We start from the raw sequence: 65,064 nt of genomic DNA on the forward strand, positions 1-65,064 counted from the left end.
TCAGCTTGTGGGCAATCTCACGGGTGTTGCAGCCAGGGCCGACGCCTCTGGAGGGGGTGTGAGACAATAAGAACAGTAAATGGGATGGCCTCTCTTGGACTTTGCCAAGAGGCTGCCAGCATGTCAGAGATGCTACTTCCCTGCTACATCTCCCTCCCAAGATCTCAGCACTCTCCCTGTTACTGGTCAGAACACTGCTATACCACTTTTGAGCAAGAGTTTTCAAATTGGTTTACACGGCACACAGAATGGGGAGAAGCTTCCTTGTCCCAAATAGCTTCACAAACCGGCAATAGCCACCAGGGAAGAGATGCTGTGCTGGGATGAAGAGCAATGATGAGTCTCCCTCTGCCCAACACCAACTTTAAAAGGCGTTTCTTTGCCAGTTAGCAGGGAAGGACTTCCTCCTTCCCTAAACCCCAATCATGTTACATCCCCAAATAGCACATTCAGCAATTCTTATTTTCTTGCTCAGAGACTTCATATTGGGATCATTAAAAAAAAAAAAACAAGCACCAGCATTTAACTTTAATCTATTTTAAATTTTACATACTGCTTTCTCAGTTCCAAAGGGCACTCAAAGCAATGTTCAGTTGCCCAATTTGTTATCACAGGAATTTTCTGATGGCCACATATCAATCACCCAGGCGGCAGCTCATTAAGGTGATGTGATGCCACAGGGCTTCTCCTTGACAAATCTGCCTGTGGGGAAGAGCTTGTAACCCTAGCAGGGATAAAAGCCTGATGTTTCCATTGTTCTTGAGCTCAGAGTAGTTTAAAAAAAAACAAACAACCATAATAATCAAGTTTCTGGTGACAGCTGCTGGTGGATCTTAAAGCTGTAGCAGGCACCAACCCCAGGAAGAAGCTGACAGCATCTGACAGCTTCAGGAGGCACAGCTTCTCCTCCATTGGGCAGGAAGTGTTAAAAGCGAAATTCCCTGGCTGTCCTTTCTTCTCCTTCAGAGCAGCTCCGAGCACAGCATGGTCTGGGAGGAATGAGATGGCAACACCCCAAGGATAACAGAATGCCAAGTCAGACCATCCCATGTAACTTAGCACTGCTGACATTGACTGGTAGCAGCTCTCCAAGGTTTCAGACAGGTATTTTTCCTCTGCCCTACCTGGAGATCCTGGGACCTCCTGCATGCAACACACATGCTCCATCACTGAGCTGCAGCTCCTTCCTCAGGTGGCTGCTGGTTTCTGAGACTCAATATGCACCTCACTTTTAACACAGCAACTTACAGAACAAAAACTTGAGACAAACAAGATCAAAACACCACCATGAATAAGATCAAACCCCGGGGGGGGGGGAAGCACCTAAAACAGGACCACTACCCAAGGATGGCCAAACCAGGAGCCAACCCGAGGGCCTAGGAGGGAATTCCATATTAGGTTGCTGCCACTAAACAAGTTTTGTCCTTGGTAAATGCCCCCTGAATTTACATAGCAGGCCAGAGGGTACAACGCCCCCCTCCGCCGTTGCTTACAACTCACATTGCCATCAAAATGTTCTTTGCATGCCATTTACAACAATTTGGCAAGCAAGAGAATGGTGATGGTGCCTTGCTTGGAGCTGAATGAAATGCTACACTCAGAACACTGCTGTCTGCCCAAAGGCAAGGTTCTGCTACACAGGGAGGTAGATGTCACTGGCAGCGACAAGAAGCTACATGTGTGGTGTCAACCCAGGCACTTGCAAGAACAGAGCCTGCTGGCAAGTCTCCGTCTGTTTCGACAAATGTCAGCCACTCACTTCCACTGAATACTGTTCTTGGACTTCTTCTCAATCAGCCCGATCCCCTCCAGGACATTTGTGATGTCGTAGATTCGCCGTTTCTGCCGCACAGCCAAGGTGTCTGCTGCCTGCAGAGGAAGGCAAAAAACCCCAAAAGTTTCATTCTGTTTCAAATGCACCCTTGCACTGAGCCGCTGGTGGTCTGAACAACCATAACCCGTTCAACATCAGAACAATGCCAGAACACAAAGCTACACCTCCAGCCTAGGGTCATCTTGCCAATGGAACACACTGGAGCAAGACGGGTGTTTGTAACTATGGGTTGGAGGACGAAGGAGAAACCATCAAATCTGTTTAGAGGCAAACCTTGGTTTACACCCAAAAAAACCTAGCTTGCAAAAGAGTGTGTCCAGGAAGTGCCAAGTGACACCCCGTGTCCCCCCATCCCACAGCAAATGCAACGTGCAGGTCCCACATTACCACACTATATGAAGGAAACCAGCGTGAAGTGCATGACTTTGCATTCTCCAGTTTTTGTAATGCACAACCAGCACAGCCCCTCCTTACCTCACTAGTTCCATGTCTAATCACACTCCTGCCCAAGACCTTTGCTCTTCCAGATCCACCACCTTTGCCAGCCAAAGATTTCCTCCTCTCTTGCTGCCCCTTATTCCTGAAACACCCTCCAGACCACCTGAATGATGCTTCCTCACTGACTTCCATCAAACTATCTCCTTGCTACCTACTTTGTTTGAGAAGACTTGGGCACAATGTTCCAGTGTCTTTACCCTAATTCAGTTAAGTATGTATATCAATAATCTCATACTATTCCCCCTGTTTACCGCAATCTACTACTGATCTGCTCCCCTTCTCTTTTGTCTACATCTAAACTGAAAGACCCACGGTGCAGGAACTTGTCCTCTCAGCCACAGTAAAGCTCCGTGCACACTGATGCACATAAAAATAATAGTTCTAGCCCACTCCCACTGAGGTGGAATGTGACTTGCAAGGTGGCTTCCCAGCTACTACATGAGAAAGTGCATACTGACTGGTAACAACAGCCATGTGCAGAACTATGACACCCATCAGACACCAGATGGGTCATCGCTATCTAAGCCACAGCAGCAGCATCAATGGGGTGGAAAACTTGCAGGCACCCAACAGAGACCTCCAAGGACCTGCTGCTATGGATCTTCCAAAGCTAGAACACCCAAATGTGGATGAGCCTATAAGCACTTGTATAAACAGCAGCATGAACGTTCTCCTATAGCGCAACAGCAGCGATTTTCAACCACAGTGCTGTGGTACACTGGTGTGCCACAGGAGTTTAGGGGGCATTTATTAATAGGGGGTTCTGAGCCCCCCAGCCAGCAGCGCAGTGTGCCTCATCAATTGTTAAAAAACTGATGATGTGCCTTGCCAATTTTAGCACCTTGTCAGAGTGCTGCGAGATGAAGGTTGAAAATTGCTGTCCTGCAACGAGCATTACTGAAGGCCTTCATCTTGGAAATGAGCCACAGCCCATTTTGCTCCCCAGCAGCTCCTGAAACATATCACCACCAAGCTGCCTATACCTTCTCTCTTATGCTCCAGTACAGCATGCACGCAAAGCAGTCATTTCTCAGTCTGAAGGAAAATTAGCCATCATTTGGGACAGCAGCATCCAGGGCGAGCTACTTGTACAAACAGGATGGGTCTTGTCAATCCATACAGAGGCCTCCCAAGAGCACCAGACATGCAGCATCAGCGGGACAGAGGTTGTTCAATTATTAGTGTTATGGAGAATATTAAGGGGAAAAAATGATTCACTCCTCTCTCAAGAGCGCAAGAGCAAGAGGAAACAAATTGAAACTGACAGGAGGCAGGTTTAAGAGTAATACAAAGTACAACTTCACTGAACCCAAGCAGCTCACAGGCCCAGAGCAATGCAAGGGCAAGAAGAACAGATACACATAGGACCCCTCTGGCAATGCTTATGGGCCATAAGAGGAGCGCAAATTCCTCCATTGTCAAGAACCGTACACCTCTGGCTAGCAAATGTCAAGGGACAGCCAGAGAGAGAGGTTCTATTATCACCCATCACTGCTAATGTAAACCATTATTTGCATGAATGATGTAAATACATTATTTCATGTATTTAGTTTCATGTAAGAATGGTTCCATCCCCCACTGCTGGCATTTGGTCCCTCTGTCCACTGGTCCGGGTCAACCAATTTGAACTTGAAGAAAAAACCACTGTTCCAACCCTAATCCTGTTGTCAATTCAGCACAGCCAGTGAGAATGCTTCATCTTCTGTTACTCTTGCAGTGAATCAGCTCTGTAATAACGATCACCAACAATTCTCCCTCTTGGGGAGTTTCCTGATACAACTGATCTTGCAATGGCACTTCTTTGCCAGTGATTCCCTCTTCAAGAGGGGTCACAGCCACTATCCTGGCCAGGGAAGTCATCTGGTTGGAGTCTATGTTCACATGTGCTCTGTTGACACACACACACCTATCTCTTGGAAGTGCTAGATCTCTGAGCCTTCGTTTTGTAAAGAAACACATTTTGTTCTCCATACACACAGGGCACCTTAGGTTACCACTTTGCACATCTGATGAATCGACCCCCAAAAAGCTTACATCATGAGATACCTGCCGCTCTCCAAAGATGTCGCAGAACTCTTTGTGGTGTTTTGAAGTAACAGATTAGCAAGTCTGCCCCCCCTACCACCACATACACATGTGAACAGCCTTGCTGAAACTCTCAGGTCACAGAGTCCCCTTCCAAGAAGATCCCAGGAGGAATTTTCAACCCAGACTTTCGAACACGGTTCCCTTCCAGGTGGCAACGGAGCTGACTGACCCAGGCTGTTCCAAGTCACATGTGGATTCAGGAACACTTCATAATGCTTTGTTAAAGCAGCCTGCGGTTCTCAGTAACAGAAGCTTCTTCCTGCCCGCTCAACTGCTCTAGATTTCCCATGTTTGAGCCTGGGTAAATCATGCTCTATCAAACTGCTACAAACAGTTAACTGCAGGGCGGCAGCGGGGGGGGGGGGTGCTCTTCCTGCACTGCAACGGAACCAAACAAGATTTCAGTTAAGGTTAAGCTCTCCAGGCAGGACTAAGAGCACCTGCAGTCCCCGTCTCACACAGAAGCGGCTGTTGCGGTAAAAGAGAACGGCCTGCAATTGTCAGAGTTCTGAACTCTGGCTATAAATCCACCACACCTGTGAACGGTTATGGAGAGGCAGCCACTGGGTCCGTGCTGCACCCCCCAGAGAACAATTCATTCACTTGGGCGCATCCACCATGCAAATTAGCCCACTGCTTTGCAGGTCCCTTGCCTTAACAGGCACATTTCCCAGCTGAATACCTTATTGATGCAGGGAGAGTAGGAAGGGGAAAATTGGGGGGGGGTAGAGTGCCCCAACAGCCAGGGCCTTAAACAGGAGCTGCTCCCAGCGATAATCTGACTCTTGTGCTGGAAGATGGAACAGAAGCTAGACACACCAAAAGGGAAAAGGAGAGCTACTTTTCTCATAGAGTCAAACATGGTAGTCAGGCTTGTTATGCAATAGAGCCCGATTCTGTCACTACCCCCTTCATATGCCACGAGCCTGCTCTGAGGCCCTGATTCTGCCACTATCACCCCCTATTTATTCCTGAATGTGTCTGTGCAAGCCTCCTTCCACAGGACCCAGAGTGCCGTACATCAAAACAACAACAAAGATCACAAAGGAGTGAATAACAGATTTAAAAAAACTGATCAGCTGCAGCAACTGAAAATTATTCTCTTTCCTGATTCTGCAACTACCACTTCATATCCCCTGACCCAGCCTGGACAGTCTCATCTTACATCGTGAACTTGAACCTGCTGCTGCTGCTGCTTTGTGATCTGTGGCCCGAGCCTGTTCCAGACACTACCAGCTCCTACTGTGTGCTCCTAGTCGGAGACCTTGAGCTTCATCTTGGCACAACCACTTCACTTGAAAGCACAGCCTGCTTTGGCCACTTTATCTTCTGTGCTGGCGCACCCCGGTCTGCCCCAGAGCCTGGTCCTGCCTCCACCACTGCGCTTCCCATGCTCCTCTCCAGGTCCTGCCTCCACCACTTGGCCTCTCTGCTCCCCTGGGGCTGCCTCTACCACTCTGCTTCCCAGGCAACCCGCGGTGCTGCCTGCCCCACTTGGCTGCCTATGCCCCTCCCGGTGCTGCCTGCCCCACTGGCCGAGGCTCCCCCGCCAGCCCGCCCCTCTCCCACCGCCCTCCCGCCCGCGCCAGGCCCCCACCAGCTTGAGGTCGAGCACGCCGTCCTTGGCCTCCTGCAGCAGCGACACGAACTTGGTGGTGAGCAGCCCCAGGCTCTTCTCGTGCCGGCTCGGGGCGCCCCCCGGGGGCTGCGGCGCGCACTCCGCCATGGGCCCGCCGGCTCTGCTCCCCGTGCGCCCCGCGCTGACCTCCTCGGCCGCTTCCGGCCGCGCGGGGCACGACGGGAGGGGGCCGCCCCCTCTCGACGCCCCGCCCCCTTCTGCGCCAGGGCGCCCAGCCGGCAGCGACCCCTGCCGGCCGGCGCGGGGAGCGACCCAAGTCCGTCTCCGGACTGCGCCTCTGGGCTGCCCTGCAGGCTCTCCGGCTGTGGCAGCAGCCCGTGCTGGCTGCGGTCTCTCTGTGGAACTGCTTGCCACTGCACGTGGCGGGCAGAATGCCCAGCTCTGCGTTGTGTTGGGGGGAACACCCCCAGAAACAGCCCCCGTGGCAGTTGCTCTATGGAACTCCTTGCCACTGGGCGTGGTGGGCAGAATGCCCAGCTCTGCATTGTGTTGGGGGGAACACCCCCAGTGGCAGTTGCTCTGTGGAACTCCTTGCCACTGGATATGGTGATGGCATCTGAACTAGACACCTTCCAAAGGGGACTGGGCAGAGTGATGGAGAAGAAGCCCACTGCAGCTCACAAGCCCTGCTGTGTATGTGCAGCCTCCTGGTTTTAGAAGGAGGCTGCCTCAGAATGCCAGCCGCAAGGGAGGGCAACAGGACGCCGGTCTCTTGTGGTCGTGTGTGCTCTCTGGGGCATCTGCTGGGCCACTGTGAGATACAGGAGGCTGGACTGGATGGGCCCCTTTGGCCTGATCCAGTGAGGCTCTTCTGATGTCCTTAAGACTTTTCCCAAAGTCATACTCTCATTGAAACGGCAGCATGTCATTAATCTGTGGAACTCCTTGCCACAGGATGTGGGGATGCCATGTGGCCCAGATGCCTTTCAAAAGGGGATTGGACAGTTTTTTGGAAGATGTCCCATCACAGGTGACAGGCCATGATGGGTATGCGCAACCTCCTGATTTTAGAAGTAGGCTGTCTCTGAGTGCCAGATGCAAGGGAGGGCACCAGGACGCAGGTTGCGCCTTGTTGCCTTGTGTGCTCCCTGAGGCAGCTGGTGGGCCGCTGTGAGATACAAGAAGCTGGACTAGATAGCCCCCTTTGGTCTGAGCCAGCAGGGTCTTCTTATGTTCTTACAACTGTAATTAGGACTGGGTTTCTGTTAAATAGGGGTCAGCTGGACTGATCCAGCTCTTCTTATATTCTTCATACACACGGAGGGATGGCATTATCATGACATTTGGATCTGCATTTTCTTTACCCACCATGTAATTAGTCTATGGAACTCCTTGCCACAGGATGTAGTGATGGCACCTGGCCTGGATGCCTTTAAAAGGGGGTTGGACAGATTGGACAGATAGCTGCCTTGGGTGCCCTTTGGGGAGAAAGGCGGAATACAAATCTAATAAGTAAATAATAGATTTCTGGAGGAAAAGTCCATCACAGGTTACAAGCCATGATGGGTTTGTGCAGCCTCCTGGTTTTAGAAGTAGGTTGCCTCAGAACGCCAGGTGCCAGAGAGTGGCAACAGGATGCGGGTCTTTTGCTATCTTGAATGCTCCCTGAGGCATCTGCTGGGCCACTGTGAGATAAAGGAAGCTGCATTTCACTGGATTTCCCCCACTTTTGCCCAAATGAAAAAAAAGTTTCATCTCTCCTCTTTGGGTAATTATCTCTTTCTGCTTCTTCTTTTCTGCTGCAGCCTTAAATGAAGCACCATGGACATGACAATATGTCTCCGACAATTCCTAATTAATAGCTAGGGTTGATTGGGATTAAACCCGGGTGGTTAGGTCAGTGATTTCCAACCTTTTTCATCTCATGGCACACTGACAAGGTGCTAAAATTGTCGGGTTTTTTTGGACAAGGCACACCATGCTGCTAGTGGGGGGGGGGAAGCTCACACCCTTCAATGGTCCTGCTAATAAATGACCTCCCACAGGACTTTTATAATGGCCTTACTAATAAATGACCCGCAAACTCCTGCTGCACACCTGCGGACCATTCGTGGCACACCAGAGCATCACAGCACACTGGTTGAACATTGCTGGGTTAGGTACTTCTGGGTTAAGACTTGAGCAGCCATTACCACCTTTACTTTTTCTTTCTCTTTTGTCTCGATCCTGCCCTGTGTGGCAATTATAATTGTTCCTTGATACAAACCGTTTCCTGCTGATTTATCTGGTTATCTGATCCAACAGCAAAGAAAGACATGTACCTCTCTGGTGTGCAGCTGTCAGATGAACTCCTTGACTTTTACAATTTGGTGGCAGTACACCTCCAAAATATTTTGTGTTGCAGTGCATATGGGAACTGGATTTTGACAAACTGAGAACCACCTGCTGGTTGCCCACTAATGTATGCCCACAATTCAGCAGTCAAACTGTGCATCTAGGCTAGGTGAAATCTACCTGAACAGTGTGTGTGTGTGTGTGTGTGTGTGTGTGTGTGTGTGTGTGTGTGTGAGACTCTCCCTTTCTCCTTGGACAGCAGAAGGCTACTGAGGGTGGTACATTTTGATTGAACAGAATGCTTCACATTCATTGGGTTGCCATCCCACTGCTCCTTATTTGGCTATTGGGGCACATAATAGGAAAGTGAGTTTTTGAATTTCTGTTAAGCAAGCAGCAGTCCAGTACATTGTGAACTGCTTGCATCCGGGCTGACCTGTCCAGGAGGCTAACTGAGGTGGTCGCCTCATGTGGCAATTTGTGGGGGGGGGGCACCCACCTCCCTCTGCCTCTATCATTCCTCCTCCTCCCTAGATTTGAAAAGCAACAGAATGGAAGAGGAAGAGGGGGAACTAGAACGGCTCTCTAGCCCTCCACTCTTCTGTCCTCCATCAGCATCAAGACAATGCAGCATGGGCAGCAAAAGACCCAAGCATGCACCGTATGGAGTCTGGCAACCTCTTTGCATGCACCATGCATGTGTGCATGCGTAGTGTGTTAACACGACACAGGAGCATTCAGAATGACTGCATCCTACTAACTCAGCATTCCCAAGGAATGAAAACCGGCCAGTGCCTTTGCTGTTTTCCCCGCCCTCCTGTTCCTACATCCTGAGTATATCTGCAGTGTTACAGAACAAGCCCCCGAGGAGTTGTGAGTGGCATCACTGGCGGAAACTGCTGTTGCTGGCTTGGCTTCCTCTGATCAGCCCAGCCCTGGACTCGCCACTTCTACGCAGCAGCTGGAGCTATGGGTATGTCTGCAGAAGGGCAGGATTCCAGCCACTTGAAAGGTAAAACGGGAAGGGCCACTACAGGATCCCAGTGCCCATAGAATCTGATGGGGTGTGAGAAGTGGGCAATCCTTCCTCGGTGAGTGGGTGGGCTTTGGGGGAAGCATGTACCCAGTCCCAAATGGGTGGATCTCTGTCTTCTGCCCCAGCAAAAGAGGGCACTCCCACCCTTCTGGACACCTTCCTAGCTAAGATGAGCATGATAAAAGAAATGTATCAATTAGTCCTGCACTTTGCGGAGCGGAGTTTTCTGGAGACCTTGCAGAGTTTCCCAAAGACTGTGCTCTCTCTTTTTGTGCAAAGATCACAGAGAAGGACTCCGGTGAAGCAGTAGGAACTGTAATTTTTGGAAACAAGCAAACTGCACTGCAAGGCCTGGAGGGGAGAAAGTAGAACAATATTTGGGAAGGACCAATCTGGAAAAAAGCCCAGGGTCAAATTCTGCATGTGTGGGGTTCTGGTGTGGTAGCTGCTGTCTCTATGAAACTGACCAAGGCACTTTGGTTCCGGAGGGACCTGTCTGGGCTCAATTTCTGCCTGCCAGAACCAAGAGCAGATGGGAGAGGCACCGTCTAGCACCCCCCTGCCGTGTGTTTTAGTCATAGGCAAGGGGGCATTTGGGTTTGAGAGCAAAGAGCTCTGGGTGTTTACGGCAAGGCCCTGTTAATAAATATATGTTCATAGAGTCATCATCATAATACCACTCTAGGGGTTTCTTATCAGCGCCTCCTAGAGAAAGCACATCCTGCTGTGTCATTCTGCTGAGCAATGGCGGGTCGGTTTCACGGATTAGGGCTGGAATAGAAACAGGCCTGGCCTTAGCAAAAATCCTCTCCTGGGAATGGTGCATGTAACCACATAGGGAGCCAACATCCCTCCATCCACAGCTCAGGCTGAAAGAAGGTTTGGGGTGACATATTTGCAGCATGAGCCTATGCATGTCTACTGCAAAATACATTCCTTTGAGATCCATGGGACTGGACTCCCAGGTCAGTGTATATATAGAATTGCAGCCTTCATCTTGCACAGCTTGAAGCAGTGCCATCATAAGCTGAGCCAGAGGGGATGCCAAGGAGGGCCAACACCACCACAACCCCCAACAAGTACTTCCTCCCATCACTGCTGGACCTCTGGGCGTACTTGATGGAAAGGCCCTTTGCACACCCTCAGAGTCCACTTGCTAGGGATCTACTTCAGCAAAGCAGTGAGCATCCACCCTATGATGAATTATTAGTCACTACCACTGAGAATTCAGGGATCCAGTGGCATAGCTAGAGGGGGTGCAAAGCACTAAGTTTTGCGGGGAGCCTCAGCACAGCATGCAAGTGGCCACTCCCTCTCTGCTTCAGAGCCATTCTGGGCAAGCGGAGCAAAATGGTGGGCTCTGTTTTGCTCCCCTTGCCCTGAACGGCTCCAAAGGGAATGAGTAAAGGCCGCTTGCGTGCTGCTCTCTCTCCTCTAGCTACGCCATTGCAGGGATCAGCCCAGCCAGGGGTCAGCTCCATGCTCTGATGGGCATGGAGACTCATGAACTGTGCCCAAATTGGCCAACTCCTAACACCACCCCTGCTCAGAGGACACTCCTTTCTTATCATCAGTCAGTATACATAAAGAGCACCAACTCAGATATAAAGTCGCTTCCACTGAGCTCTCATTTATGTTTCAGATGCTGTTGTTGTGCGCTGCTGTTGTTGTTTTCAAAACTCGAATATGGGATTAAGCTCATCCCCTCCCAAAATGCACTTGGCCTCTTCTGTTCCCCCCCATGCTTATTTTAATTTTCTTAGCATTGCCGTTGAGTGCCATCCAGACACAGGTACACTGGCCCCTTCAGTGTTTGTCAGAACCAGAGCTGGTGTCATCACCAGCAAATGGATCTCACAAAAGCCCCTCTTCTAGACTCCCTAAACTCTCTCTTGCCTGTGCAGCGAGTGATTGCAGTCAGCACTCTGACATCGCAGTCATGGCCTCCCACCCCAGAGCATTGCACAAAGCGTCCCCTCCAGCAAAAGGCTGACTGCATCTATCCCCACCTCTTCTAGGTTACTAAGCAATCACATCCTATTTCCTTCCTGAATCCCAAGGAAGCAGCTGGGTCGGAAGAGGTTTTCCTGTTTGCTAAAGACACACTGCTTGGTTATGTTGTTTCTGCCTTAGATGGGGAATGGCCAGAAGTGGAGAAAGCTGAAAAGTTAGCGAGAGGAGCTGCCTTAAAGTGGGCATCCGGGGTGTTTTATCGACCAGACCAACTGGAGAGCCTGGGACATTATCGGTTCCGAGAGATTCAACGCAATAGTTCCATCCAGTCCCGCATAAAGGTGTGTGTGTGCTAGGGAAACATCTGTCTGAACACCTGGGTCAGCACTGATCATATATGTTCCTGTGCATTCTGTTGCTGTTTATACTTGTGCCACAGTTTGAAAACCCAGGAAATCCAGACCTGTGGATTTCCAAGGAGTTTATTGCCAAGAAAGTTGTTCTTAGGATTGTGTTGAGCTACACACTAGCTATGTTATCTCTTGCGCACTTCCGCATTAGTGAAATGATTGCGTGCTTAGTTCACAGAAACAAAGACACTCGGAGCCCAACTGTATCCATGACTACTCAGAAGTAAGTCCCATTATAGTCAGTGGGGCTTACTCCTTTGTAAGTGTGGATAGGATTGCAGCTTCATTTGTACAGAAAATAGCTCAACCTAAAAATGGCTCAACAAAACAGATGTTGTTGTAGAGAAATACTGTGTGGAAGAAAGGAAACAGAAGCATGTGGGTAGCCACACAGCCTTTTGCCAACCCACCAGTGTCCCGTGGGCATTGCTGCTTTCCGTGCTTGTCTGCCGAGGCAAGATACTTACTTCACATGATTTAGAAAATCTTCAGGGCCATCTTATCCATGTGACCAACTTGGGGTGCAGTCTTAACCCACTTTCCAGCACTTACATAAGGGCAATGCAGCTCCGAGGTAAGGGAACAAACATTCCCTTCCTTCGAGGTGGCCTCTGTGAGTGCCACCCAACTGCAGTAGGCAGCACATGTCCCATTGGTACAGCTATGCCAGTGCTGGAAAGTGGGTTAGGATCTGGGCCTTAGATCAGGGGTGTCCAAAGTTTTTGGCAGGAGGGCCACATCATCTCTCTGATACTGTGTCAGGGGCCAGGGGAAAAAGGAATTAATTTACATATAAAATTGGAATAAATTTACATAAGTTTACATAGATGACTATATTAAAGATGGACTTATATGAATGAATGAAGGTCTTACAATAGCTCAAGGCCTATAAAAGGCCTTGCACAAAGCAAGGCTGACCTTTCCTTTGCTGCCGCTAATGCATCACAGACGTGAAACAAGAAGCAGTGGAGGAAGCCCTCATCCCACAGCTCACGTGAGAGGTCAAACAGTCACCCTCATGCTGTCGGGCCAGTGTGGGCTCCAACAAATCTCCAGAGGGCCAGAGGCTCATTGGAGACTGGGGGCTCCCTGAGAGCCTCATTGAGAGGCCTCGAGGGCCGCGAGTGGCCCCAGGGCCGGGGTTTGGGCACCCCCGCATTAGATAATTGGCACAGGTGGCAGATTGGCAGGGGATGCCCACCTCTGTCCATCCACCTGCCTCTATCTCTTCTCCTCCTCCTTCTCCCTGGATTCGAAAAGAAAGATGGGAACAGAGTGAAATAAAATGTGTGGAGGGGGACAGAGAGGTGGGCTAGAATGTCTCCTCTCCTCCATACTTCCTCTTTTCTCTGTTCCCCTTTTTCTTTTCAAATCCAGGGAATGGGAGGAAAAGAAGGAGTGGCAGGCCACCAGATAAGAGTAGCGTTTGGCAGACTGCCTCAGGCACAGGGAGATCTTGGGTCAGTTCTGAGAGTCTTCCCTTCAGGTATTGAACATGGGAATGCCCTGGGGGTAAGGCTGTGCTCCAGGAAAGAAGATCTAAGCCTGGAAGCAACTGTTGGTCAATACTTAGTCCATTGGGATTCACATCCCCATGTGCACTGCGTGCTCATCCAGGAGCATGGCCTGTGGGCTTAGCTGGATGCAGCTTTCGATGCAGATGGAAAGACACATGCCTATCTGTGGCCACCAGCTTTAATGAGCAGTTAGCTGCTTGTGACAGCTGCAAGATAGTCTTTTAAAAATGAATGCTGAACATTCAGTGCAACCGCCTCAAGTATCCTGGAGGGGGTGTCCAGCCCCACCAAACCACAAGGGTGCTGGTAGTGGCTCTGCAAGTTTTCATATGGGTGTTTCCTCAACCGTACCAGGAGGTGTTTGGGATTGAACCTGGGACACTCATAGCATGTGCTGCACACATAAGATGTGCTGCACCACTGAGCTGCACTATTTCATCTCCTATGAAGTACCCATGTTCTTTGTCCTGCTCTATCATTGCTCTCTCTGTCCCCAGTCAACAGTACAGTCCTACCTGGAGGGCGTGAGCATGGGGTTGGAGCAGCTCCATTCTGCCAGGACAGATGTCCAACATGTGCACCAAACACTGGAGAGTGTGTGCAAGGAACTGGCGTCCAGTGCTGACTCTTTCCAGAGCCTGCAATTGCTGCAGAACGTTGCAATGGAGCATGCCCAGTTGGGTTCGGTTGTCCAGGCATTGCCCCGGCTTTTCTCAGGTGAGGCATTACCAGGTAGGCTGCTGGGTTCGTAAAGCAGACCTTCCTCCTGCAGGGTGACTTCCCTGCCATTTTACGGTAGATATTTCCATACATTACGGACTTACTGTCTGGCCTGGCTCCCCTTGGACAGCTTGCAATTTCTAAAACCACTATTTAGGCATGAAAACAAAATCATAATGAGGAATAAACAAGCCATACTTGGAATTGGTTGGTTGGCAACCTTCAGTCTCTAGGCCTACAGCACCCAGTATTCCCAGGCGGTCTCCCATCCAAGTACTAACCAGGCCTGACCTTGCTTAGCTTCCAAGATCAGACAAGATTGGGCAGCTGCAGGGTAAAACTTGGAAGTCCAGCATTCATAAGCAGTTTGCCACTGAATACTTATTTATTTTTTCACATTTTTATACCGCCCTCTCTCCAAGGAGCGCAGCACATGGTTCCTTCCCTCTTTTTGTCCTCACAGCAACAAAAACAGCCTTGTGAGGCTGAAAGAGTGGCCCAAAGTCACCCAGGAAGCTTCACAGCTGAGCAGGCATTCGAACCTGGATTCTCCAGGTCTCCCAAACCATTACGCCACCCTGGCTCTCAGTTTAATACCAGTTGAAATAAAGCAGCAAGCGGGCGAGAGTCCAGCTTGTAGGTTTCCTAGAGGCGTTTAATTGACCCCACTGGGCAACAAGTGGATGGACCTTAGATGAACATTTTACCTGGTCTGGCAGTGGTCTTTTTGTGTTTTCTCATTAATAGATCATCTTTTTATAACTTTATTATCCTTCCCTTCCTTCAAGGCATGAGGGTGGGATCCACCCCGGTTCCTGCCCCCAGTGAGGGTAGATTTAGGAGACATCGTGAGTAGGCAAGATCACCTAGTGAGTGGGGCTTTGAACCTCTGTTCCAACACCCTTCCACTGTATCAAACTGCTTTGCCTTGTTCTAGCCGTGCTCTTGGGGCCCTGAATTGCTTCTCTCTGTTTCTCTCCCCACACAGTACACAAACTCCTATCTAAGGCCATTGATCTCCTGCAGCAGCAGCATCTCCTGGAAGCCCACGTGAGGCTCACGGACCTAGAGAGTTTGCGGGATGACATCCTCTCCCAGCTGCATCACCACAACCTGCTCAGCTCGTCCCACCTAGCCAGCGTAGAGGCCTACTTCAGGGGCCTCCCAGAACTGAACGAGGCCCTGGCCAAGCACCTGTGGCACACTGTGGCCCGCAGCACAAGGCTGGTGTCTGAGAACCCGGCTCTCTTTGTCTCTGCCATGCGCATCATTGAGCGGGAAGAAGGCCTTGACAACGCCCTCCTGCTGAGGTCCCAGGCTCTGGGCTTCCTCCCGCCAGGACGCCCCAAGGCCTGGAGGCAGAAGTTCTTCCAAGTCATCCAAGACACCATTGTGGCTGCTCATTTCCGGGTCACACCCAGTATGGTCCAAGGTCAGCATTTCCCTGGGCACTTGGTTTCCTTGCAGCACAACATCCTCACCGAACTGTGCATCGTGAAAGATCTGATGGTCCAGTGCTGCCCGCCCCACTATGACATCCTCTCTGTCTTTTCTGCTGCATATCACCGGGCTCTCGCTAACCACCTGCACCAACTCCTCACTTGGGACCTTGACAAGCAGGAAATCTTCACTCTCCTCCATTGGGCCCTCCATGTCTATCCAAGGTCCGTATCACTACTGGTAGCTGCTGTGGGTCACAGAGAAAATGGCAGAAGCAGCACTGTAGCTAATTTTTAAGATGAGAGCCACAGGGTTACCTGGAGGCTGTGCCTGCCGCCTAGAACCTTATCCCAGATTGCTGTGAGAAGAGCACTCTGCACATGTTCAGAACCACTATTTATTTTTATTTTTCACACTTTTTATACCACCCTTCCCCCAAGGAGCTCAGGGCAGTGTACATGGTTCCTTCCCTCCTTTTGTCCTCACAACAACCTTATGAGGTAGGTTGAGAGATAATGATTGGCCCAGGGTCACCCAGGAGCAAGGATTTGAACCTGGATCTTCCAGGTCTAATCCAACTCCCAAAACACTACACCATCCTGGCTCTCAGCTATGGTTTATTATTTCTTCATGTGAGCCAGAGCTCAACTGTAGGAGCCGTGAAGTTAGCTGAGAAGCTCATCTTGTCTTAGCTGGTTTGTACACAAGGTCTAGCAACCCAGCCTGGCTCATGTCCATGCTTGGATCCTGCCCTTCTGAAGCCCTGGTTGCATTGTCCTTGTGCCGGAGCACAAAATACAGTGCCTAGGGCAGCAGAAATAATTCTGCTTTGGTTGAACTGTCAGGTATGTGCACATCACAGGTGCATGTTGAAAATTGATGTGTGTCTGCTGTTGATCTTGCTTGTGGTTCTGCAGCCCAGAAATGATGGCTCATCCAAGCCTTCTTCCCGAAGTGGACGTTTCAGCCTTGGGTCCTCTGCTTCCCACCGATGTAGTAGACTATCTGGAAGAGACCTACCTGGGCAAAGTGCAGGTAAGTGGGATGCCCAGGCAGGGCTGGCTTTAAGCCAATTGGACCAATTGTTCCCAACTGGGCCCCGTGCCTAAGGGCCCCATGCGAGTTTAATCTAGTCTTGTATGCAATTTTATATTCAAATGTTTTTAGATCCATGTGTTCCATAACTCACATGCACTTTTTAAATGTACGTTTTGATTGCTTTCCGTTCTACCTTGGAGATCCAAAGTTTGTAATAAATGTTATTTATATCTAAACTGTTCTACAGACCTTGGCGGTAATCCTGGGGCCCTGCAAAAAATGTTTCCAGTTGGGCCCCACAGCTCCTAACACTGGCCTGGGGCCAGGATCAGGTCCCTGAGGATCCAAATGGAAAGAGACATTGAGTAATGTCGCCCCTCACCTAGCAGCGTGCCAGCCTCTTCTTCCTCTGCTTCTCGACACTGGGTTTGAGCTCAGGTTTGATTCAACTCCTCTCATGCCTTCTGTTTGTCCCTCTAGGCAAGCATTGCTGAATGGATGCAAAGGACCCTGGAGATAGAGTTCAAGGAGTGGTTCAGTGAGGGAGAGCCAGAATCAGACTATCAAGGCTGCTTCCAGACCAGCCTGCCCAATATTGCAATGAAGGTAGGCAGGAGTGACGTGGAAGGGAGGAACCATACCAAGGAGCAAGCCTGGGTAATTTCTGCAGGTTGCAGAAGCAAAGGCTCTTTCTTCTCCCCGGCCTCCCTTCCTTTCCTTTTTCTGTCTGTCACAGATACTGGATGAGAACATCCGGGCGGCAAACTTCATCTCAGAGAGCCTCCAACAGAAAGTCTGCAGCATGGCTCTGGGACAGCTCGAGGCCCTTCTGGGCAGGTCAGTTTTCTCCTCAATCTTCTCCTTGCAAAGAATAAGATTCCTTCCTGTTTCTGTTCAGAAAGGCAGGAAAACGATCCTCCCCAGTGGTGTAGCAAGAAGGGGTGCAAAGCACTAAGTTTTACAGGGAGCCTCATAGCAGCGTTCAAGCGGCCCCCTCCCCTTTGGAGCCATTCCAGGCGGGGGGGGGCAAAACGAAGGCATTCACCTCCATTTTGCTCCCCCTGCCCAAAATGGCTCTGAAGGGGAGGGGAAGGGGTTGCTTGCACACTGCGGTGAGACACCCTGCAAAACTGAGTGCTTTGCATCCCCTCTAGCTATGCCACTGATCTAACAGTTGTCTGGTTGGTTCCTGTTTGAATCTCTCACCTTGCAGCCTTAGGCTGCAATCCTATCCGCACTTATCTGGGAGCAAGCCCCATTGATTATAATGGGACTTGTTTTTGAGTAGACACACACAGGATTGTGCTCTTAGTTGAATTTTCACCCCCGCTCAGCCCACTGAGCCCCACAGTCTCTTCACCCTGTGCTGCTCGTTGCATGGTACGGTTCATGCCAGAAGGCTGCCTGGCTGAGCTGCCTTGACACTTCTCTGCTTCTCCACAGCCTTTGTGAAGACCTGGTGGAATTTGGCAAGGAACATCAGCAAGAGCCCGCCGCATCCAAGTGTTACGCACCCTACTTACTGGCAACCCTCAACAACTGCCTGGCTCTCAGGTACGTTGCCAAACCTGCAATCAATGGCACCTCTGAGGTGTGATGGGTGCCCTGGGCACCCGTTGAAGGGGGTGCCGCTGAGTAATTTCTTTTAAAGTTGAGCAAGTAGAGGCTGTCGCTGAGCCTCAGAAGGAGGAGGAAGGGGGCGTCAGCCAGACCTCGAGGCCACCAAAACGCGAGGTGACAGTCCAGAGAAGGGCACTCAAATTGCAAGGATCACAAGGCAGGTTCACAAGGCCACCACTGCCAGCATGTCCTTGGGAGAGGGAAACCCAGAAGTGACATTGACATCACATGTTGTCACAACATGACTGCTCCGGGCGCCAGTGTTGGAGTTGGTACAACTCCTTCTGCTTCCACAGGTGGCAGGATACTGTCCATTGAAAGGGTTAAGCCATAGCCCAGTGACCCTACCTGTCCCCTTTGGATGACCTATGTGGGGGCGTGGCCCCAGACCCTATTTAGCCTTCCCTTCGCTCCGAGCACGCCCTCTTTCTCTCTTCCTCACGACCACTGAGCAGACAAGATGGCATGCAGCAGGGCTCTGCTGGCGCCGCCATCTTGACCACATGGCACGCAGGACGAGGCAGCCTCAGGGCCTTGTTATCTTTTAAGTTAGTGTACCTCTGATCTCAATCAGATGCTGTAACCATACTTCTAATGAACTGTGAGTAAATGAATCTCCTTTGCAACTTCAACCAGCCAATGTTGTTTGTCTTTCTTGATTAGCGGTCAGCCGGGTGTGGGAGGCTCCCTGGGTTGATTCCCAGCAAGAGGGGGGGGGGGTCTGCTGCTGAAGCTACTCTGCTTCCCCCCTGAAGAGGAAACCAGTTTTAAGAGATTCCTCCAACAGCCATGGCCTCTAGCTAGGCCACTGCCTGCTATCGCCCTTCTTGGGCACCTCTGTTCCCAGACTGCCCTCTTGCAAGCAGTCTGCTGTCATCCCACTTCCCACCCGTTTCTCTTCTCTCCACTGGCAGCACTTCCCTGTCAACCTTGTGTGAAGACGGGGCATCGCCCTCGGAGCCCAGCCAGGTGCCACCCTCCCTGAATGCTGCCCTGGAGAAAGCTCAGAAGAAAGCCTGTCGGCTGCTGCTGGAGGAGATGCTGACAGATCTGCAGGTAGAAACCTGACACATCCAGTGGCAAACGGAGCGCAGGCTCTTCCAGAAAGGTGACAAGATATACATGTGGAAAAAATTAAGCGGTTTCTTTCCTGTTCTGCCCCAGCCTCTTTTGATGCAGCTGCCTTCTCGTCAGTGGCTGTCCGAACCCCACCTGATGAACAGCATATGTGAGGTGGTGGCCAAGCATGCGGAAAGCTTTGGCCGAGCTCACAAACCAGTCAGCACGGTAAGACCTTCCCACGTCTGGACAGTGATTGGGGGAGAGCTTTGTGATGATGGCTGGCCAGCTTAGGGCTGAAGGCTATAATAATAATAATAATAATAATAATAATAATAATAATAATAATAATAATAATAAACTTTATTTGTATCCCGCCCTTCTCCCTAAAAGGGACCCAGGGCGGCTAACAACATGTAAAAACAAATTTAAAAAACATAAATTGGCAATAAATAGCAGATAAAAAACATATTAAAAACACATTAACAGAGACCATAAAAACAGTAGTCAGATTAAAAGACAGAATAAAAAGAGCATAAAACAGCAGTTCTTAGAGGAATCAGGCCTGTAAAAAGCAACTAAAAGATGTATAAAAGATATTAAAAAGGCCATGAAGTCAGAAGGCTTGATTAAACAACAAGGTCTTCAGGCCTCACCGAAAAGTCTCAAGAGAGGGAGCCATTCTCAAGTGAAGGGGAAGGGAGTTCCATAATGTTGGTGCCACTACCGAGAAGGCCCTGTTTCTTGCAGCCGCCCCCTGGACCTCCTTGGGTGGCGGCACTTGTAAAAAGGCCTTCTCTGATGACCTGAGAGGGCGAGCCGGATTGTACGGGAGTAGGCGGTCTCTAAGATACCCTGGCCCAGAGCAGTATAGGGCTATCTTCTAGGAGCTCAGGCTGGTATAGGTAGTTCCTTCCCTCCTTTTGTCCTCACAACAACCCTGTGAGGGAGGTGAGGCTGAGAGTTAGTGATTGGCCCAAGATCACCCAGGAAGTTTCATGGCTGAGCGGGGATTGAGCCTGACTCAGGGCCCAATCCTATCCAATTTTCCGGTGCTTGTGCAGCCATGCCAATGGGGCAAGAGCTGCATCCTGTGGTGGGGAGACGGTCCCAGAAGCCTCCTCAAGATAAGGGAATGTTTGTTCCTTTACCTCGGGGCTGCATTGTGGCTGCACCAGTGCTGGAAAGTTGGATAGAATTGGCTCCTTTTATAGTTCCAGCTGTGGCTACTCCTAGCCATAGCTTCAAAAGTTCCGTTCCGGGTGGGATGCAGAAACGTGCTGGAGCAGTGCATTTCTGCCCTCTGTCTCAGCGCAGCTCCCACGAGGAGTGCCCAGACTGACCAGCCAAGTCTTTCCTCCTTGATGTCCAGCACCTTGTGTCAGAGACAGCACACTTGGTCATGACCCAGTACGTGAGAGCCCTCCTGCAGAAAAGGATGGTGTGCCGGAACGCTGACGAGAGGAGCCAGATGGCCCGGAGGATGCTACAAGATGCCTCGCAGTTCAAGGAGCTCTTCTGCACCCTGGTGAGCAGAGGGAACAGCCATCTCCTTTACCCAGGCACACCCCTGGGAAGAAGTGGGTAGCAGCTGGGGATCCCTAGAGACAGACAGACAGACAGTGTGGCTTTGCTAGGGAAGCAGTATGGCAAGACAGTATGCCTATTTACTCAGAGGTAAGTCCCACTGTGTTCAAAAAGATTTTCTCTAAGGTCAGTCACATATGATTGTAGCATTAGTGATGTGCTGGCTCCCAGATAGACAAACGGTGGCCACCCTTTCAACCTTTTAGCTCCTGGACCTTTTAACTGTGTAGAAAAGGGAATTTCAGCAGGTGCAACTTGTCATCTCATAGATGTCAAGCTGCACCTGCTGAAATTCCCTGTTCTACACACTAGTTAAAGGTCCAGGAGCCCTAAAGTTTAAAGGTTGGCCATTAACATATGCCCTTAGGCAAGCATCTCAGTTTGCCTCCTGCTGAGCCGGATTCGACTTCTTGGCTAGGGTCCTTTGAAAAGAGTTTAAAGCAGCATCTGAGCACTCCCACTGATGTCATCACTGTTCTTGCTATTGAAGAAGTCCCAGAGCTCCACTGCCCCCACTTCCCCTCTACTACACCCCTCTAACTCTATAGTTGCTCAGATTTGCAGTCCTAACTGTCAGGGTGCCAATATAATCTGGAAACATGGGTGAGTAGAAAAGGTGAGCTGTGCTTCCAATTACACACAAACGAAACCATAGAGATGTCACCTAAGGCAGAATAATTGAAAAACCAAAATAAACTTGGAAACGTAGCAGTGGAAAATACCAACTGGAATAGCTTATTCCAGTACAGGCAGGACTCTATCGTGTGAACTGCCTCCTATTTCTTTCCCCAGGGTGTGATGGAGAACGCACAGACCCTCAAAGTGATTGCTGACCTGCAGGAGCTAATCGGTCTCAAGGACCCCTCAACGCTTAGCTTGGAAGTACTTGGCTTTGTAAAAAAATACCCCGACATCAGGTAGGCCATCCAAATGCCAATCAGCCACACAGGTCACATCTTGCACCACAGCAACCCACAGTATCAGGTTTGCATTTCGTTCCTGATTCGGAAGCACAGAAATCACAAAAGGGGAGGGGGTCAAGAAATTGCCTTTCCGGTGTTTTGTTGAAAACCAGTAGTGCCATTGCATGACTGCTTCTGATAATGGTTGGCAACCTTCAGTCTCGAAAGACTATGGTATAAGCCTACAGCTTATAGCTTTCCCCTGGGGGCTGGGGATAAGAATAGGCCCTCAGTTTGGCTGTACTTGTCGTAAGAGGCGACTGAACGGCCACCGGGTAGATGGGACTCGATAGCCTGGGAAGGCAGCTCATCTGAGAGAAGGAAAACTTGGATCCCAAACCTCCACTGCCTTGTGGCTACATCCAGTTATGGAAAAGGCTTCAGGAGTCAACCTCAAGGCAAAATTCGGAGCTGGAGTCCCTGAGGCAGTTCATGGCTCAACACAGTCATGTTTTGGCAACTCCTGCGACGCTGCTGGAACCAACTGTATTGGCTTCTGCCTTTCCATTGGACCATTTCAGCGACGTGGAGAGGGAGGATTTGCTGCATGGGTAACAGTCTATCCTCCATAGCTACTTTACCCAGGCTTTGTGCACTGGAGAGGACACTCTGTTCCAGAACCACCCTTCAGAGCGCAATACCATAGTCTTCCAAGACTGAAGGATGCCAACACACAAGCCTACAGCACCCAGTATTCCCAGGTGGTCTCCCATCTAAGCACTAACCAAGCCTGACCCTGCTTAGCTTCCGGGATCAGACAAGATCAGGCATGTGCAGGGTAACAGTTGCTTCTGATAGTGAGCAGAGGATTGGGGCATAAGAACATAAGAAAGATCAGGTCGAAGATCCATCAGTCCAGCAAAGACTTATCTAGTCCTGTTTTCCATAGTGACCCTCTACTGGAAAGTCCACCAGCAGTGTGTGTGTGAAGGAGAAAGTGACAGGACCATCCTGGATAACTGTATCCTGGTCAAATGTGTCCCAATGATGGTTATTTGCGCCTTTTCTCTTTGCATCCCAGACATTTGTTGTTTCAATATATTATATTTATATTGGATGAACTTTTTTATTTTTAAAACACAAATGTAGGGTTAGGACTGGGATAAGAGGCCTAGATATATAATGTGGGGTTTGTTGCCCAATTGTAGTAGTTTTGTTTCTCAGTTATAGTGGGATACAAATAGCAGGAATGCCAAAAAAAACCCGAGGCGTGATGTCCAGGGATGCCAATGACCAGGACACATTTGACCCGGATGCAATCGTCCAGGACGCAAATACCCTGGTACCAAATATAGGAAACAGCCTTCTATTGAGTAAGACTATTGGTCCATCTTGCTCGATATTGCTGATCTGGCAACTGACTGGCAACTGCTCTCCAGGATTATGGGCAGGAATTTATCTCTGCTCTCTTTGAAGAGAGATGCAAAGGATTGAACCTGGGTTCATCTGCACCAAAGCAGGCGTTCTGCCATTGAGAGATGGTGCCTCCCGCTAAAGAAGGTACAGGTGTCCTCCAGGACAAGCTGATGGTGATGCTGGCAACCCATAGAGGTGGGCCACCTGTTCGTTGGCTCCCTTCTTCTGGTCCCTGGCAGTTGTTGATATGGCCCCACTTCCAGGGTCTTCCTTCCAGGGAGAGGAGGCAGAAGGAGCTGCTGGCAGGCTAAGGAACAGACTGGACATAAAGCTACCAGTGGATGGAGCCCTCCCTTCCCTGGATCTGCTGTGAACTCTCTTGCAGAAGTGGCAGCAAGAGGCCAAAGGGGAGGTAACTGTCTTTTCTGTCTGCTCTCTTGTCAGTGATGACCATGTTTCCCTGCTCCTGGACTTGCGTGGTGATGTCTCCAAGGAAATCCGCAACACCGTGCTGGAGGTCATGGCACAGAACCCTCAAGCCCTGCCCGAGAATTATGAGCCTGTTTTTAGCAACATCTTGGTTCCTGCCCCAGAACTGCCCTTATGTCTTGGCAAGGCCAAATGTGCCTGATGTCAGAAGGTTCGGAAAATAGCATCCCAGGCGTCTTAGTGGCTGCATTGCCAGACTTCCTGGATTGCAGCTGGAGGCCCTTAGCTTGGTGAAACCCAAGTGGGACCTCGGGCATGTTGTCAGATTACTGGAAAGCGGTGGAGACACTGCTCCTTCCTTGGCACTTAGCTACAACCTGGTGCTTTGAACACACTATGACATTTTGTGGGACGGGGAACAGTATTGAAGTTGGTTGTGCTCTCCCCCATTTTAACAGCCAAGCTCAAGGCCAATCCATTCATGAAGTTGACTGAGGCAGTTGCCTCAGGCAGCAGATTTGTGGACCGAATCCACCTTCCTCCACCTACTCCTTGAACTGGAAAAGGAAGAGGAGAATTCAGCATAAGAGAACGTGGTTAGGAAAGACTAGTGGGCTAGAGTGTCAAAGACAATCTAGCCCTCCATCTCTTCTACATTTCTGTTCTGTTCCATTCTCCTCTTCCTTCTCAAATCCAGGGAACTGGAGAAGGAGCAGCTGAGGTGACCCCTAGTGTGGGTAAAGAGGGGTATTTGGCTTGCCACATCAGGTGCCAAGAGGCCTTGAGCTGTGCTACACTACAAAGCTATATAGCTATGCTCTTCAGCCATGGCTTCCCTCCAAGGATCCTCTCCAGCCTCCTTCACCAAACAAAGTTACCCAGGGTTCCCTGGGATGAGGTAATGACTAAAAAACCAATGTAAGTCTGTCATGCTCTTGGTAGGCCTATCACCTGACCACAGTTTCAGATGACTATGACTCCTATGTAGCTAAAGGTAGTTATCGCTCCCATTGGTACCTGTGGAACAAGTTAGTCAAAACTGAGTTATATTCTGTGGCTTCCGTTGGGACTGAGTCATGATTAACCTTAGCTAGATTGAGTCCCTTGTATTTTTGCCAGCTATATGCTCATTTTGTAAAGAGTTTATTTTTCACAGTTTTCCCCCTTCCCCATTTTGAATCTTTGGTCCTGAATCGAAATGTTTTAAATGCTGGATGTCTGTTTGCTTAAAATACCTTTCATGTACCACCAGGCCCTTCTCTGTGCCACCTGGATTGGTATCGAACAGAGAAGAAGGAGACAGAAAACTCACCCTTGTGCACTCAAAAACGCAGGTTGCCGTGTTGATTTTGTTTTAGTGTTTGTCTTGTGACATTGGTTCAGCAGGTGGTGTACCAGATACAGAGAGATAACAGGATAGAATTCCAAAAATATTCTAGTTAAAACAATGTCAACAAAGTGTTATGCTAATTTAAAAAAAATACTACAGCGAACTAAATGTTTAACAATAAAACTACCTCAGGTTTCAAGTGCCTGGTTGAAGAAGCATGTCTAGTTTCCTGAGATAAGCCACAAGGAAGGATGATTGAGGGAGAGCACTCCGTAGCCTTGGGGCCGTGACAGAAGACCCTGCTTCCAGTAGGTGACATTTGTACCTCATGAGGGGATTGAAGCTGGAGACTTCTGCCTCATTAGCAGATCTTAAGAACCTGTGGGCAGGGGTGGCTGGAGACCTCCTGGTGCCTGGAGTGCCGAGCATTGCCCCCCCTTTACTTGTGTTGTGCCAACCTCTGCTCTTCCTAGGTTGGAAAATGGGAGATAAAGCAGAAAAGGAAGCGTGGAGAGGAGAGTGGTGGGCTAGAGCACCTTCTCACCTCTCTTCTTCCGCCTCTGTTACATTCTCCCCTTTGTTTTCCAACCTAGGGAGTGGGAACAGGAGCAGTGGAGGCGAAGGGATGGATGGAGGTGGGTGCTTTCCACCAAGCTTTGACAACTGGCTCAATTGGCCACATGGATGAGCTGGCCCTGCCTGGGGGCGGGAATCATATGGGAGAAAGCATTTTTTCTGATACTCAGGAGAAACTGATCGCGAATGGGCACACTGTTAGTTTGGTTTTGGAGCGGCAAACAACAGATGACAGGAGAATTCAGAGGACTTCTGACAACAGTAAACGACGGGACCCCCACACACACAAGTGGAGGACCCCGAAGGGTTACAATGATGCAGGTTTTATAGGGTATTTTAGATAGGGGAGGGGGACAAGAGCACACAAAGAGAGGAGGGCATCCATGGGAAGAATAACACACAAGCAGGCAAAAAACAACATTTGGCATTTGTTATCAGCTCAGGATGTTAATTTGAGAAGGGCAATTCTATGCGCATCGACCATTTGGGATTTAGAGCTTTAAAAAAAATTAGCTTGGAGAGTGCCAGGGAACAAAGGGTAGCCAATGCAACTCTTTCAGAAGGTTTTGATCTTTTTCTTTCAGAATGTATTTGTGCTCCCCACTTCACTCCCATCAGTAGACAGGCAGCAGGAATTGATCAAGTGTATTACAGTAGTTCAATCTGCACTGCTTCAAAGGTATAAGCACAATTTCCAAAGATGTGTCCCCATTTTCGGCAGTGATGATAACCCAGCAGCTTTTAAAGTTTGATACGGAAAGCCGTGCAGGAGAAATTGCACAGCAGCAAACAGAAAGTGATGGAGAGGAGAACAGGTTTAATAATAATAATAATAATAATAATAATAATAATAATAATAATAATAATAATAATAATAATACAGGTATTTATATACCGCCTTTCTTGGTCATCAGATTTCTCCTCAGACTTTAATTCAAGGCGGTTTACATAGGCAGGCTGTTTAAATCCCCGTAGGGATTTTTACAATTGAAGAAAGGTTCTATCTTTCAAGAACCACACAACATTTCAGATGGAACTTTTGCAGTCTGTTATCACTTTCTGGCCTCCTACCACACAGGGATTGCCGGTGGCCTCGAACTGGCGACCTTCGGGTGTTATCTTTGGGCAAATGGAGGCTCAACCCTCTAGACCAGACCTCCTGCCCTCCTCCTGTTTATATGCAAAGGCTCTGAGAGAGAGGAAGCACAGCAGCTCAGTGTTATCCTTGCAGGGAGAATAGTCATGCTCTGTTCGTGAAGACCGTTGCCTGTTGTGGGAAGGTCACGGCAGGACCAAATCACAGGGGAGATGCCTGTCTTCAGCTGTGGCCAACAAGGCCCTTCCTTTCGGTTAAATGGCCCGGGGCAGGAAGTTGAAAGTCAGTCCTCGTTGGTTCAGTGGCAGTGGTGAAGTTTTGGGAAGTTTTTGCAGCACAAACTAAAGACGTCACAGGTGTTACTATGGACTAGCTAATTCAAAAGATGCAGGCATTCTGGTACTCAGAACAGGGATTCCATTCATGTTTGCTCCCAACATGGAATACGAGATCCTGCTTGGATTTTATCTGTCTCTGTTTGCTCAGGAGCCTTGAACTTGTACCATCCTATGGGGAATAAATGTTGGTTTAAGTTCTTGTAGCTTCTGAGAAAGTCCAAGGCAACAGAAAGAGAACTTGCCACTGCACCAATGTCAGATTGCTGGGGGCCATGTCATGGGACACCCCCCCTGCCTATTTCCTGATGCCAGAGGCATCAATAGGGTTTGTGTCACCCCCACAGTGGACCTCCTCCCATATCAAACCATACAGAATAACTTACAATATCATACACATAGGCTGCAATCCTATCCACACTTATTTGGAAGTAAGCCCCATTGGCTATAATGGGACTGACTTCTGGGTAGACATGAACAGGATTACAGTCTATTAATTTAAAAAAGTCCTGGCAATTAAAAAAAAGTCTTTGGTTCCACGTTTGCTGTGCACCAAGGGAAAGAAAGGTAGTTTTTGTTTCTATAGTGGGGGGAGCAAAGCAAATCATTTCAGTCTATTGACTCCAAATCCTAACACAACCTGTAGTCAATTCTGAGATAAAATAGCTACTTTTTCCTCTCCAATCACATATTTGAAAATATAACAGGACCTATCATCCTTCACCTGCCTCAGGGGCAATAAAACAGGAACTTGTTGTTTAACCTCTGTGGAAAAAAAAAAAAAGCCATGGCTCACAGTTTGGGAATCACTGCAATAGCCTAATCCTGTGGTTCCCAAACTGTGGGTCGGGACCCACTGGTGGGTCGCAACCTGATTTTTGGTGGGTTACCAAAGAATGATGGAAAGATCAGATAACTAATTGTCTCAAGCACTGAGGCTATAGAAAAACCAGATGATATAGTTGCTAATTATGCTGCAAAGAGCTCAGTTCCTGCAATTTGCAAGATACCTGCTAACTGCCCTGCAAGGAACTGAGCTCCTGCAGTTTGCAAGCATGTTTGAATATAGAGAGATAAAGTTTGAGGGTCTTTTTCTGGTCATTATTACAAACAAACAAACAAACAAACAAACAAACAAACAAACAAACAAACAAACAAACAAACAAACAAACAATTATTTCCAGATCTCCTTTTTAAAAAGTCTGGTAAATCTAAGTGGGTCCAGACAGAGTGTCATTTTAAAAAAAGCATCCTGGTGCTAAAAAGTTTGGGAACCACTGGTCTAATCTGGAGACTCCAAGAGCATGGATTACTGTGGCCAGGGCTTCTCTGTCCAGGAGAGGGCGCCATTGTTGCATGAGTTGGTGGAAGATACACTGAGTCATGAAGGCTACTTCAGTGACAAAGCTGAATCTCAGAGAAAACACGATCCACCTTTAAGGCAAGCATAGCTCTGTGCTGAATCTCTAGTATAGTGACAAATTTTATAGTGCAGGAGCTTGTGGTGACATCCGCCATAGCCAAGTCTCATTATGACTAACCAAAAAAAAGGCTACAACGGAAACAATCAACTTAAGACTTCTGTATTACAGCATCTTCTTCTCCTGCCATTTATTCATCTGAAACTTATTATAATTCATTTAAAGGTCTAGTTCTTTTCATCCAACTCTTGGAATGGGTTGCACTGTTTTAAGTAAACTGTGTAAAAATGGAAAAACACTTCTGATAAATAGAAAAGGTATTATTAGGGCGCTAGCCTCTGCATGTTTACACAGAAGTAAGTCCTGCTGCCTTTAGTAGGACTTAGTGCCAGGTAAATTGGCTTGGACTGTAGCCTCAGTGTAACTTGAACTAACATACTGCCTCTCAGGCAGACCTTGGGAAAGGTGTTAACTCATACCCTTATGCAGTGCTTTTTTTGTAAAAGAAAAGGTGCAGGAACTCACAACTTGTTAATCTTTTATTTATTTATTTATTTATTTATTTATTTATTTATTTATTTATTTTTAAACCACTTTTTATTGGATAAATAAAATCTTTATGTGCTTCCCCCTAAAGATGAACTTACTTCTGAGTAGACATGCATAGGCTTGGGCTGTCAATCTCCACATCCCCTTCCCCCTAGCTACTTTTTCTATACATGGGGAAAAATACTGTACAGGTGCACTTGTAGCATGTAGTATGTAGTGTGGCACTACAAGGAGAGGAAGCAGTGAATGGATTCCGAAAAATGGCTTACATGAGTTCCATGTAGTAAAATTACTCTAAGCAACTGTGGGAATAAGAACAAAAAAGGAATTCTTACATGAGAGGGGTTCTTAGGTGCACATAGAAACAGCTACATTTGCAAACAAGCAATTAAATATGGTTTAATTCAGGTATCGGAATACTCTGTGTCTTTGGGAAGGTGCTTGGCATGCAATTGTATGTTCTCTGCTGCCCTGAGCAGCTACTGTGCATTGCTGGAGAGGAGCTGCAAACGCTGGCTGGTGGAGGGCATGCTTGTGGGGGAAGGATGAGGAGGATCTCTGGCAAGGCTGGACAGCACATTGTACACACGTAGAATCCCTTTTCACCTGCCTTTAGCATGTGAAATTGGGTGCAGATATATATCTCTGCCAGGATTAAGAGCCCAATCCTTGGTATGTCTACTCTGAAGTAAGTCTCGTTCTAGTCAATGGAGCTTACTCCCTGGAAAGTGCCTAGGATTGCAGCCTAAGATCCCAATCCTATGCATGTCTACTCAGAAGTCAACTTTAGTGAATGGGGCTTACTGTGGATAGGATGGCAGCCTCAGGGCCCAATCCTGTGCCTGTCTCCTCAGAAGTCAATGGGGCTTCCTCCCAGGAAAGTGTGGAGAGGACTGCAGCCTCAGAGCCAAAGCCTATGGCTGTCTCCTCAGAAGTCAGTCCCAGTAGAGGCAGTGGGGCTTCCTCCCAGGAAACTGTGGAGAGGACTGCAGCCTCAGAGCTCTTCCTCTGCCTGTCTACTCAGGCTGCAAGGCTATGACACTTTCCCAGGAGTAAGCCCCATTGAACACAATGGAACTTACTTCTGAGCAGACATGCATAGGCTTGGGCTCTCAGGCTGCAAGGCTATGCACCCTTTCCCAGGAGCAAGCCCCATTGAGCACAACGAGACTTACTTCTGAGTAGACACACCTAGGCTCGTGCTGCAGATTGACATGGGACCTGCACCAGCCAGCTTCCTTCCCCTCGTCTTCCGCCAAGCCAGTACCTGGGCCTTCCATGGGTGCCACAGCCCGTCTCCCTGGCTGGCTGTCCATCCTCCTTCACGGCGTCGGCGTGTGTCCCCCGTGCCCTCCACCGGCTTGGAAGCTGAGCAGGGAAGCGGAGCGCAGGGGGAGGGGAGGCGGGCTGGGCTCAGGCGAGAGCTTGGAGATGGGGCAGGAGGGGGTCGTTGTGCGGTCAGGCAGGGGCCAGGCACCCACCCACCCTGCACCCCCCAGCACCTACCCAGCTAATGCCTCTGTTTTGCTCCCCCCCCCGGAATGCCTCCAAAGGGGAGGGGCCCCTGCAAAAAGGTGCCGTAACTCCATCCGCCCGCGTTCCATTAGAAAAAAAGCCCTGCCCTTATGCATAAGAACATAAGGACAGCCCCACTGGATCAGGCCATAGGCCCATCTCGTCCAGCTTCCTGTATCTCACAGCGGCCCACCAAATGCCCCAGGGAGCACACCAGATAACAAGAGACCTGCAAGGCTTCCTGGGAATTGTAGTTAAGAACATAAGAACAGCCCCACTGGATCAGGCCATAGGCCCATCTAGTCCAGCTTCCTGTATCTCACAGTGGCCCACCAAATGCCCCAGGGAGCACACCAGATAACAAGAGACCTCATTCTGGTGCCCTCCCCTGCATCTGGCATTCTGACATAGCCCTTTTCTAAAATCAGGACATGCACATGCACATCATGGCTTGTACCCCGTAATGGATTTTTCCTCCAGAAACTTGCCCAATCCCCTTTTAAAGGCGCCCAGGCCAGACGCCATCACCACATCCTGTGGCAAAGTGTTCCACAGACCAACCACACGCTGAGTAAAGAAATATTTTCTTTTGTCTGTTCTAACTCTCCCAACACTCAATATTTCTCAGTTTGCCTCCTGCTGTGCCTGATGTCTGTTCTCAGCTAAGGGCCACTGAAACAAGTTTCAAAATAGCACCTCTGTACCCCTGTTGATGATATTACTGCTCCTGCTATAGAAGTCCCAGAGCGCCACTCCTTCTTGACTGCCTCCCTGTGCACAAGTGGCTCACCACTACCTCCTCACTTAGACAGATCACAGGGTGTTCTGAATTTTGCCTCTGGTCTCATGTATAGAATTTGATTGTTTATCATTTGACTTCCATTTTCCTCTTTTTGTTTCAATAAACCTTTCCTTTATTCTGCATAAATAACCTAAGATGCTCCCTGTTTTCTTAAGACCTCTTCAGCCAGTGCCAGCTAGCAGTGGGTTAGGGAAGAGTTGGAAAAGGAACATCCTGCTTACATGCTTCCCCCTTCCCTTCCCACAGCATTACCTGTGACTAATCACTGATGGCTAGGCCCCTGCCTGGGAGAAAGATGTGGAGCTTCACCTGCATTTACACTGCTGGTGTCAGCAACCCTTGTACATAAGAACAGCCCCACTGGATCAGGCCATAGGCCCATCTAGTCCAGCTTCCTGTATCTCACAGCGGCCCACCAAATGCCCCAGGGAGCACACCAGGTAACAAGAGACCTGCAAGGCCTCCTGGGAATTGTAGTTTAAGAACATAAGAACAGCCCCACTGGATCAGGCCATAGGCCCATCTAGTCCAGCTTACTGTATCTCGCAGCAGCCCACCAAATGCCCCAGGGAGCACACCTAATAATAAGAGACCTGCATGCTGGTGCCCTCCCTTGCATCTGGCATTCTGATATAACCATGCATATTTTTAATGCGCATGGTTGTTGCTTTAGACATGGCTGGAGGGTGACTGGAAGGCCCACGTCACAAAGGTGTGCCTGGTTCCTTTCCAGCACCATCATTTGGACCATAATTCCAGCCACATACACTGTGCTTTACAAAGAACGAGAAGGTGGGTTCCTGTCCCAGGAGGCCTACAATCAATGTAAGAAGACCGCAGAGGAAGGTGAAGGCTGTTGTAAAACAGGGTAAGAACACACAGTTGTTCACCACGGCCGCTTTCAAGATTCTCTCTTGTAATTTATTTTATTTATTTATTCCGTTTATTTATGCCGATGGGCAGAGTGGATAGGGAGATGCTCTTTACACTCTCACATAACACCAGAACCAGGGGACATCCACTAAAATTGAGTGTTGGGCGGGTTAGGACAGACAAAAGAAAATATTTCTTTACTCAGTGTGTGGTCAGTCTGTGGAACTCTTTGCCACAGGATGTGGTGATGGCGACTGGCCTGGACGCCTTTAAAAGGGGATTGGACACGTTTCTGGAGGAAAAATCCATTACGGGGTACAAGCCATGATGTGTATGCACAACCTCCTGATTTTAGAAATGGGTTATGTCAGATGCAAGGGAGGGCACCAGGATTCAGGTCTCTTGTTATCTGGTGTGCTCCCTGGGGCATTTGGTGGGCCGCTGTGAGATACAGGAAGCTGGACTAGATGGGCCTATGGCCTGATCCAGTGGGGCTGTTCTTATGTTTGTATGGTTCAAGTGAATCACCATGACATAGTTATTTTCTGCATCAACTTTCCTATAATTTTATTGCTGCCTTCACTCCAGTTATTGGACAATGGGAATGTCTGACCCTGGGCTCAAAGGGGTTTCACAAAAGGAAAGGTGGAAGAAAATGGAAATTCGGCACCTTTTAAGGAAAGGAAACCAGTGAATAAATTCCAAAAAACTGCCTATTTGACTGCCCCTTTTAATCTTATGCTGTATGGAAACTATTGGACTTGTAACCGAATATCTCAACTGTACCTGAAGAAATAATGGAGCATCTCTGCTCTACAAAAGAGCAGCTGTATTCATGACAATTGCCTGTGATGGATCTCAGGTTTAATTCCTGTGCACAGTGTAGCACAGCACAGTGGAGCTGCTGGACAGGAGAAGGGTTAACTCATTAAACGCAGGGAGATCTGCAAAGCACAGGAACTCGGACTTTTAATGACTCTTAATAAAACTTAAGGGCTTCTGTAACTTTGTTTAAAACTTAGAAGAGCTCCAGAAGCTGGAGTACGTAGCTGATTTATGGCAACAGAGCAAACATGGTTTCAGAGATCGGCAAAACGGACAAGAGGCGATGCGGCGCTGTTGATGCCACGTTGATGGGATGGTACTGCCACTCCTGAAGACCTGCCACGCAGCATCACAGGATAACCTGGACCTATGGAAGCTATGTCAGTACCGTGGAGGCAGCACACTGGAATGGCCTTCCTGAGCCCTCCTGAGGAGTTCTTAGGCATGGGGAGGCCACGCACAGCCTACAGCCAAGGTGTAATATCTGGGGCAATGTACCCCTCCCTGACCTCCCTGACCCCTCCCTGACCTCCCTGACCTCCCTCAGCTACTCCACTGCAGTAGCACCAAAACAGGAGACTGAAGTCACCGCTCTGTCCAAATTCACTGTCACATCCTCTACTCTTTGGATTTCTGCAAAATCCCTCCAAAAGTTGTGCAACGGGCAATCTTCCTCTTCCTCTTCTTGATTGGCAGGACCACAACACACTCCACATTCCATTCATGTTTGCTAGGCACTGGGTCACTGAGTTGAACTTTCACCAACTCTGGGTTTGAGCTGAGTCAGGACCCCGGAAGCTGACACAAGCCGGGGGTATGGTTCACTGGCGCAAGGCTTTGCTGATCAGTTACAGGCAAGGGAGAGAGATGAAACTGTTGAGCCCACACAGTGTCCTGGTGACCGGATCCAACCGGGGCATCGGCTTGGAGATTGTCAGGCAGCTGGCTAGGAAAAGCAACCGGCAACAATGGATCTTTGCCACTTGCCGGGACCCCGAAGGCCCACGTGCCCAGGTGAGCACCAGGGTGGAGCCAGCTAAACCTGGATGGGTGCCTAAACATGGAATTTCTCTGGAAGCAGAAAAGATTGTGCCCAGAGGAGCGGAGGTCTCTGCCAAGGTCTCCTAAACTCCCTTCCCAAGATAGGATTGGTGGTGTAGAAATTTCTCAGCGAATCACTTCAACACAGATACGTTAGCCCTTAAAGTAGGTCAGTCACTGCTTGTCTTGGTTTAACACTCTTCCAAAGAACGGAACGGGTCAGATGAACTGGACGCACTCAGAAGGGAGAGGATTGCCACATCACTCAGAGGGCCACCCACATTCTGACTTTAAGGGACCTTACTGGGAGGGATGTGGCATCGCTGTGGGAGGTGGCAGCAAACTACTTTTCTCAAGTTCATTCCCAGTGTACCCAGTTAAAAGAGCAAAGTGGGGATCAGGGAAGTTGGTGTCACAAACTGGGACATGAGCACATAACGATAGCCAATAAAAACATTATGATTTTTGTGGGATTATGATTTGTGCAAAAACCCCAGGTTTCCCCACATAGGTTTTCTCCCCCTATACAAAATAGGGTTGCATGACTTTGAACACTCCCCAAGGGCTCCTTACTCAGAGCAGGGTTGTTTCAAGCTAAGACACTTTGTGGAAGACACTTTTGCAGAGCTGAGACAACACAAGACAATGCAATCCCCTGGTGAAACTGGAAACTGCTCTCCTCCCTCCCTGTTCCATCTCATACTCTCCAGCCTCTAACAGACTTGCTGTTACATCCTAAGGCCCACATCCTAAGCAACTTTCCAGCACTGGCATAGCTGTGCCAATGGGGCATGTGCTGCACCCTGCGGTTGGGAAGCACTCATGGAGGCCTCCCCAAGGTAAGGGAATGTTTGTTCCCTCACTTCAGAGCTGCATTGCCTTATGTTGGTGCTGGAAAGGGGGTTAGGATTGCACCTTAAGACTCTGACCTTTTTCATATCTTTCAGACGTTGAAGAATTTGGCTGCCAAGCACCAGGGACTTGTGATCATCCCACTGGGTATGTGCTTTCTCCCCCTCTCCAATTCCCTCTGACCACAATGATGAGAACAGAACTTGATACGAAATAAATTTCTTTGCAGATAAAACTTCCCCCGTTTCTAATGCTCCCCCAAAATGTAATGTAACCCTGCAAAGTTGTTGGATCTGGTATCCAGAAAGAGCTAATCTTCCAGGCAGATATGAGGAACATGCTTCTTTTGTCAGTATGAACTCAGGAATGCCAATAAGTGGCATGCATTATGAGCAAACTGGCACTGTTAATCATTAAAAAGGTCCAGAGTAGCTTGGTTCAGTGAACTGTCTGCCAAGGCACCAGGAACTAGTAGCTGTTGAGGGTTAAAGGCAAGTTATGTAAGCTAAAGAAGAGCATGAAATTTGCTGAAGGGACCATCAATTGCTTCCCCAGGGCTTGCGCTGTCGCTGTAAATAGAACCAGAAGTCCCACCTGGTTATGACAACAGCATGTAAGGAACACAGGAAGAATTTGATTAATTTTATATTTCACATGTTTATTCTGTCCTTCCTCCAAGGAGCTCAGTGTGGGTAGTACCCCTACTTTGGTCCTCACAACAACAACCCTGCGAGGTAGGTTAGGATGAGAGAGCAAGTGACTGGCTCAAAGTCACCCAGGAAGCTTCATGGAAGAGTGGGGATTTGAACCTGGATCTTAGAGAGGTCTAAGACCAGCTCACAAACCACTAGATTGCCCTGGCTTGAGATTTTGGTAGTGCAGAGATGGCAGATCCAAGACAGAATAAGGTACAGTTCTGGGTCACACTGCCCCTGATAGTGGTAAATTTGGTGGTAAAGGATTTGAAAAACAGAGCTTGCATGAGACATGGAAACACACAGGCAGTCAGTTCAGCCAAAGGAGCAGCAACCTGACAGATTCTAACCACCTAACCTAATTCTGCACTCACTGCAGTTTCCAAAGAGTCTTGGAGGGCAGCTCTGTTTAATCCCAGTACATTTTTCTCTGTGCTGCTGTAGATGTTTCTGACCCATCCAGCGTCAAGGCTGCTGCAGCCCAAGTCACTGAGCAGCTGAAAGGGGCCGGGCTGAATCTGCTGATCAACAACGCAGGGATTGGAAACCTAGGCAATCTGGAAACCGCAACACCAGAGCAGATGTCTGAGGTGTATCAAACCAATGTGGTAGGGCCCCTAATGGTCAGCCAGGTAACTAAGGTCACCCTGCAATACCTTCTTGCATCCAGAACAGGGCACTATGCAACTCATCGAGTGCAGAATACTTAACATGTAGAGTGTGAATAGTTCACCTTGCCTTTTTTCTTCCATGCCTTGAACAGCTGCGTGGCAGAAATTCAACAGGTGCAGCATTTCCGGTTATGGAAGTGAAGTGATGGGGGAAAGTTTCACCTCTTGAACCAACATGAGCATAAGCCGTGCTGGATCAGGCCCAAGGCCTACCTAGTCCAGCTTCCTGTATCTCACAGTACAGGCCCATCAGATACTTCAAGGATGCTTCAACCTGTATCCTGTTGTCACTCCCTTGCTCCTGGCATTAAGACACAGGTTCTAAAACCAGGGGATGGCATATATAGTACTCATCATGGCCTGTAACTTGGGATGGACTTGTCCTCCATAAATCTGCCTGATCTTTATGGATGAACCACACGAGAACTCTGGAACACCACAGGGAAATAACTGCTGGGCTAACATTTGTTCTTTGCTTTTTTTTTCTGCAGGCATTTCTGCCCTTACTAAAGAAGGCATCTCAAGAAAGTAAAGAGAAAGGGATGAGCTGCAGCAAAGCAGCCATTGTCAATATATCCAGTCGTATGGGCTCCATCACAAATGTCGTTGAGTGGGATAGCGTTCCGATTGTCCCTTACCGCTGCAGCAAGGTATGAACATACTGGGAGTAAGAACAAAAGAACATAAGAAGAGCCCCACTGGTTCAGGCCAAAGGCCCATCTAGTCCAGCTTCCTGTATCTCACAGTGGCCCACCAAATGCTTCAGACAACAGACACACAAGACAACAGACACAACCTGCATCCTAGTGCCCTCCCCTGCATCGGGCAATCAGAGGCAGCCTACCTCTAAAAACCAGGAGCTTGCACATACCTACCATGACTTGTAACCTGTGATGAATTTTTGCTCCAGAATTTTGTCCAATTCCCTCTTAAAGGCATCTAGGTAAGATGCCATCACTATTTCCTGTGGCAAGGAGTTCCACAAACTAATTACAAACACTAATTGCAAACAGTGTAGGGTCAGCACTAAAAGTATGATTTTTGACTAAGGATTTTACAGTGCAATCCTAGGCATGTCTACTGAGAAGCAAGTCTCATTGTGTTCCATGTGGATTATTCCCTTGACAGTGTGCATAGCATTGCAGACTCAGGGCCCAATCCTAACCAACTTTCCAGCACTTAAGCAGTTGTGCCAATGGGACATGTGCTACATCCTGCGGTTTGGGGGGCAGTCATTCAAAGTTAGGGAACATTTGTTTCCTTACATCAGTTGGATAGGATGGGCCTTCAGGTCATTTCATCTGAGGCTACTGACCAGGTTCTTGGAAAAGACAATTCCACTACATGCCTTCCTGACCCTTGTTCACATATTAATAGCTGGCCCCAGGGAACTAGCCAATCTAGATCCATTTCACTTTTATTTCCATTTTGGCTAGAGGGCATGTGGAGGAACAGAAACAGGTAGGTAGCCAGCTAGCATTTGTAAACAGAACTTCAGGTGAAAAGTTAAAGTTAGCGTATGTGGAGAAAATGGTCCATCCTGTGAGCCTTACTGTTAACAAGCTGTGCTAAGAGAAGGAGGAATTTTGGCACTCGCAGTAATGTGCACCAGCTGGTCATAGATGGCAGAACTGTGGAGGTCCAAGTGTGCTAGGGCCACCTAGATCAGAGATGGGTAACTAGGTTAGTGAGTGTTAAAAGGTGTTAAATGCCCTAAATGCCTAGAGCAGCAGAAAGTCAAGGAAAGGTCCTCTCCGAAGTTTCATTGTTGGGGATGCTAAACTGATTACTACGAGGAAAAGGGCCTTCTTGATATTTGCTCCAACACAGTGGAATTGCCCCTCGCCCATTAGTGGCTGCTATGTGTGCCTGTTGGGCAAAAAGGCGGGGTATAAATTAATAATAATAATAATTAATAATAATAATAATGGAATTCAACTTACCTGTCTTTTTTCTAGCCTTTGGGGCCATTGTTTGCCAAACTGCAGTGCACTCGTTCTGCCTGATTTTAATTGCAGTTTGTGCACTTTGTAGTTCAAATGGTTGTAGCTGCTCTATCAGTTTGTTTTGTTTCATTTTTTTATTGTGACCTGTTTGTAAATTAATTTTGAAACATGGAGTAGACATATCACAATTAAGCTGGTTAATACAATAAATAATATGAAAAAGCCTCTCCATCATACACACAGCTACTTGAGGACAGAGGCCTGGTTTTCTTTTGTGGGGGGGGGGAGGGGAGGCTTTTAAAATGGCAATGCATTAGTTTGAAATTGCTTCTATATTATCACTTAGAAATGAGAATAAATGTCATGCAGTGAGAATCTTTGTTTAGGGAAGTGTATACTTTTCATTATGTACATACATATGTACGTACGTACTTACGTACGTACGTGTGTGTGTGTGTGTGTGTGTGTGTGTGAATTTGCCCATGCGAAGAGCACCTAATAAAATCTCTTTGGCCTCCCAAGTCTTCCTTTTGACCTGCTGTTCTCTCTTTGGAGCTGGAGGTGTCATTCACTGCTCTGTTTCTGCTGTGTCTCCCTCCCAGGCTGCTCTGAACATGCTCACACGGTGCATGTCTCTGGGATTTGCAGAAGACAAGATTCTGTGCATAGCACTGCATCCTGGGTGGGTACAGACAGACATGGGAAATACAGTGGTAAGTAATTGATGGTGGAGTTTCATCCCGACATAGAAGCTATCACATTTACTTAACTCCTTGGGCCGAATATGCAGATATGTCTCAGGATGGATAATGTGTTAATATGCATGAGTCTTGAACCCTTTTTCTTAAAAAAAAATTTGATGATTTGCGGCTGGATCTCCAATGGTGGCCAGACAGATACTTGTGAGAACTATCCAGCGGTATCCCAAAGGGCCATGGAGCATGGGGAGGTGACATTGTGTTGTCACTTCCAGGCTTGGCGAATATGTTCTGGAGCTTTGCTGAATCGTTGCTTTCTTGCAAGAACAGGAAGCAGCAACTTGGCAAATGTCCAAGTTTCTTCTTCTTAAAAGCAGTCGCTTCTTAAAAAGCAAGTCAGGAAGCCGCCAAAACACTAAGAAGTGGTAGCTGCCATCTTGACTGACTCTCTCATAGTATCCCCTTACGTGACACTCCAGCATGGTACCTGTGACATATACCCCTGCTCTTGCTGAGCCACTGTGACCATCTCTTGCTGCTTGTCCTCAGTATCAGGTATTCCAAGGTATACTGCTTCTGGACAAGGAGGCTCTATACTTAGTTATCTTGGCTCAGTGATAACCTTCACTAATTGTGCAATTCCTATTTTTTTTAAAGCCATGAAAACTAGTGGCCATTGGCAAAGTGAATTCTTTCAATCGATTATAGATTGCTTGATTTTGTTTATGCGATACTTACATTGACGTTTGTCCACCAAACACTGATCCGGTTGCAAAAGACCTGACATTTCTTCTGAATGGTCCATATGGACCTCCAGAAGAATGGAGTTCTTTAGCAGTTATGGAGAAGAGATTCCCTGCTTGTCTTTGACAGCTGAACTTGGTGCAAGGATATTATGAAAGCTACTTCTGGTCGTTGCGGGTTGTCCTCTGCATGGTTCTTCTGTCATTCACCTGCTCTCTCTTCCCAGACACAGGCCCCAATGACAGTGGACGGGAACGTGCAAGAAATCCTGAGCACTCTTGGGCAACTCTCTGAGAAAGACACTGGCATGTTCATGAGCTGGGACGGGAAACCTCTTGCCTTTTGAAACATCCAGATGGCTCCTTGTTTGCATTACAGGGGGAAGCCCTTCCCATGGGCAACACAAACGCCTTCTGAAGTCTGCAATATGTAAAATACATCATGCTGAATACCTCACCACTCCCCTCTCTTGTAGCTTGTCCCAGCTCAAAATTCCCCTTACATATGAGCAACCTATGTGACCTAACCGACTTGCCATTCTTTTTTTCTTTTTAAACATAGTTTAAGACTTGTATCACCCACCTGTATCTTTCAGGATACAGGCCTCAACACTCCAAACTGCATATCAGCATAGGGCCATTCACAGATTAAACTGCTTACCTTGATATAAGAATTGTTTGTTCTTGTTACTCTCAGATTCCATTCAATGCAGGTTCAATCTATGGATACCATGCTTGGGTTTATGATCTGTTAAAATGAACCCAGGTACAGTCATTTTCATGGAGATGCTTTCTTGGATGCAGCCATTTCATACCAGGTTCAGTATAATATATGAACATAAGAACCCTTGCATTGCAAGGTGTACATTGCAAAACATCTTTGCATTGTTGACATGAACAAAGAATGGAGGGAAAATTACTTGCTAGTTGCCTACAGTGGGAGGTAAATACTGTATCAGATGGCTGCTAAAGCAAAATCACATTGGTCTAAAGGTTCAGGCAAATCAAATATATATATTTTCCTGTAAAGATTTCAACATTATCCAGGTCCAGGGGAAAGACTTGCTCCTTCCTGAAGGGAGACACTGATCACACCCTGGGGAAAAAATGCCTGCCTGCCTAAAAAAAATTTCCTGCCTGGCTGTATATAACCAGGCAGGAAAGCAAGAATGCAACACACACAAGGTGGCCAAATACTTCCAAGAATGTGCACATTCTAAGCCTGGCAATGCTGGTTAGTTGGCCAGTTATCAAACATTTCACACAGCCAAGGATGCCTCTATATTGCTGATAGCCAGGACCATGAGGCCAACCATGAGGCTGACTGAAGCAGTGGCCTCAGGCAGCAGATTAGTAGACGATCCCATCCTTGTCCACCTTCTTGCCTCCACAGCTCCTCCTTCCACTACCTGGAGTGGGGGGACAGAAAGAATAAGAAATGTGGAGGGGAGGGGAGGGCTGAGCTAGACCATTGGAGAGTGGAAGGGACAGAGGCTGGCACATCATTCGGTAAGGGGGGGCAGCATTTGGCACATGACCTTGGGTGCCAGGAGGTCTTGAGCTGGCCCTAGTGACAAGTTACTTTTTCTTTGGGTCATTTGTTAGCAAGGGCAGGAGTGAGGGCCGCTTCCCCCTCCCCAAGCTCTAGAACAGTTGGGGTAAACGTAGCAATGTAGAATAATTTATTCTACCAGCCACCCACTAGAACTGCGGCAGCATCTCCAAACGAAACATTAGTGGTCATCACCGGCAAAGGTCACTGTCCGAGACAGGCGCTAAAATTGTCAAGGCCCACCATCAGTTTTTTGACAGTTGACATTCACACTGCACTGCCAGCAGGGGGCTCACATTTCCCATGGTCCTATTAACAAATGACCCTCCTCCAATCTTCCAGGGCACACTTGTGGACCATTTGTGGCACACCTGTGTGCAGCATTACACTGCTTGAAAATCACTAGTCTAGGCTCACCCAGGATTCCACTTTGCTTCCTGCAGGAAGCAGGCAGTCCTTCCTCCACATTGTCTGCTCTTTAACACTCCTTTGAGGGAACAGAATCAGGCCCAGATCTTGAAAATTTGTTCTCATTCTCAAATACTAATTTATTCATTTGATTTTTAAACATCTCACCTCTCACGCAAAAGGAACCCAAGGCTGCTTACAACCAGTGGCATAGCTAGAGGGGGGTGCAAAGCACTAAGTTTTGCAGGGAGCCTCACCACAACATGCAAGAAGCCCTCCCCCTCCCCTTTGGAGCCATTCCAGTCCTACACCTCTATTTTGCTCCCCCCACATAGAATGGCTCTGCAAGGGAGGGGGAGGGGCCCCTTGCACACTGCTGGTGCAAAAGTTAGTGCTTTGCACTTCCTACACCACTGCTTACAACACAAACTGGAGACAACACAAATGTAGTGATATTGCTAAATGAAAAACAGACACACACAGAGTCCAGGAGCAGGAACCACTAAGTACAGTATAAACAGAATACAGCAAGCAGAACCAGGAAATTGCCTCCCTGTATTGACATCGAGCTCCATGTTGTCAATGAGGAAGGGCAACACAACAGCTCCGCCAGGTCAGGACTTTTTCTCAGTCCTCCTTGGAGATTGCAGTGATTAAACCAGGGGCCTTGTGCATGAAAAGCAGGTGCTCCAGCTCTGTCACTGAGAGCCATTTCCCAGGTGGAAAATAGTTCAAGGGAAAGGGATAACCCCTCCCCAGTTCTGCTGTGGTTCCGGTCTGGATGAGGAGTCCCTTGCAGCTGCTTTTTCAGGATCGCCAAGTGTAAGCTGCCCCAGCGTTGGAAACTCAAGTCAGTGAAAGTCGCAAAAACGTGTGACTTGGGGTGACTTGGCAACTCATAAGTCTCGTACGTGGAAGACTCTGAAAAAGACTCGAGTCAAGGACCCCCTGACTGGACACTTGTCCCCAAACATGCTGACTCAAGTCTGCCTGTGTCTGGGGTTGCCTGCTCACTGTTTTCACCCCATGGAAAACCTTGTGGGGCAGCATTCCAACGGCGAGCAGCAGGGAGTTCCAGCCAAGAGGCAGAGAAGGGTCACTAGTGGGGGGGGGGGAACTAGACTCGAGTTTATTAGTCACTAAAGGATGACTCAGAAAGTGTCCCCGTTATAACCCTTTTTCAAGTCGAGTCGTGGGGGGCAGTGACTTGGTGATTTGACTCAAGTCAAGCCATGCTGGGTTTTCCCAACCCTGAGCTTCCCTAATGTTGCATTTTGTGTTGTTTTGCCCGCAAGCTGCAGCAATCTAAAGCGAAAGCTTATTGGCAAAGCCAGGCTGGGCATCTAAAACTGTAAAGTTAAAAAAAACAAAACTACATGGGCATCCTTAGGGAGGGTGTTCTGTTCTCACAGTTTCACATCTTAGTGTTGTCTGTCCAAACTCACTGTGACTTAATCATCACAACCTTTATTGGCATATAACAAATAAACAAAGTAAAACAACACAGAAATTATTACAATCACTAAAAGGGTAAACATAATGAGGCAGGGAGGAGGAGGAGGGAAATAATAAAAAAAAAAAGAAAAAAAAAGTAAAAGGCAATTTTTAGGAAGGGGGAAAATTTTAATAATTTGGGATAGAAAAATAGCAACTGCTATAGTAATGTTTACTTGATTATCACTAAGCAGAACAAAGAGGGGATCAATAAATGGACCGGCAGAATGACATAAAAAGGGCTCTAAATACAGCTTTCGGAGTGTACAGTGCGCTGGGCAATAGATCAGAATATGCTCAAGTGCGTCCGGTTCGAGATGACAAAAGACACATAATCTGAGGTTCCGAGAAATATGGGAAAATCTGCCAAGGTGATACGAAGAAGGGAAAATGTTGAAATGTGCAAGCATAAAAGCCCTTTGAAGGGAGGGATTTATTAGGGTAACAAAATATTTAATGACTGACCTGGTGAGGGACAGTGACCAAAAAAAAGAGGAGAACATACTGGATTAAGATCAGCGGAAAGAGAGGCAAATTCAGCTTCCCAGAGCCTAGTTCGAATAAGCTTGTAAGCACTGTTGACATCAAGATTCGCTAAAGATTCCGAAGAAAGATCTAGGGAATTCAATTTAGAGTCAATTTTTAGAAACCAGCTGGACAAAAAAGGGTCTCTTAGCAGGTCATTAAGAAGGGAATCTGATGGAAGTGACGATGGAAGCGGAGCCGGAATTTAAACGTTAAAGCCCATGCAGTAGTTGAAGAAAGGTGAACTCCTAACTCAAGAGTCAGCGTTGCTAACCTGATGGAGTTTGGGACTCCAAGAATCCTCCTAAAAAAAACAGCCGCAACTCGGTCCAGGGTACTATTGGCTGCCGTAACCCATATGGGAACTCCGTATAATAGTTGGGACACAATCTTAGCTCTGAAGATCTGCAGAGCGGCTGGCACAAACTGGTTACCAGTACTATAATGAAACCGAGTGATCGCCTTAAGGTGGTGATGTGAGGTGGCAATAGCTGACTTCCTATGGGGTGCCCAAGATAATCGATAATGGAAAAGTAAACCAAGATAATTAAATGTGGGAACTTGCTCCTAGATGGAATGGCCAATTCTCCAGGTCGACGGGGACCAAGATTTTGAAAATACTAAGATTTTGGTTTTACTAGCATTAATGGTCAGATCATTGGATGTGCAATCATCCTGAAAAATGGTAAGGGATTGATGAAGTCCAGATTTGGTTAGCAAGAGAACTGCATCATCCGCATACAGTAAAAGAGGTATGGGAACACCATTGAGGGAAGGGGGAGAGACCCTTTGGTTAGAAAAATAAGAAGGGAGGTCAGATAGGAAAAGATTAAAAAGTAAAGGAGCTAGGATGCATCCCTGGCGGACACCCTTATCGATGAAAATGCTATCAGTTAGCGGACCTATGGGGCCGGATCAGACTTTACATGAATTTAAAAGGTGGAGGCGACGAATCAGAAATAATAAACGAGGGTCAATACCTCTAAGGGTAAGTTTGTCCCAAAGCAGGGATCTGTTGACAGAGTCGAATGCACCCTTGAGATCGAGAAACGCTACGTAGAGTTTCCTACAATAATGGACAGAATATTTTTCGGCCAGAAAAGAGAGCAAAAAGGTATGGTCATTGGTAGATGACCTGGGACAAAAACCGATTTGCTCCTTGCCTGGGAGGGCCAACGAAAGTGCCCATGTCAGTCTCGAGAGTAGAAGTTTCGAGTATAACTTACCGATGATGGAGAGTAAGCTGATAGTTCTGTAGTTCTCAGGTAGGGTAGGATCACCTTTCTTGAAAATGGGGACAATAATGGATGAGGGCCAGGTTGTCGGAATGCAACCCGAACTGTTTATAAGGGTAAATAAATTAGCTAGAGGGAAAGCCCAGCATGTGGGCTGACTGGAAATAATCTCGCTAAGAATACCGTCGGGGCCCAGTGACTTGCCTGCTTTTAAAGAGGAGATTAATGGTAATATCTCACTCGGTTCCACTGGGGGCCATTCCGGAAAGTTGGGAGCAGGAGAAGAAGATGATCTGTCTTGGGAGGGAGCAGAGAAAATATTGGAGAAATACACTTCCCAAGAGACTGAAGAAACAGAAGAGGGATTTAAATTTAAGGAATAAAAGGAAGGAGAGACTAAAGCCCAAAAGGCCTTATGGTTATTAGAAGAGATTGCAGTTAAAAGCTGCCTCCATTTGTACTGGGCATAATCATGTTTTTTTTTTTTTATCTCTAGCAGTTCTTTATATTGCAATCTTAACTGAAAATATGATTGTAGAGATGAAGGTGTAGGGTTATGACGAATTAGAAGAAAAGTCTGTCTAATTGAAGCCTTAAATAACCAACATTCCCTTTCGAACCAGGGAGAGCGGTTCGTAGGTTTAGGAGAATTCCTATACGAAGCCAGCGTATTTCTTTTAGTCCAGCGTGACAACATGAAATAGATGGCTGCAAAAAAGTGGAATTGTAATGTGTCCCCTTTAAGAGTCCCTTTAAAAGTTCCACTATCTTCTCAAGATGGGGGAAAATTTGATTAACCGCAGAAGATATCACGAGAGAATGTTGCAATAATAAGTTGCCAAATCCATTAGGTTGGAAAACTTCAGTAGAGGGTGCGTATGACTGCTGCTTAGATCCATCGGGGCAGCTGGAGAAGGTAGGCATCTCCAAGGGAACTGCATGAGAGGGGGAGGGGGGAGGTTCGGCAATGCAGCTTCTGCTTCTGGAGATTGAGGTGCAGAATAAAAATCTTCCAGTCTAGTTTGTTTGTAACGCTGGGAGGATGTAACAAGTCCTATATCTCCTGGAGACCGTGTTCTTTTTCTCCCCATTTAATTAGTGAGCAAAGAGCAAAAAGATAAACGGAGCAATTACAAAATGGAGGATTTGTTGAAAGTCCTGATACGTTTGGTTAATTAGTTCTGAGGAGTCTTGGAAGCCGAAAAGTAAACACAAGTGAATTCTTGGGCTTCAGTGTTATCCAGCCAATCCAAAAGGAAGACAAGAAGGCTACATAGAGATTAAAAAGAAAATTGGGTGGCGGAGCTCCAACTCCAACGTCCTTCGGCTTGGAGTCTCCCACCGGAAGTCCACTGTGACTTTCTAGAGGCTTGGAGGGGGTTGTCCCGAGCCCTACTGGGAAAGCTGGTGATTGAATTGGGGACCTTGTACAGCAGGCAAGCATATGCCCTCCTATTGAACTCTGACCCCTCTTACCTTGTTTCAAACCTCTAGGGCACCAGTTCATGTCATTTCACAGAAAGAGTTAATCATCAACCTTGTGGAGCTATAGGTAGGCGCAGCCAAAACCACATGGAAAGTGCCTAGCAGTGTTATCTTGTGCATGTTTACTTGGAAGTAAGTCCCACTTTGTTCACAAGTTGGGGGAATGACACTTTGGTTACCTAGCGCAAGGCTTTTCTGATCAGTTACAGGCAAGGGAGAGAGATGGAAGTGCTGAACCCACACAGTGTCCTGGTGACCGGATCCAACCGGGGCATCGGCTTGGAGATTGTCAGGCAGCTGGCTAGGAAAAGCAACCGGCCACAATGGATCTTTGCCACTTGCCGGGACCCCGAAAGCCCACGTGCCCAGGTGAGCACCAGAGTGGAGCCAACTGCACCTGGATGGGTGCCTAAAAATGGAATTTCCCTTGAAGTCAAAGAGCTTGTGCCCAGCGGAGTGGAGGTCTCTGCCAAGGTCTCCTAAACTCCCTTCCCAAGTCAGGATTGGTGGTGTGGGAAATGCTCAGCAAATCCCTTCAACACAGATACGTTAGCCCTTAAAGTACATCAGCCACTGCTTGTCTTGGTTTAATGCTCTTCCAAAGAACTGAACTGGTCACGGAATACACTCAGAAGGGAGCAGATTGCCACATGATTTAGAGGGCCATCCACTTTTTTATTTTAAGGGGCTTCACTTGGAGGGGAGTGGCCTCTGTATTCACGCTTTGCGTGGTGGCAGCAAACTATTTTTCTCCATTTCATTCCCAGTTTATTGAGTTAAAAGAGCAAAATGGGGAGCAAGGAGGTGGGTGTCAGGTGGGTGCCAGGGAGGTGTTTGCCACTAACCCATTTTGCCCATGTCCTGCTCTTACAGCTGTTGCCATCAAAATGTCACTTACAGCTTGTCAAGCAGATAACCAATCTCCATTAACTCACCATGAGAGCATAGTGTTAATGGGATTGAGAAATGTATTTTGAAACCATAATACAGTATTGATATTGCATCAACCTGTACCATGGAATGCTAGGTGGCTAGCACTTTTCCACAGTTTGTTATTTTAAACTAAGAAATCAGCCAGAGCTGACCTTAGGAACTGTGGGGCCCAATTGGAAACATTCTTTGCGGAGCCCCAGATTCACAGCAAAGGGCTACAGAGTCATAGAGAGATAAATAAAATTTATTATAGACTTTGTATCTTTAAGGTAGAATGGAAAGCAACCAAAATGTGTGCTTTAAAAGTGCATGAGAGTTAATGGACCAAATGGATCTAAGCACTTTTTAATATATAAATTGCATACAAGTGAGCCTACAAGTAAAAAAATTGTGTAGATTACCTTTGAAAAGTACATCGTAAATAATAGTAGATTATCTTCGTGCAGGACCCCCTTGGGAGCAATTGGTCCAATTGGCTTAAAGCCAGCCTTGAAATCAGCCAGTCAGCTGAGAGTGCTACTAGGTCACAGGTGTTTGTTAAGCAACTTTAACAAAGGTCAGTGACCCAAGAAACTTCCTTGAAAGGACACTTCTGGTGGAATCCACATGTACATCTACCTGAGAGGAGTGGCTAAGCTGTGAGAGTGTCAGGTGAATTTTCACATACTGGGAAGTGAAGGAAACAAAAGCAGAGTTTACTGGCAGATTCTGGAACAGACAGAGAAAGGCTGGGCTAGTATCAGAGATATCCAGCCAAAAAGCAAGGTGACTTTAGGGTGCAAGGCTGCTAGCTGTGGAACTAGCTGCTTTCAGGACTGTGCTACATAAGTCCATCCAAGTGCTTCAACCTGTATATTTGCAAACAAAGCCAATACTGCAAAGACACTGTAATTCTCCAGTACTCTCTCCTACAAAGGAAGCCAGAATCCAGATAGGGTTGAAGGTCCTGGAAAATATCATGACTCGGGGAAGTGGAGCATGAGCACAGAACAGTGTTCCACATCATAACATTAGGATTTAAGTTGGATTATAATTTGTGCAAAAAACCCAGGTTTCCCCACATAGATTTTCTCCCCCTATACAAAACTAGGCTGGTATGACCTTGAACACTCCCCAAGGGCTTCTCACTCAGAGCAGGGTTATTCTCAAGCTAAGATGCTTAGTGCAGGACACTTTTGCAAAGCTGTGACAGTGTCAGAGAGGTATCCCTTGGTGAAACCGAAAATGAGTCCTGCTCTCCTACCTCCCTGTCCCATCTCAGATTCTCCAGTCTCCAGGTCTTGCTGTTACATCTTCTGCCTTTTTTCATTCTTTCAGGAGTTGAAGAAATTGACTGCCAAGCACCAGGGACTTGTGATCGTCCCAATGGGTATGTGCTTTCTCCCCTCCCCAATTCCCTCTGACCACAATGACGGAGACAGAACCTGAGATGAAATGTCTTTTTTTGCAGATGAAACTGGTCATGGTTCCCCCATTTCTAATGCTCAAACGCTATTTCCAAAAACGTAACATATTCCTGAAGAACTGTTGTATCTGGTGTCAAAGCAAGAAAACAAATCTGCCAGACAAATAAGTACGAGGGTTGTGCTCACTCAGGAATACCAGGAATGCCAACAACTGGCATGTATTATGAGCAAGCCAGCACTGTGATCATTAAAAAGGTTCAGAGTACTGTGTGTGGTTCAGTGAATGGTCTGCCAAGGCACCAGGATTCAGTAGCTGTTCAGGGTGAGGGGAAGGCTACGTAAACTAAAGGAGAGCACAAAATTTGCTGTAGGGACCGTCAGGGCTCGCGCTGTTCCTGTAAATAAAACCAGATGCTCCACACTTCCATGTAGCGACGCAATGCTACTTGGGAAGCACCCAGGGCTTAGAACCTTGGTGCCTGAGGCAGAGTGCTAAAAGCAGAAGCACTCTGAGAGTTTGAAAGTTAGAACTAGAGCAGCAAGGAGTCAGAGCAATGAATGAGACACAGCAGACATTCATTCAGAGGGTTGATGCAGGAAGAGCTGAGCCGGATGTAGGATGGTATGAGATCGAGAGAGAAGTCCGTCCTCCCAGCTAGCTTCCTCAGACTTTTATTCATTCTCAAAACACATGATGCAAAGCTATGCAATAGGGAAAATTACTGAAGGTTGCTAAGATTATACTGGCTGCCTACTAGCTAGTTCTAGCTTGACCACAATACACATTCCTGAGATATGCGCTTCTTCATAACATCCTCTTGTTGACAGGCTACTGGGCTTCAAACTCAGCATGTTATCTAAGGCTGCAGCTTCTACTTAACAAGAACAGGGCAGGGGCTTTCCGATGTGTCAGAATGCCAGCGCAGGTGTGCCTGCACTGTTGCCATGATCACTAAAAGCCTAATATTCTATGCATTTTCCTACACTTCCAGCCCCAACAACCACACAGGCAACCAAGTTCTACACTCACTGCAGTTTCCAAAGAGTCTTGGAGGGCAGCTCTGTTTAATCCCCATACATTTTTCTCTGTGCTGCTGTAGATGTTTCTGACCCATCCAGCGTCAAGGCTGCTGCGGCTCAAGTCACTGAGCAGCTGAAAGGGGCCGGGTTGAATCTGCTGATCAACAACGCAGGGATTGGAATACCAGGCGTTCTGGAAACAGTGAAACCAGAGCACATGACTGAGGTGTATCAAACCAATGTGGTAGGGCCCCTAATGGTCAGCCAGGTAAGTAAGGGCACCCTGCAATTCCTTCCTGCAGCCAGGTGAGGGCATCTTCTTCTCAAGTTGCAGAATCCTTAACGTACAGAATAGTTTGCCTTGCCTTTTTCCTGCCATGCCTTGGAACAGCTGCATGGCAGAAATTCAACAGGTGCTACATTCCTGGTTATGGAAGTGAAGTCAGGGCTGGCCTCAGGAGCTACGCACAGACAGACAGATTTTACATCGCTGTGGTAGGATGAAAAGCAATCAAAATGTGCACTAAAAAAGTACATGTCAGCTAATGGGAGCAAATGTATCTAAGCGTGTTTTAATACAAAATTGCATACATGTAAGTCTACAGGTAAACAAATAAAATGTGTAGATTACTTTGGGAAAGTAAATAGTTTTGGCTCAGGGCCCATTTGGGAGCAATTCGTCCAAATTGCTTAAAGCCAGTTCTCAGTGAAGTTTATTTATTTAGCGTATGGCATATAATACATGGACTTACGTAACAATTAAACTAGATCAAATGTCAATGCCCAGTTCGTCCAGCCATTCCAGAGTTACGTTTATTGAAAAAGTCAGACCATGGGCCAAGATAGATAGATACTTTATTTACGGTCATCCGACCAGCTTGTCACAAACAACAAAACAAAATACACAGATTTAAAACCAACACCCCGTTACACAAATATAAAATCATAAAATCAGAGATTTACACTCTCAATTTTCTTCCTTACCAACTGTGCAGCATAACAGAAGCAGGCAACCCTGAATGATATATCCATCCGAAAGCAGAAACGCAAGCTGCTCCTCCACCTGCATCCCCGTTTCAATACCGAAGATCGGGGAGATAAATTTAGATCTCAAATCGTCATAGTATGGACATTGCAAAACAATGTGGGCAGTTGTCTCCACCACATTTTGAGGGCAGGGGCACAGTCTCTCTGAATAGGGACGCCTTGCATAACACCCCAAAAGAACTGCTGATAAAAGTGCATTACACCTAGCTTTAGTAAAAGCAATCCTAAAGACCATGGGCCAGTATACGCCCTCAGTTTGCAGCCAGACACAATGTGGTATATGGTTTGGCGGGAAAACCCTCAATCACACTGTGGGGTAGATACTAGCCCCCATTTAAACACTGAGTCCTGGCAAACACCATGTAGGGTACAGATCCTGTTCAAGGTTTTCCACTGCTGGTGAGTGGAAAGTCGAAACCTGGCACCTTAAGTGTAGGATTGTCTATATATCTACCTGTTTCTGGGCATTTGGCTGCTCATTTAACTTTCCATTGGGCGTTGATGTTGAAATTATTATGCAGATGTTGTGCAAGTGCCAGAGAAGTCTTCCTGGATTTAAGCCCACCAATTGATAGATGAGGAAGATCGGCATGCACTGGTAAAAGTGGGTTGTTGGTGATTTTTCTATACTCTTTCACTAAAGCCTCTTGCCTCCATAGGGCTGGTGGTGCTACGTGGCTCAAAACCGGGGAGCCAACAGACAGCAGTGGGTCTTATACAGCGGCTTATGATCAGTGAAGTGATGGGGGAAAACTGCACCTCTTGAACCAACATGAACATAAGAAAAACACTGCTGGGTCAGGCCAAGGTCTACTCCAGCTCCCTCTATCTCACTGCATTTGCTAACACTATCTCACTTATATCATCTTCCTATTACATTTTTAAAGTTATTATAATTTATAATTATAATTTATTAAAACGTGCCCTTGGAATAAAAACACATAACACCACAATTTGCTATTTTAATCACAAAATTTTGATTACAAAAATCACTAAAAAACAACACCCCTATGAATTAGTGAATTACTGAATCACTGAGCCTATGGGGAAAATGGGGTTAGATTCCAGGTGACCCTCTTCATCATACGCTCTGTGAACCTGAATCTTAACATGAAGTGTATGGGGCTGGGTGATATCGAGGGCTCATTAACATCTCCAACAACTGATGCTTCCTTCTCCATGCTGGATATCCCTCGATCAGTTGAAGGTTGTGGTGATAGCAGTTGCTGCTATCCCTACTCATTAAAGGTTGCTGGCCCAACAATTAGGCCTTGAGTTCAGCAGTGGGGAAGGGTTGCTTCACCCATCCTCCTCTTCCACCTGTCTGTTGGCTCCTTCCCTGGGGCTTGTCCCAGCCCCAGGGCAGCCCTCAGGTAGCCTTCCAGAGACCTCTCATCATCAGCCTCTCATCATTGCCAGGATTATGGAAGTTCAGCTGGAGTCCCCAAGATGGTGCCTGGGATGATGGGGCAAGTCCAACAGTTTCCCATGGGCCAGTGCCCATTTAATGCAGGAAATTGAACAAATCCAGACAACTTTCTAAAAAAACAAGACATAATTGGCTGGACATGATTACCGCAATCCTCTCCCCCATCAGCCATACACAGTATAGGCATCCTCTCCACTCCTGCTTCCTGCTTGTAAAGAGGCCACTGTCTCTTCCTCTCCTTCAACCACAACCTCTCTCATCCTTGCCTGCCCACTTATATATGCCTCATCCCACCCCAACTACACCCAGATAGGCAGATTGACAGATAGAGATTGACAGATAGAGTCACAGTCAACGAGAGGTAGGTGACAATTCTACCGCTCAAGGATAAGCAACTTCGCAGATAGCGAATTTGCACATAAAGAGAACGAACTATGCCTGTATCACGTTGCCACTCTCTTGCATTCAGTGATCGGCTACCCCTAAAACCCAGAGTTGCACATGGTCATCATGGTTTGTAACTTGTGATGTACTTGTCCTCCTTAAATCAGTCTGATCTTTGTGGAAGAACCACAGGAGAACTCTGAAACAGCACAGGCAAATTAAGGCTGGGTTAACAGTTGCACTCATGTCAAGGCCTTTCCACCAGTGGAGAGATACTCAGTTCCCAGCCCAGCCCACAACTTTGATTCTTTCCTTTTTCCCTCCAGGAGTTTCTGCCCTTACTAAAGAAGGCATCTCAAGAAAGTAACCAGAAAGGGATGAGCTGCAGCAAAGCAGCCATTGTCAACATATCTAGTATTATGGGCACCATCACAAATATCATTGGATGGGATTTCATTCAAAGCGTCCCTTACCGCTGCAGCAAGGTATGGACATAACAGGAGCTCAGAAGGTGTAGGATTAGTACTGAAGTATATTTGACTAAGGCTGCAATCCTATACTCCTGGGAGTAAGCCCCACTGAACTCAGCAGAACTTAATTTTTAGTAGATGTGCATAGGATTGGGCTGTAATAGTTTTACAGTGCAATCCTAGGTATGCCTACTCAGAAGCAAGTCTTATTGTGTTCCAGGTAGCTTACTCCCATGACAGTGTGTATGGCATTACAACCTCAGTTCATTTCACCTGAGGATACTGACCAGGTTCTTGGAAAAGTCAATTCCACTACATGCCTTCCTGACCCTTGCTCACATATTAATAGCCGGCCCCAGGGAACTAGCCAATCTAGATCCATTTCAGTTTTATTTCCATTTTGGCTAGAGGGCATGTGGAGGAACAGAAACAGGTAGGTAGCTAGCTAGCATTTGCAAACAGAAAATGGTTGGCAACCTTCAGTCTTGAAAGACTATGGTATAAGCCTACAGCACCCGGTATTCCCGGGCGGTCTCCCATCCAAGTACTAACCAGGCCTGACTCTGTTTAGTTTCTGAGATCAGATGAGATTGGGCACATGCAGGGTAACAGTTGCTGCCAAAACCTCAAGTGAAAAGTTAAAGTTAGTGTATGTGGAAAAAATGGTACATCCTGAGAGCCTTACTGTTAATAAGCTGTGCTAAGAGAAGGAGAAATTTTGGCACTCACAGTAATGTACACCAGCTGCTCAAAGATGACAGAACTGTGGAGGTCTGAGGGTGCTAGGGCCACCTAGATCAGAGATGGGCAACCTAGGTTAGTGATTTGGGATAGCTCAACTGGTGGCCACTTCTAGTGGACTGTTCAAAATTCCCTCACTGACTTTTTATCTATGGACAAATAGTCATTTGTGTTGAGTATACAAGCCTTACAATTGATCATAGAGGCTGAAAGGAACAAAACAAAACAAGCAGCAAAGCCAAGCCAGTGAGAGAGGTTGGCTGGGTGTGTTTGTTAGTGGGATTCGAAAACCAATGTTGGAGTGGCCAGGAAGATGATACAGAAGACACAAAGATCAGGAGAAGAAGTTATGGATGATAATCACTGGAGAAGTGCATAAGGAAGCCTTCCTAGAAGCCTGTCCTACATCAACTGCAGTGGCTACTACTAGTAGGTTTCTGGGTCCAACTGAAGGGGTTAAAAACCCTAAATACCTGAAGCTGCAGAAAATCAAGGAAAAGACCTCTTCAAAGTTCCATTGCTGGTGATGCCACGAACAGGGCCTTCTTGGCATTTGCTCCAACTCAGTGGAATTGTCCCTCCCCCATTAATGGCTGCTATGAATGGAACTCAACTAACCTGCTTTTTCCCTAACCTTTGAGGTCATTGGTTGCCAAACTGCAGCATACTCCTCCTGCCTGATTTTAATGGCCGTTTGTGCACCTTGTGGTTCAGTTGGTTTCAGCTGCTGTATGTTTGTTTTGCTTCATTTTTCAGTGTGACCTCTTTGTAAATTAATTTTGAAACATGCTATCGATATATCATATGCATATCATGGGTGTGTGTGTGTGTGTGTATGTTTGCCCACTTGAGGAACACCTAATGAAATCTCTTTGGCCTCCCAAGTCTTCCTTTTGACCTGCTGTTCTCTCTTTGGAGCTGGAGGTGTCATTCACTGCTCTGTTTCTGCTGTGTCTCCCTCCCAGGCTGCTCTGAACATGCTCACCCGGTGCATGTCGCTGAGATTTGCAGAAGACAAGATTCTGTGCATAGCATTGCATCCTGGGTGGGTGCAGACAGACATGGGAACTGGGGTGGTAAGTAATTAATAGTGGAGTTTCACCCTAACATTCTTGCGATTATCACATTTAGAGCGCAATCCTAACCCCTTATGTAGTGTTTTCCAGCACTGGCATAGCAGTGCCAATGGGACATGTGCTGCAACCTGCAGTTGGGTATCACTCACGGAGGCCTCCTCAAAGTAAGGGAATGTTTGTTCCCTTACCTCAGAGTTGGTGATGGCATCTAGCCTGGTTGCCTTTAAAAGGGGATTGGACAAGTTTCTGGAGGAAAAATCCATTACGGGGTACAAGCCATGATGTGTATGCACAACCTCCTGATTTCAGAAATGGGCTATGTCAGAATGCGAGATGCAAGGGAGGGCACCAGGATGAGGTCTCTTGTTATCTGGTGTGCTCCCTGGGGCATTTGGTGGGCCACTGTGAGATACAGGAAGCTGGACTAGATGGGCCTATGGCCTGATCCAGTGGGGCTGTTCTTATGTTCTTAACTACAATTCCCAGGAGGCCTTGCAGGTCTCTTGTGATCTGGTGTGCTCCTTGGGGCATTTGGTGGGCCGCTGTGAGATACAGGAAGCTGGACTAGATGGGCCTATGGCCTGACCCAGTGGGGCTGTTCTTATGTTCATTGCCCTTTTGTCAGTGCTGGAGAGCACTGACATAAGGGGTTAGGATTGTGCCCTTATTCAACTCCTTGGGCTGATATGCACGTATGCCTCAGGCTGGATAATGTCTTAAATGAGTTATTAAATAGATGTAGATATAGATATATATCTCTCTCAATATGTGAGTGTGCATGTGTATTCCCGACTTATTCAAAATGTAAATATTTTCTTGTTGAGTTTTACCAAAGGTCACCTAATCACACACTCTGGCCAGAATCCAACACAGGCTTGAGGTGATCTTAAGCGTGTTGTGGAAGTTTCCCACACAATCTGGAACAGGGTGGGGGGCGATGTGTGAGATGGAACAGAGAGAGACAGCAAAATGGCTAATACATTTATTAAAGAAGGAAAAACAGCAAAAGGCAAGCAAAATTATAGGCAAAACCCAACTTGGATTACCTCTTCTATATAGCAGCAACATGATCCTAATGCTGACAAACTCCCTTCTTCCTCAGCAGCAGACTCAGGAGGTGCCAGCAAGAGGCCTGCAGAAGCCCTCAGAGGTAAGTGGTCTTCTGCAGCTCTGTTCTTCTTTCAGCTCTTAGCAGCAGCACAGCAAGTGGGAGGTGTAGAAGGTCCTCAGTGATAACCTTCAATCATTTGTTCATTTTTTTTAAGCCATGAAAGCCGTCATTGGCAAAGTGGATTCTCTGAGTTGATTATACATTGCTTGAAGAATTGCTTGATTTTTTAAAATGCAATTCTTATGTTAATGTTTGTCCACCAAACACTGACCTGGTTGCAAAGATCTGACATTTCTTCCAACTGGTCCATATGGACCTCCAGAAGGATGGAGTTCTGGAGAGGAGAAGAAGAATGGAGAAGAGATACACGGCTTGTCTTTGTCAGCTGGACTTGGTGCAGGGACATTATGAAAGCGAGATGTGGTTGTTCTCTTCCATTTTCAGGTGTTCCTCTGCATGGTTCTTATGTCAATCACCTGTTCTCTCTTCCCAGAAGTCAGGCCCAGCAACAGTGGACGGGAACGTACAGGAAATCCTGAGCACCCTCGGACAGCTCTCTGAGAAAGACACTGGCACTTTTGTGAGCTGGGACAGGAAACCTCTTGCCTTTTGAAAGATCCCTTTCCTGTGAGCAATGCAGATGCTCACTGAAGTTTTGCAGTAAATTACAGTATATTGTGCTGAAAACCTCATCATTTTCCTTTCTTGTAGCCTGTTCCAGCTCAGAATTCTCCTTTCCCCAGAGCCACCTACATGATCTCGCCTGCTTGGGGGGTGGGGGGAGAGAGTATACTGGCCTCCAGGAAGAATAATGTTTGCAAGGTGCTATGTATGTCTGAAAGTAATTCCAGTGAGTGTGTGCACTGCCTTCTGCCAAGTCAGTTCCTTGGGCAATCTGACTCAGTCTACACCAGCTGGCAGCAGCTCTCTAATAATAATGATAATAAACTTTATTTCTATCCCGCACCTTCTTCCCAAAGGGACCCAGGGCGGCTAAAGTTGCAGATAGATGTGGACAAGACCCCTTTGTTGCAGGGGAAAATCTGCTTCCCAGGGCAAAACCCCAGTTGTGTTGTGCTGCAAAGTGTGTTGTAGATGTGGTTATGCAAGTGTCCCAGACACCTGCTAACTATTGCCACGCATCTGTGGCATACTAGAAATGAGCAACACATTGCCCCTCCCCATGTCTACACCATTTCAAAGTGCTTGTTCAAGGCCAACATATTGACAGGCTGCCAATGTCCATCACGACATCCAGTAATTTTATTTATTTATCATTTATTTTATGTATTTTTCACATTTTTATACCACCCTTCCTCTGGGGAGTCAAGGGTGGTGTACATGGTTCCTTCCCTCCTTTTCTTCTCACAACAACCCTGTGAGTTAGGGGAGGCTGACTGGCCCAAGGTCACCCAGTAAGCTTCATGGCTGATTTGGGATTTGAATCTGGATCTTTCAGGTCTTAGTCTTAGGGGTCCACCATGCAACTTGAGGGTGCCAATGCATGCCTTCTTGAAGTACCCACCAAGAAGTAGGTCAAGAAGTACCCCCCATAAACTTCCATCTTGTTGCTTTTGCTGCCTACACCAGAGAAGAGGCTAGGGCTTCCCACTGTCTATGCTTGGAGACTTCTCCTGCCCCCCAATATGACAGAAGGTCATTAAGCCCTGCCAAATCATCCAGAATTGCTTTCACTTGTCATCTGAAGATCAATGCTGGAAAGGTACAGTGCCCAACAGCAACCCAAAATGGCCTGCCAACCTTTGCACCTGTTCGCCTGACACTCAAGCAGAAGAATCAAACTCATTTGGGGCCATGTGCCAACCTAACTGCCACATTCTTATCTTACCCTGAGCAGGAGGACATTTCATAATCGGTTGTGTAAGGGACCGGATGAGAGCTTATCTGGGAAAACGAAACAATTCATTTTGATCTGTTGACTATAAAACCAACACACAAGGAAATCCCGCCTCTCTCCCCCTCACAAGAAAGCTAGTATTTCGTCCTCCAACTCTACATTGAGAAACAATATGGGAAATGATGTGTATTTTCTTCAACAGAAGTAAAACAAGAACTAAGGGCACAATCCTAACCCCTTATGTCAATGCTAGAAAGGGCAATGCAACTCTGAGGTAAGGGAACAAACATTCCCTTACTTTGAGGAGGCCTCCATGAGTGACACCCAACTGCAGGATGCAGCACACATCCCATTGGCACTGCTATGCCAATGCTGGAAAGCACTGACAGAAGGGGTTAGGATTGTGCCCCAAGTTTCTCTTTCTAGAAAACTACACTTTCTCACAACACCAAACAGTTTACTTGGCATTGACTCATCATGACCTCAGCTCTTTAAGGATGCAGAATTACCAGGCTCACAAGAAGATATAGCAGTGAAGAGTGCCTCGAAGCATGTGCAAAGTTCCTTTCCCTCACACCCCTATTCCAGTTGCCCATGTCTAACTTTCTGCGATGTTCCACTTATTCCACCCACACCCAGCAAAAAGTTCTATCCAAAGCAGAGCTGCCTCTCTTTTTTCTCTCTGGCAACTCTTCTTTTACAATTCATTTACTGTTTCTTTTTTAAAACAATATATTGGAATACATTAAAATCTATCAACACATTTAAAATCTATATATCACATCAATCCAACTGTCCTGAATAAGATTAATGCTTCTGCTCCAATACTGAAAACATTGACCCATCAGCTCCATTTTCTCCATCTCTCATTCTACCCTCTCTGTAATTTAGCACACATGTCAATTTTTAAACATGTTAATCGTGATCAAAATTTGTTTAATCACCCAATGCTAACTGGTAGTATATCAGTTGTCCCCATTCCTCCCCCCCCCAAACTCTGAATTTTTGTGACCATCAATAAGTTAAATTAGCTCTTTCTCTGAGTAGTCTAAAATACATCCCAGGATCCAGTGGGATCTCCACCCCAGGGCCTGCTCATCCATGAGGCCCGCTGAGGTGGTTGCCTCAGGCAGCAGATTGCTAGAGGAGCACTCACCACCATTCTCCCACCCACCCACCCACCCAGCTCCACTGTTTCTTCTCCTCTCCCCACTCGCAGAATTGGAAGAGTCCTCTGCATGATACAGTTTACACTCATGTCAGTGCTGAAAGAGGAGTGTCCCTAGGAGATTTTTCGTCGGTGTCTTCATGTAGTTTGCCAAACAACTTGGCAAAATTGCTCTCCCGGAACCCCCCGCAGAAGCTCCGTGCAGCAAAGGCGTACAGGATGGGGTTCAGGCAGCTGCTTAAGAAAGCCAGAGCTCCGTGACTCTTTATGACAACGTTAGCCGACTCTAGTAACGCCTTTGCTGTGTCTGGGTGAGTGTGTTTCAGTACCAGTGCCGAGATGACAATGAGGTTCAAGACGTGGTAAGGGAGCCAACAGACAAAGAAGCCCACAACCACGGCGGCAATCAACTTCCCAGTCTTCATTCTCTCCCGGCGTTTCAGAGTGCGGATCTTTCTCGCCACACAGGAGTAGCAGATGGACAGCACAGTCAAAGGGATCACAAAGCCAAACAAGGTCTCCACGATGTTGCTTGCCAAGCGCTGTTCATGAGAGTAATACAATTCATCTGTGCATTCTCCTTCTGCCACTTGACCTGAAGTGAAGATCAGAATTGGGCACGCACAAGCGGCTGCCGATAGCCAAACGCCGAACAACATCCAGTGCAGCACATGTGGCCTCCGCCACCTTTGGGAAGCAAACGGGAGAACCACAACGGCAAAGCGGTGGAGGCTCATCAGGGTGATGAGGAAGATGCTGGCATACACAGTTATGTAGACAAGGTACCTGAGGATCCTGCACATGGCCTCTCCAAAGACCCAGCTGCTGGCAAAGTAGGAAATCCAGAATGGCACTGTCAGCAAGGCCAGTAGGTCAGCCAAAGCCAAGTTCAGGATGACGACAATGGTGAAGGAGCGCTGGGAGAATTTGGAAAGGATGGTCCAGACCACCAGGCCATTCCCAGGCATGCCAATCAGGAAGCACAGACCAAGAAATAGGCTCGGAAATAGGCTTTCCATTACCCATGGAGCTCCTGTCGTTGTGTTGTTCCATGGTGCCTCTGTGCTGTTGAGGAGGGCCATTGCGTGTCTCTTGCAAGGCTCAGTGTTTGCAAACCATTGAGCAAGCCCACGCCTAAATAGAACTCCAATGTGAAAGTGGAAATGACTGCAGTGGAAAAACAGTGACACAGCCAAAAACATTTCTAAGAACCCCAGATTCCTCTTGGGTGTGGGGCTTCCCTTTCTCAAACTGGGGCTTCCCGTCCAGTCTCCTTTTGGGCCCTGCTTCTGGGCCTTATCCCACAAACCTGGTGTTCGGGGTAGGACACCCACATGACTGAAGCCCATGATCTTTGGGAAGTTTCGCTACTATTGCCTAACTGTGCATGTGTTAAGAGTCCTGTGACACCTTTCCACTTGTGTGAGTTCTACGCAATGAACCTCACACTAGACACCATCACATGCCATAGTTGTTGTGGACAAAGGAAGTTATCTTTAAAACCTAAGAGCCCAAGCCAATCAATCTTTCCAGCACTGATGCAGCCGTACCAGTGGGGTGTATGCTGCAGCCTGAGTTGGGAAAGCAGTTATGGAGACCTCCTCAAGGTAAAGGCACACTTGTTCCCTTACCTTAAGGCTACATTGTGGCTGCGTCAGTGTTAGAAAGTTGGATAGGATTTGAGCTCTGAATTACTCAATACATCTATCTGTTATTTAGAAGGTCCTTGTACCATATTTGGTAGTATACACATGTCCTGTGCTCCAGGGTTAAGTGGGAGAACAGGAGAACATGAAACCCAGGGATGGTTTTTTAAAAAAAACAAACCATTTTTCCTTTTCTCTTTCTCTCTCCTGCACCATGAGCAGTCACGTGGATGTATAATTTTTCAAAGGTGATCTGGCTTCTGCAATGCCCTATCTGGACCCCAAAAGGCATGGCATAAACATTGTGATATCCTGCCATAAAGGACAAGAGAAATCCTTTTAAACCAACAAAGGAAATCCAGAACCCACTTACTTTCAAAGGTTGTTGAGATCACACCCCTTTGTCAGGATCAGTGTCAACATCCCATCTCTGCTATGCAAATCCCCTTGTCCTTTGCTGCCGCATGACCAGATGCAATGGAGGACAGAGTGTCTAACCATCATATAGAACAGGGGTGCTCAAACTTTCAACTTGTCATCCCACAGATGACAAGCTGCACCTGCTGAAATTCTCTCTTCTATACACTTGTTAAAGGTCCAGCATCCCTAAAGTTGAAAGTTTGAGCACCCCTGGTATAGAAGAAGGAATTTTGACAGGTGCAGCTTTTTAAACCCTTCCATATTGAGCTGCACCTGACAACATTCCCCCTTCAATACAATGGTTAAAGGTATAGGCGCTCTGTCCTCCATTGTATCTGGTCACCCTGCTTGCCCCAGGAGCTGGTCAATAGGTGAATCCAATTAGGAACCTAAAAGATGGGAAGACTCTCCAAAACCTTGGAGGGCTGGGTGACACTTGAGCCAATCAGGACTGTCCAGAAAGTGTCTCCAACCAAATACAAGGTCTCTATGAAGATACAGAGGTGGTCTCAAGGATTGGCAATGGGTCCTTGTGAGGGTCCTGACACTCAGCAGCTGTTCCACACTGCTGACCCCTGATGCCAGCCATGGGTGAGGGGGCATGTCAAAGTGGAGCAGGGGGTGGAAAGAGGTTAACTGAGACCTTATGTCATACATTAGGGTCTTTGTTAGCAGGGACATTCCTCAGTGATGTCCTCAGGCCCTACTGTTTGGGGGAAGGGGGGAAATCTCTTAATATTCACAGTAAGAGGGTATCTAGCGCAGTGGTGTCAAATATAAGGCCCATGGGCTCAATGTCCTGTCCCCCCCAGCATTTCATCTCACTCCATTATAATTGGGCTCTCCTAGTGTGATCATTCGGCTCTGCTTAATGATGTAACTTCCAGCTCTCAGCAGGTGACACGAATGCTAACTTTGGCCCTCTATATAAAACGAGTTTCACACCCTGATCTAGGGTGTCACAGGAAACATAGGAAGCTGCCTATACTGAGCATGGGGTCTGGTCCATGCAGTTCAGCATGGTCTGCACCTGCTGGAATCGCTCTTCAAGGTTTCAGAGAGGTGTCTTTCCCCTCTCAGCCGTACCTGAAGATGCCAGGAAATGAACTGGGGCCTTTTACATGCAGAGCATGTGCCCTGGCGCTTATCAATGGCCCTTACCTTCTGCCCTGGTTCCCCTTGCCCACCCTACCCTGTGGTAAGAATGTTTACACACACACACACACACACACACATATATAATCAACTTGTTCCTAGTTCTCCTTTTTTGCTTCTTTCTCAAGTTGTGGTCAGATTCTGGCTGTATAACTTACACCAGAGCAATATACTTCTGACTTCTCTGAAAGCAGAGGTTAGATTTATTGGGGGGGGGGGGGGGTTAAGAAACGAGAAACTGAGTGAGCAAGTGCTAACTAACTAATCTGTTACTCTTTACCATTTGGTGCTGCTGACAGGATCAGTCCAAAAAGTAGCTATGAACTGATTGTGGGCATAATCCTAACCAGGTCTACTCAGAAGTAAGTCCTATTTTGTTCAATGGGGCTTACTCTCAGGAAAGTGTGGTTAGGACTGCAGCCTAAATAAACTGACATATACTAATCAGAAGATGAAAATCACCCCAGAAGACGTGCAACCATCCTTAAACAACCGCTCCCCATTCTCTGTGCACAGTCAGACAGCTGATTTGAAATCCTGATGGTTGCCATTTTTCTCCCATTGGGTTGAGTTGATCTTTTTTCCCAGCACCAGCATCAATGCTGAAGATATAGAATTGCCTCTGCTCTCATTGCCCCTCGGAGTCCATCCGCTGAGGCCTCTCTTCTCCTAGGACTGCCAAGCCAACTCTGACTGAAGCTATTTTTCCCCAACATGATGTCCATGTTGGAAATCCCTGCAGGCTCTGTTAATGTTTCCATGATTGTCTTCAGTAGTCACCTGGAGATTGATGCTGATTCCTGGAGGTGTCTAGGACAATCCTAGAGGGTTGACAACCCTACTCAGATACTGCCTTTTCTCCTTTTCCCTGCCAGACTGAGGGCCCAATCCTATCCAATTTTCCAGTGCCGGTGCTGCTGTGCCAATGGGGTGTGTGCTGCATCCTGTGGTGGGGAGGCAACCACAGAGGCCTCCCCAAGGTAAGGGAACATTTGTTTCTTTACCTTGGGACTGCATTGCAGCTGCACTGGTGCTGGAAAGTTGGATAGGATTGGGCCCTGAGTCATTTCTGAGCCTTCTCAAGCCTTCAGATTGATCTCTCTCACACAAACTGCCCCTTCCTCAACATCTACCAGTTCCTTCTTCCATCTTTCCCCTAACCCTTTTGTCCTTGGTATTCTCATCTCCATGTGGTGCAGCAGAATGAGTCAGCTTTCCAATTAGGTTCACCTCCCACTGATCACTCCCTTACAAGGAGACCACAAATGGCCTTTTAGCTTTTTTTGTTTGCTGAAAAAGCAAATAAGTGGGTCCTAGAAAGAAGTGGCCAGTTGTGGACTCCTTGTGACCCTGACTCCAGATATGTTAAATGCCTGATATTTAACTCTCTTAACATCCCATCACCAAGCCATTGATGGTCTGACTGACTTAGAGGTCTGGCTGACTTGTTTCCCCAATTTGATTGTCCATGTTGGACATTTTAAAGCCCTTTTGATATGAAAAACAATATTGGAGGATGAAATTCTTGCACAAAAATGTTATGCACAAAAACCAACTGAAGCAAGCTGGGTTTATGCAATCGAGGACACGAAGCAACCTGATTTTTCCCAGGCAGACTTAGTCATGCCTCTCTTTGTGAAGGCCACAGCCTGTGGTGGGAAGGTCACAGTGACCACATGTCACATGGAGTGGGTGACATCAGCTGCATCCAGCAAGGCCCTTCCCTGGGGCCCAAGGTCAGAGAAGGGCGGTAGGAATAATGTTTCGTTGGTACAGCTGCAACTGTGGAGATATGGAACATTTCAAGCCAGTCTTCAGCTTGTTAAAGGGAGCTGCTTACATTCCCAACAGTCTCCCATCTAGGAACTAAAAAAGTGTCCATGTCCTCTTAGCTTCAGGAATGGTGAATCATTTAGTGCTCCCAGGGATAAATACATTGTGTTAAATGCATTTTTTTGACAGCTTCCTTCTTACTACCTGGGAACACTTGACCACCTACATAGTCATGGGTATCTATCTCCGGACCAGATCAGACGGAAAGCTCTTCAACCTCTCCAGACTGAGAGCAAAATCCAAAGTCCAGCTGAAATGTCTGCGTGACTTCCTCTTTGCCGACGATGCAGCTGTCACTACCCACTCTGCCAAAGATCTCCAGCAGCTCATGGATCGTTTTAGCAAGGCCTGCCAAGATTTTGGACTGATGATCAGCCTGAAGAAAACACAGGTCATGGTTCAGGATGTGGACTCACCTCCCTGCATTACAATCTCTGAGCATGAACTGGAGGTTGTCCATGACTTTGTGTACCTTGGCTCAACGATCTCCGACACTCTTTCTCTCGATACCGAGCTAAACAAGCGCATCGGTAAAGCAGCTACCACGTTTTCCAGACTCACAAAGAGAGTCTGGTCCAACAAGAAGCTGACAGAACATACCAAGATCCAGGTCTACAGAGCTTTCGTCCTGAGTACACTTCTGTACTGCAGCGAGTCATGGACTCTTCGCTCACAACAGGAGAGGAAAATGAGCGCTTTCCACATGCGCTGCCTCCGGCGCATTCTCGGCATCACCTGGGAGGACAAAGTTCCAAACAACACAGTCCTGGAACGTGCTGGAATCCCTAGCATGTATTCACTGCTGAAACAGAGGCGCCTGCGTTGGCTCGGTCATGTCATGAGAATGGATGATGGCCGGATCCGAAAGGATCTCCTCTATGGAGAACCCGTGCAAGGAAAGCGCCCTACAGGTAGACCACAGCTGCGATACAAGGACATCTGCAAGAGGGATCTGAAGGCCTTAGGGATGGACCTCAACAAGTGGGAAACCCTGGCCTCTGAGCGGCCCGCTTGGAGGCAGGCTGTGCAGCATGGCCTTTCCCAGTTTGAAGAGACACTTGGCCAACAGTCTGAGGCTAAGAGGCAAAGAAGGAAGGCCCATAGCCAGGGAGACAGACCAGGGACAGACTGCACTTGCTCCCGGTGTGGAAGGGATTGTCACTCCCGGATTGGCCTTTTCAGCCACACTAGACGCTGTGCCAGAATCACCTTTCAGAGCGCGATACCATAGTCTTTCGAG

General features: G+C 47.5%; 5 protein-coding genes across 6 annotated transcripts in view; 3 read left to right on the forward strand and 2 right to left on the reverse strand.

Annotated features, from left to right (window-relative positions):
* The window catches only part of E2F4 (E2F transcription factor 4), an 18,284-nt gene extending 12,086 nt beyond the window's left edge, over positions 1–6,198 (reverse strand). Inside the window, exons 1-3 of the mRNA XM_066637803.1 lie at positions 6,018–6,198; positions 1,760–1,869; positions 1–47 (exon numbers count right to left, since the gene is read on the reverse strand). The exon at positions 1–47 is cut by the window's left edge and continues 111 nt beyond it. Coding sequence (XP_066493900.1) covers positions 1–47; positions 1,760–1,869; positions 6,018–6,146 — 286 coding nt within the window. The 5' untranslated portion in view covers positions 6,147–6,198. The remainder of the gene's footprint in view (positions 48–1,759; positions 1,870–6,017) is intronic.
* A 3,037-nt stretch (positions 6,199–9,235) lies between these two features.
* Positions 9,236–24,989, forward strand: EXOC3L1 (exocyst complex component 3 like 1). Of its 2 annotated transcripts, none has more exons than XM_066637270.1 (13): positions 9,236–9,345; positions 11,503–11,663; positions 13,747–13,966; positions 14,958–15,633; positions 16,327–16,444; positions 16,928–17,053; positions 17,184–17,284; positions 17,891–18,001; positions 18,982–19,123; positions 19,232–19,354; positions 20,499–20,654; positions 21,506–21,630; positions 23,476–24,989. In XM_066637270.1, exons 1-13 carry the CDS (start codon positions 9,303–9,305, stop codon positions 23,660–23,662), a joined length of 2,289 nt encoding a protein of 762 aa, XP_066493367.1. In that variant the 5' UTR covers positions 9,236–9,302; the 3' UTR covers positions 23,663–24,989. The 2 variants fall into 2 exon arrangements, with proteins under 2 accessions (XP_066493367.1, XP_066493368.1); XM_066637271.1 differs by having other exon boundaries at positions 9,243–9,306.
* Positions 24,990–33,649: 8,660 nt separating this feature from the next.
* LOC136660403 (C-signal-like) lies at positions 33,650–39,775 on the forward strand. Its single transcript, XM_066637553.1, has 6 exons — positions 33,650–33,796; positions 34,771–34,822; positions 35,815–36,002; positions 36,533–36,691; positions 38,590–38,700; positions 39,656–39,775. Exons 1-6 carry the CDS (start codon positions 33,650–33,652, stop codon positions 39,773–39,775), a joined length of 777 nt encoding a protein of 258 aa, XP_066493650.1.
* Positions 39,776–46,349: 6,574 nt separating this feature from the next.
* LOC136660506 (C-signal-like) lies at positions 46,350–56,357 on the forward strand. Its single transcript, XM_066637720.1, has 6 exons — positions 46,350–46,496; positions 48,378–48,429; positions 49,567–49,754; positions 52,673–52,831; positions 54,523–54,633; positions 56,238–56,357. Exons 1-6 carry the CDS (start codon positions 46,350–46,352, stop codon positions 56,355–56,357), a joined length of 777 nt encoding a protein of 258 aa, XP_066493817.1.
* A 2,499-nt stretch (positions 56,358–58,856) lies between these two features.
* Positions 58,857–59,738, reverse strand: LOC136660670 (leukotriene B4 receptor 1-like). Its single transcript, XM_066637978.1, has one exon. It carries the CDS (start codon positions 59,736–59,738, stop codon positions 58,857–58,859), a length of 882 nt encoding a protein of 293 aa, XP_066494075.1.
* Between the last annotated feature and the right edge of the window lie 5,326 nt (positions 59,739–65,064).

This window comes from Tiliqua scincoides, chromosome 9, assembly GCF_035046505.1.
Source record: "Tiliqua scincoides isolate rTilSci1 chromosome 9, rTilSci1.hap2, whole genome shotgun sequence".
NCBI classification, from domain to species: domain Eukaryota; kingdom Metazoa; phylum Chordata; class Lepidosauria; order Squamata; family Scincidae; genus Tiliqua; species Tiliqua scincoides.

Excerpts from the sequence above, each read along its gene's own strand:
- EXOC3L1 (XM_066637270.1), top strand. The coding sequence starts at position 9,303 with ATGGGTATGTCTGCAGAAGGGCAGGATTCCAGCCACTTGAAAG. Across the intron at positions 17,285-17,890 it reads CTCGAGGCCCTTCTGGGCAG|CCTTTGTGAAGACCTGGTGG; the intron begins GTCAGTTTTCTC and ends GCTTCTCCACAG. Across the intron at positions 19,355-20,498 it reads CTCACAAACCAGTCAGCACG|CACCTTGTGTCAGAGACAGC; the intron begins GTAAGACCTTCC and ends CTTGATGTCCAG.
- LOC136660403 (XM_066637553.1), top strand. The coding sequence starts at position 33,650 with ATGAAACTGTTGAGCCCACACAGTGTCCTGGTGACCGGATCCAACCGG. Across the intron at positions 34,823-35,814 it reads ACTTGTGATCATCCCACTGG|ATGTTTCTGACCCATCCAGC; the intron begins GTATGTGCTTTC and ends GTGCTGCTGTAG. Across the intron at positions 38,701-39,655 it reads CAGACATGGGAAATACAGTG|ACACAGGCCCCAATGACAGT; the intron begins GTAAGTAATTGA and ends CTCTCTTCCCAG.
- LOC136660506 (XM_066637720.1), top strand. The coding sequence starts at position 46,350 with ATGGAAGTGCTGAACCCACACAGTGTCCTGGTGACCGGATCCAACCGG. Across the intron at positions 46,497-48,377 it reads CCGAAAGCCCACGTGCCCAG|GAGTTGAAGAAATTGACTGC; the intron begins GTGAGCACCAGA and ends TCATTCTTTCAG. Across the intron at positions 54,634-56,237 it reads CAGACATGGGAACTGGGGTG|AAGTCAGGCCCAGCAACAGT; the intron begins GTAAGTAATTAA and ends CTCTCTTCCCAG.
- LOC136660670 (XM_066637978.1), bottom strand. The coding sequence starts at position 59,738 with ATGCCTGGGAATGGCCTGGTGGTCTGGACCATCCTTTCCAAATTCTCC.